This window comes from Calliopsis andreniformis, unplaced genomic scaffold, assembly GCF_051401765.1.
Source record: "Calliopsis andreniformis isolate RMS-2024a unplaced genomic scaffold, iyCalAndr_principal scaffold0025, whole genome shotgun sequence".
NCBI lineage: Eukaryota > Metazoa > Arthropoda > Insecta > Hymenoptera > Andrenidae > Calliopsis > Calliopsis andreniformis.
This window is the reverse complement of record NW_027480434.1, coordinates 2,765,541-2,837,629: the sequence shown is the minus strand read 5'-3', so window position 1 is coordinate 2,837,629 and position 72,089 is coordinate 2,765,541.

Sequence of the window (72,089 nt, the reverse complement as noted above, 5' to 3'; positions counted from 1 at the left end):
CTGGTTGCAATTATTTGTTTTATACGATGGAAATGCTGTTGTATTTATATTGTATTTTATGCTTCTGGCGTTGACTTCTAAGGCCCTAACTATTCAATCTGTTGGAGCCACGCCCTAGAGTGAAGCCTAGGTTGCTCGGAAAATAGAAATGAGCATAAGTTTCATCCTGGTTGCAATCATTATTTATACGATGGAAAAACTGTTCTATTTATTTTGTATTTAATGCTTCGGGCGTTGACTTCTAAGGCCCTAACTGTTTGATCTGGTGGAGCAACGCCCTAGAGTGTAGCAAAGGTTGCCTGGAACGTAGAAATGACCATCACTTTCACACGGGTTGCAATTATTCCTGTTATAGGATGGAAAGACTGTTGTATTATTATTGTATTTTATACTTCAGGCGTTGACTTCTGAGGCCGTAGCTATCCGATGTGGTGGAAGAACGCCATACAGTGAAGCCTAGGTTGCCCGGAACGTAGAAATGACCACTACTTTCACACTGTTTGCAATTATTCATTTAATACGATGGAAATGCTGTTGTATTTATATCGTATTTTATGCTTCGGGCGTTGACTTCTTAGGCCCTAACATTTGGATCTGGTGGAGCAACGCCCGACAGTGAAGCCTAGGTTGCCCGGAACGTAGATATGACCATAACCTTCACACAGATTGCAATTATTCGTTTTATACGATGGAAAAGCTGTTATATTTATATTGTATTTTATGCTTCTGGCGTCGACTTCTTAGGCCCTAACTATTCGATCTGTTGGAGCCACGCCCTAGGGTGAAGCGTAGGTTGCCCGGAACGTAGAAACGACCATAACTTTCACACTGGTAGCAATTATTCGTTTTATACAATGAAAAGCCTGTTCGATTTATTTTGTATTTTATGTTTCGGGCGTTGACTTCTAAGGCCCTAACTATTCGATCTGGTGGTGCAACTCCCTAGGGTGAAGCCTAGGTTCCTCGGAAAGTAGAAATGACCATAACTTTCATACTGGTTGCAATTATTCGTTTTATATGGTGGAAAAACTGTTGTATTTATATTGTGTTTTATGCTTCTGGCGCTGACTTCTAAGGCCCTAACTATTCGATCAGGTGGAGCAACGCCCTAGAGTGAAGCCTATGTTGCTCGAAATGTAGAAATGACCATAACTTTCACACTGGTTGCAATTATTCGTTTTATACGATGGAAAGGCAGTTGTATTTATATCGTATTTTATGCTTCTGGCGTTGACTTCTTAGGCCCGAACTATTATATCTGGTGGAACACCGCCCTAGGGTAAAGCCAAGATTGCTCGAAATGTAGAAATGACCATAACTTTCACACTGGCTGCAATTATTCGTTTTATACGATGGAAAAGCTGTTGTATTTATATCGTATTTTATACTTCAGGCGTTGGCTTCTGAGGCCGTAGCTATTCGATGTGGTGGAAGAACGCCATACAGTGAACCCTAGGTTGCCCGGAACGTAGAAATGTCCATACCTCTCACACTGTTTGCAATTATTCATTTTATACGATGGCAAAGCTGTTGTATTTATATTGTATTTTATGCTTCTGGCGTTGACTTCTTAGGCCCTAACTATTCGATCAGGTGGAGCGACGCCTCAGAGTTAAGTCTAGGATGCCCGAAACGCCGAAATGATCATTTCTTTCACACTGTTTGCAATTATCCCTTTTATACGATGGAAAAGCTGTTGTATTTATATCGTATTTTATGCTTCTGGCGTTGACTTCTAAGGACCTAACTATTCGGTCTGGTGGAGAATCGCCCTAGAGTGAAGCCTAGGTTGCCCGGAACGTAGAAATGGCCATAACTTGCACACTGGTTGCTATCATTCGTTTCATACGATGGAAAAACTGTTCTATTTATTTTGTATTTTATGCTTCGGGCGTTGACTTCTAAGGCCCTAACTATTCAATCTGTTGGAGCAACGCCCTAGGGTGAAGCCTAGGTTGCCCGGAAAGTAGAAATAACCACAACTTTCATACTTGTTGCAATTATTCGTTTTATACGATGGAAAAACTGTTATATTAATATTGTATTTTATGCTTCTGACGTTGTCTTCTAAGGCCCTAACTATTCAATCTGTTGGAGCAACGCCCTAGGGTGAAGCCTAGGTTGCCCGGAAAGTAGAAATAACCACAACTTTCATACTTGTTGCAATTATTCGTTTTATACGATGGAAAAACTGTTATTTTTATATTGCATTTTAGGCTTCTGGCGTTGCCTTCTTAGGCCCTAACTATTCGATCTGGTGGAACGACGTCCTAGAGTGAAGCCTAGGTTGCCCAGAACGTAGAAATGACCATCACTTTCACACTGGTTGCAATTATTCCTGTTATACAATGGAAAAACTCTTGTATATTTATTGTATTTTATGCTCCGGGCGTTGACTTCCATGGCCCTACCTATTCGATTTGGTGGAGCAACACCCTACAGTGAAGCCTAGGTTGTCAGAAACGTAGAAATGAACATAACTTTCACACTGGTAGCAATTATTCGTTTTATACAATGGAAAAACTGTTCTACTTTTTTTGTATTTTATGCTTCGGGCGTTGACTTCTAAGGCCCTAACTATTCGATCTGTTGGAGCAACGTCCTAGAGTGAAGCCTAGGTTGCCCGGAACGTAGAAATGACCAGAACTTTCACACTGGTTGCTATTATTCGTCTTATACGATGGAAAAACTGTTATATTTATATTGTATTTTATGCTTCTGGCGTTGTCTTCTTAGGCCCTAACTTTTCGATCTGGTGGTACAACGCCCTAGAGTGAAGCCTAGGTCGCCCGGAACGTAGAAATGACCATCACTTTCACACTGGTAGCAATTATTCGTTTAATACAATGGAAAAACTGTTGTATTTATATTGTATTTTATGCTTCTGGCGTTCACTTCTTAGGCACTAACTATTCGATCTGGTGGAACAACGGCCTAGGGTCAAGCCTAGGTTGCCCGGAACGTAGAAATGACCATAACTTTTACACTGGTAGCAATTATTCGTTTTATACGATGCAAATACTGTTATATTTATATTGTATTTAAGCTTCTGGCGTTGACTTCTGAGGCCGTTGCTATTCGATGTGGTGGAAGAACGCCATAGAGTGAAGCCTAGGTAGCCCGGATCGTAGAAGTGTCCATATCTTTCACACTGTTTGCAATTTTTCGTTTTATACGATGGAAAAACTGTTTTATTTATTTTGTATTTTATGCTTCGGGCGTTGACTTCTAAGGCCCTAACTATTCGATCTAGTGGAGCAACGCCCTAGAGTGTAGCCTAGGTTGCCCGGAACGTAGAAATGGCCATAACTTTCACACTGGTTGCTATCACTCGTTTTATATGATCAAAACACTGTTGTATTTATATTGTATTTTATGCTTCTGGCGTTCACTTCTTAGGACCTAACTATTCCATCTGGTGGAACAACGGCCTAGGGTGAAGCCTAGGTTGCCCGGAACGTAGAAATGACCATAACTTTTACACTGGTAGCAATTATTCGTTTTATACGATGGAAAAACTGTTATATTTATATTGTATTTAAGCTTCTGGCGTTGACTTCTTAGGCCCTTACTATTCGATCTGGTGGAACAACGCCCTAGAGTGAAGCCTAGGTTGCCTGGAACGTAGAATTGGCCATCACATTCAAAGTGGTTGCAATTATTCCTGATATATGATGGAAACACTGTTGTGTTTTTTTTGCATTTTAAGGTTCGGGCGTTGACTTCTAAGGCCCTAACTATTCACTCCGTTGGAGCAACGCCCTAGGGTGAAGCCTAGGTTGCTCGGAAAGTAGAAATGACCATAAGTTTCATACTGGTTGCATTTATTCGTATTATACGATGGAAAAACTGTTGTATTTATATTGTATTTTATGCTTCTGGCGTTGACTTCTAAGGCACTAACTATTCGATCTGGTGGAGCAACGCAATAGAGTGATGCCTAGGTTGCCCGGAACGTAGAATTGGCCATCAATTTCAAACTGGTTGCAATTATACCTGTTATATGATGGAAACAATGCTGTATTTTTTTTGCATTTTATGGTTCGGGCGTTGACTTCTAAGGCCCTAACTATTCAATCCGTTGGAGCAACGCCCTAGGGTGAAGCCCAGGTTGCTCGGTAAGTAGAAATGACCATAAGTTTCATACTGGTTGCAATTATTCGTTTTATACGATGGAAAAACTGTTCTATTTATATTGTATTTTATACATCTGGCGTTGACTTCTAAGGTACTAACTATTCGATCTAGTGGAGCAACGCCCTAGAGTGAAGCCTATGTTGCTCGGAACGTAGAAATGACCATCACTTTCAAACTGGTTGCAATTATTCCTGTTATATGATGGAAAAACTGTTGGATTTATATCGTATTTTATACTTCGGGCGTTGACTTCTGAGGCCGTAGCTATTCGATGTCGTTGAGGAACGCCATACAGTGAAACCTAGGTTGCCCGGAACGTAGAAATGTCCATATCTTTCACACTGTTTGCAATTATTCATTTTATACGATGGCAAAGCTGTTGTATTTATATTGTATTTTATGCTTCTGGCGTTGACTTCTTAGGCCCTAACTATTCGATCTAGTGGAGCAACGCCCTAGAGTGAAGCCTAGGTTTCTCGGAAAGTAGAAATGACCATAAGTTTCATACTGGTTGCAATTATTTGTTTTATACGATGGAAATGCTGTTGTATTTATATTGTATTTTATGCTTCTGGCGTTGACTTCTAAGGCCCTAACTATTCAATCTGTTGGAGCCACGCCCTAGAGTGAAACCTAGGTTGCTCGGAAAGTAGAAATGAGCATAAGTTTCATCCTGGTTGCAATCATTATTTATACGATGGAAAAACTGTTCTATTTATTTTGTATTTAATGCTTCGGGCGTTGACTTCTAAGGCCCTAACTGTTTGATCTGGTGGAGCAACGCCCTAGAGTGAAGCAAAGGTTGCCTGGAACGTAGAAATGACCATCACTTTCACACGGGTTGCAATTATTCCTGTTATAGGATGGAAAGACTGTTGTATTATTATTGTATTTTATACTTCAGGCGTTGACTTCTGAGGCCGTAGCTATCCGATGTGGTGGAAGAACGCCATACAGTGAAGCCTAGGTTGCCCGGAACGTAGAAATGACCACTACTTTCACACTGTTTGCAATTATTCATTTAATACGATGGAAATGCTGTTGTATTTATATCGTATTTTATGCTTCGGGCGTTGACTTCTTAGGCCCTAACATTTGGATCTGGTGGAGCAACGCCCGACAGTGAAGCCTAGGTTGCCCGGAACGTAGATATGACCATAACCTTCACACAGATAGCAATTATTCGTTTTATACGATGGAAAAGCTGTTATATTTATATTGTATTTTATGCTTCTGGCGTCGACTTCTTAGGCCCTAACTATTCGATCTGTTGGAGCCACGCCCTAGGGTGAAGCGTAGGTTGCCCGGAACGTAGAAACGACCATAACTTTCACACTGGTAGCAATTATTCGTTTTATACAATGAAAAGCCTGTTCGATTTATTTTGTATTTTATGTTTCGGGCGTTGACTTCTAAGGCCCTAACTATTCGATCTGGTGGTGCAACTCCCTAGGGTGAAGCCTAGGTTCCTCGGAAAGTAGAAATGACCATAACTTTCATACTGGTTGCAATTATTCGTTTTATATGGTGGAAAAACTGTTGTATTTATATTGTATTTTATGCTTCTGGCGCTGACTTCTAAGGCCCTAACTATTCGATCAGGTGGAGCAACGCCCTAGAGTGAAGCCTATGTTGCTCGAAATGTAGAAATGACCATAACTTTCACACTGGTTGCAATTATTCGTTTTATACGATGGAAAGGCAGTTGTATTTATATCGTATTTTATGCTTCTGGCGTTGACTTCTTAGGCCCGAACTATTATATCTGGTGGAACACCGCCCTAGGGTAAAGCCAAGATTGCTCGAAATGTAGAAATGACCATAACTTTCACACTGGCTGCAATTATTCGTTTTATACGATGGAAAAGCTGTTGTATTTATATCGTATTTTATACTTCAGGCGTTGGCTTCTGAGGCCGTAGCTATTCGATGTGGTGGAAGAACGCCATACAGTGAACCCTAGGTTGCCCGGAACGTAGAAATGTCCATACCTCTCACACTGTTTGCAATTATTCATTTTATACGATGGCAAAGCTGTTGTATTTATATTGTATTTTATGCTTCTGGCGTTGACTTCTTAGGCCCTAACTATTCGATCAGGTGGAGCGACGCCTCAGAGTTAAGTCTAGGATGCCCGAAACGCCGAAATGATCATTTCTTTCACACTGTTTGCAATTACCCCTTTTATACGATGGAAAAGCTGTTGTATTTATATCGCATTTTATGCTTCTGGCGTTGACTTCTAAGGACCTAACTATTCGGTCTGGTGGAGAATCGCCCTAGAGTGAAGCCTAGGTTGCCCGGAATGTAGAAATGGCCATAACTTGTACACTGGTTGCTATCATTCGTTTTATATGATGGAAAAACTGTTGTATTTATATTGTATTTTATGCTTCTGGCGTTCTCTTCTTAGGCACTAACTATTCGATCTGGTGGAACAACGGCCTAGGGTGAAGCCTAGGTTGCCCGGAACGTAGAAATGACGATAACTTTTACACTGGCAGCAATTATTCGTTTTATACGATGGAAAAACTGTTATATTTATATTGTATTTAAGCTTCTGGCGTTGACTTCTGAGGCCGTTGCTATTCGATGTGGTGGAAGAACGCCATAGAGTGAAGCCTAGGTAGCCCGGATCGTAGAAATGTCCATATCTTTCACACTGTTTGCAATTTTTCGTTTTATACGATGGAAAAACTGTTTTATTTATTTTGTATTTTACGCTTCGGGCGTTGACTTCTAAGGCCCTAACTATTCGATCTAGTGGAGCAACGCCCTAGAGTGCAACCTAGGTTGCCCGGAACGTAGAAATGGCCATAACTTTCACACTGGTTGCTATCACTCGTTCTATATGATCAAAAAACTGTTGTATTTATATTGTATTTTATGCTTCTGGCGTTCACTTCTTAGGCCCTAACTATTCGATCTGGTGGAACAACGGCCTAGGGTGAAGCCTAGGTTGCCCGGAACGTAGAAATGACCATGACTTTTACACTGGTAGCATTTATTCGTTTTATACAATGGAAAAACTGTTCTATTTATTTTGTATTTAATGCTTCGGGCGTTGACTTCTACGGCCCTAACTGTTTGATCTGGTGGAGCAACGCCCTAGAGTGAAGCCTAGGTTGCCTGGAACGTAGAAATGACCATCACTTTCACACGGGTTGCAATTATTCCTGTTATAGGATGGAAAGACTGTTGTATTTTTATTGTATTTTATACTTCAGGCGTTGACTTCTGAGGCCGTAGCTATCCGATGTGGTGGAAGAACGCCATACAGTGAAGCCTAGGTTGCCCGGAACGTAGAAATGACCATAACTTTCACACTGGTTGCAATTATTGGTTTTATGCGATGGAAAAGCTGTTGTATTTATGTCGTATTTTATGCTTCTGGCGTTGACTTCTTAGGCCCTAACTACTCGATCTGGTGGAGCAACGGCCTAGGGTGAAGCCTAGGTTGCCCGGAAAGCACAAATGACCATAACTTTCATACTGGTTGCAATTATTCGTTTTATATGGTGGAAAAACTGTTGTATTTATATTGTATTTTGTGCTTTTGGCGTTGACTTCTAAGGCCCTAACTATTCGATCAGGTGGAGCAACGCCCTAGAGTGAAGCCTATGTTGCTCGAAATGTAGAAATGGCCATAACTTTCACACTGGTTGCAATTATTCGTTTTATACGTTGGAAAAGCTGTTGTATTTATATCGTATTTTATGCTTCTGGCGTTGACTTCTTAGGCCCTAACTATTCGATCTAGTGGAGCAACGCCCTAGAGTGAAGCCTAGGTTTCTCGGAAAGTAGAAATGACCATAAGTTTCATACTGGTTGCAATTATTCGTTTTATACGATGGAAATGCTGTTGTATTTATATTGTATTTTATGCTTCTGGCGTTGACTTCTAAGGCCCTAACTATTCAATCTGTTGGAGCCACGCCCTAGAGTGAAGCCTAGGTTGCTCGGAAAGTAGAAATGAGCATAAGTTTCATCCTGGTTGCAATCATTCTTTTATACGATGGAAAAACTGTTCTATTTATTTTGTATTTAATGCTTCGGGCGTTGACTTCTAAGGCCCTAACTGTTTGATCTGGTGGAGCAACGCCCTAGAGTGAAGCAAAGGTTGCCTGGAACGTAGAAATGACCATCACTTTCACACGGGTTGCAATTATTCCTGTTATAGGATGGAAAGACTGTTGTATTATTATTGTATTTTATACTTCAGGCGTTGACTTCTGAGGCCGTAGCTATCCGATGTGGTGGAAGAACGCCATACAGTGAAGCCTAGGTTGCCCGGAACGTAGAAATGACCACTACTTTCACACTGTTTGCAATTATTCATTTAATACGATGGAAATGCTGTTGTATTTATATCGTATTTTATGCTTCGGGCGTTGACTTCTTAGGCCCTAACATTTGGATCTGGTGGAGCAACGCCCGACAGTGAAGCCTAGGTTGCCCGGAACGTAGATATGACCATAACCTTCACACAGATTACAATTATTCGTTTTATACGATGGAAAAGCTGTTATATTTATATTGTATTTTATGCTTCTGGCGTCGACTTCATAGGCCCTAACTATTCGATCTGTTGGAGCCACGCCCTAGGGTGAAGCGTAGGTAATCCGGAACGTAGAAACGACCATAACTTTCACACTGGTAGCAATTATTCGTTTTATACAATGGAAAGCCTGTTCGATTTATTTTGTATTTTATGCCTCTGGCGTTGACTTCTTAGGCCCTAACTATTCCATCTGGTGGAACAACGCCCTAGGGTGAAGCCCAGGTTGCCCAGAACGTAGAAATGACCATAGCTTTTACACTGGCAGCAATTATTCGTTTTATACAATGGAAAAACCGTTCTATTTATTTTGTATTTTATGCTTCGGGCGTTGACTTCTAAGGCCTAACTGTTTGATCTGGTGGAGCATCGCCGTAGAGTGAAGCCTAGGTTGCCCGGAACGTAGAAATGACCATAACTTTCACACTGGTTGCTATTATTCGTTTTATACGATGGAAAAACTGTTATATTTATATTGTATTTAAGCTTATGGCGTTGACTTCTGAGGCCGTTGCTATTCGATGTGGTGGCAGAACGCCATAGAGTGAACCCTAGGTAGCCCGGATCGTAGAAATGTCCATATCTTTCACACTGTTTGCAATTTTTCGTTTTATACGATGGAAAGACTGTTGTATTTTTATTGTATTTTATACTTCAGGCGTTGACTTCTTAGGCCGTAACTATTCGATCTGGTGGTGCAACGCCCTGGAGTGAAACCTAGGTTTCCCGGAACCTAGATATGACCACTACTTTCACACTGTTTGCAATTATTCATTTAATACGATGGAAATGCTGTTGTATTTATATCGTATTTTATGCTTCGGGCGTTGACTTCTTAGGCCCTAACATTTGGATCTGGTGGAGCAACGCCCGACAGTGAAGCCTAGGTTGCCCGGAACGTAGATATGACCATAACCTTCACACAGATTGCAATTATTCGTTTTATACGATGGAAAAGCTGTTATATTTATATTCTATTTTATGCTTCTGGCGTCGACTTCTTAGGCCCTAACTATTCGATCTGTTGGAGCAACGCCCTAGGGTGAAGCGTAGGTTGCCCGGAACGTAGAAATGACCATAACTTTCAACTGGTAGCAATTATTCGTTTTATACAATGGAAAGCCTGTTCGATTTATATTGTATTTTATGTTTCGGGCGTTGACTTCTAAGGCCGTAACTATTCGATCTGGTTGTGCAACTCCCTAGGGTGAAGCCTAGGTTCCACCGAAAGTAGACATGACCATAACTTTCATACTGGTTGCGATTATTCGTTTTATACGATGGAAAAACTGTTGTATTTATATTGTATTTTATGTTTCTGGCGTTCACTTCTTAGGCCCTAACTATTCGATCTGGTGGAACAACGCCGTAGGGTGAAGCCTAGGTTGCCCGGAACGTAGAAATGACCATTACCTTCACGCTTGTTGCAATTATTCCTGTTATACGATGGAAAAACAGTTGCATCTTTATTGTATTTTATGCCTCTGGCGTCGACTTCTAAGGCTCTAACTTTTCGATCTGATGGAGCGACGCCCTAGAGTGAAGCCTAGGTAGCCCGGAACGTAGAAATGACCATAACTTTCACACTGGTTGCAATTATTCGTTTTATACGATGGAAAAGCTGTTGTATTTATATCGTATTTTATGCTTCTGGCTTTGACTTCTTAGGCCCTAACAATTCGAGCTGGTGGAGCAACGCCGTAGAGTGAAATCTAGGTTGCCCGGAACGTAGAAATGACCATTACATCCACACTGGTTGCAATTATTCCGGTTATACGATGGAAAAACTGTTGTATTTTTATTGCTTTCTATGCTTCTGGCGTTTAATTCTAAGTCGCTAGCTTTTCGATCTGGTGGTACAACGACCCAGAGTGAAGCCTAGGTTGCCCGGAACGTAGAAATGGCCATTACTTTCACACTGTTTGCAATTATTCATTTTGTAAGATGGTAAAGCTGTTGTATTTATATTGGATTTTATGCCTCTTGCGTTGACTTCTAAGGCCGTAGCTGTTAGATGTGGTGGAGGAACGCCCTAGAGTGACGCCTAGGTAGACCGGAACGTAGAAATGACCATTACTTTCACAATGTCTGCAATTATTCATTTTATACGATGGAAAAACTGTTGTACTTATATTGTATTTTATCCTTCTGGTGTTGAATTCTAAGTCCCTAGCTATTCGATCCGGTGGTGCAGCGCCCCAGAGTGAAACCTAGGTTACCCGGAACGTAGAAATGGTCAGTACTTTCACACTGGTTGCAGTTATTCGTTTTATACAATGGAAAAACTGTTCTATTTATTTTGCATTTTATGCTTCGGGCGTTGACTTCTAAGGCCCTAACTATTCGATCTGGTGGAGCAACGCCCTAGAGTGAAGCCTAGGTTGCTCGGAACGTAGAAATGACCATTACCTTCACACTGTTTGCAATTATTCATTTTATACGATGGCAAAGCTGTTGTATTTATATTGTATTTTATGCTTCCGGCATTAACTTCGAAGGCCGTAGCTATTAGATGTGATGGAGCAACGCCCTAGGGAGACGCCTAGGTTGCCCGGAACGTAGGTATGACCATTACTTTCACAATGTCTGCAATTATTCATTTTATACGATGGAAAAACTGTTGTACTTACATTGTATTTTATCCTTCCGGCGTTGAATTCTAAGTCCCTAGCTGTTCGATCTGGTGCAGCAACGACCTAGGGTGAAACCTAGGTTACCCGGAACGTAGAAATGACCAGTACTTTCACACTGGTTACAGTTATTCGTGTTATACAATGGAAAAACTGCTCTACTTATTTTGCATTTTATTCTTCGGGCGTTGACTTCTAAGGCCCTAACTATTCGATCTGGTGGAGCAACGCCCTAGAGTGAAGCCTAGGTTGCCCGGAACGTACAAATGACCATAACTTTCACACTGGTTGCTATTATCCGTTTTATACGATGGAAAAGCTGTTGTACTTATATTGTAATTTATGCGTCTGGCGTTGACTTCTTAGGCCCTAACTATTTGATCTGGTGGAGCACCGCCCTAGAGTGAAGCCTAGGTTGCACGGAACGTAGAAATGACCACTACTTTCACACTGTTTGCAATTATTCATTTAATACGATGGACATGCTGTTGTATTTATATCGTATTTTATGCTTCGGGCGTAGACTTCTTAGGCCCTAACATTTCGATCTGGTGGAGCAACGCCCGACAGTGAAGCATAGGTTGCCTGGAACGTAGATATGATCATAACCTTCACACAGGTTGCAATTATTCGTTTTATACGGTGTAAAGGCTGTTGTATTTATTTTGTATTTTATTCTTCTGGTGTTGACTTCTTAGGCCCTAACTATTCGATCTGGTGGAACAACGCCGTAGAGTGAAGCCTAGGTTGCCCGGAACGTAGAAATGACCATTACTTTCACACTGTTTGCAATTATTCCTTTTATACGATGGAAAAGCTGTTGTATTTATATCGTATTTTATGCTTCTGGCGTTGACTTCTTAGGCCCTCACTATTCGATCTGGTGGAGCAACGCCCTAGAGTGAAGCCTAGGTTGCGCGGAACGTAGAAATGACCATAAATTTCACACTGGTAGCAATTATTCCTGCTATATTATGGACACACTGTTGTATTTTTTTTGCATTTTATGATTGGGGCGTAGACTTCTAAGGCCCTAACTATTCAATCTGTTGGAGCAACGCCCTAGGGTGAAGCCTAGGTTACTCGGAAAGTAGAAATGACCATAAGTTTCATACTGGTTGCAATTATTCGTTTTATACGATGGAAAAACTGTTGTATTTATATCGTGTTTTATGCTTCTGGCGTTGACTTCTTAGGCCGTAGCTATTCGGTCTGGTGGAGCAACGCACTAGAGAGAAGCCTAGGTTGCCCGGAACGTAGAATTGACCATCACTTTCAAACTGGTCGCAATTATTCCTGTTATATGATTGAAACACTGTTGTATTTTTTTTGCATTTTATGGTGTGGGCTTAGACTTCTAAGGCCCTAACTATTCAATCTGTTGGAGCAACGCCCTAGGGTGAAGCCTAGGTTGCTCGGAAAGTAGAAATGACCATATGTTTCATACTGCTTGCAATTATTCGTTTTATACGTTGGAAAAGCTGTTGTATTTATATTGTATTTTATGCTTCTGGCGTTGACTTCTAAGGCACTAACTATTCGATCTGGTGGAGCAACGCCCTAGAGTGAAGCCTAGGTTTCGCGGGACGTAGAAATGACCATAAGTTTCATACTGGTTGCAATTATTCGTTTTACACGATGAAAACACTGTTGTATTTTAATTGCATTTTATGCTTCGGGCGTTGACTTCTAAGGCCCCAACTATTCAATCTGTTAGTGCAACGCCCTAGGGTGAAGCCTAGGTTGCTCGGAAAGTAGAAATGACCATCAGTTTCATACTGGTTGCAATTATTCGTTTTATGCGATGGAAAAACTGTTGTATTTATATTGTATTTTATGCTTCTGGCGTTGACTTCTAATGCCCTAACTATTCAATCTGTTGAAACAACGACCTAGGGTGAAGCCTAGGTTGCTCGGAAAGTAGAAATGACCATAAGTTTCATTCTGGTTGCAATTATTCGTTTTATACGATGGAAAAACTGTTGTATTTATATTGTATTTTATGCTTCTGGCGTTGACTTCTAAGGCCCTAGCTGTTCGATCTAGTGGAGCATCGCCCTAGAGTGAAGCCTAGGTTGCCCGGAAAGGAGAAATGGCTATCACGTTCAAACTGGTTGCAATTAATCCTTTTATACGATGGAAAAGCTGTTGTATTTATATCGTATTTTATGCTTCTGGCGTTTACTTCTAAGGACCTAACTATTCGATCTGGTGGAGCAACGCCCTGGAGTGTAGCCTAGGATGCTCGGAATGTGGAAATGACCATAACTTTCACACTGGTTGCAATTATTCGTTTTATACGATGGAAACGCTGTTGTATTTATATTGTATTTTATGCCTCTGGCGTTGACTTCTACGGCCGTAACTATTCCGTCTGGTGGAGCAACGCCCTGGTGTGAAACCTAGGTTGCCCGGAACGTAGAATTGGCCATCACTTTCAAACTGGTTGCAATTATTCCTGTTATATGATGGAAACACTGTTGTATTTTTTTTGCATTTTATGGTTCGGGCGTTGACTTCTAAGGCCCTAACTATTCAATCTGTTGGAGCACCGCCCTAGGGTCAAGCCTAGGTTGCTCGGAAAGTAGAAATGACCATAAGTTTCATACTGGTTGCAATTATTCGTTTTCCACGATGGAAAAGCTTTTGTATTTATATTGTATTTTATGCTTCTGGCGTTGACTTCTAAGGCACTAACTATTCGATCTGTTGGAGAAACGCCCTAGAGTGAAGCCTAGGTTGCCCGGAACGTAGAATTGGCCATCACTATCAAACTGGTTGCAATTATTCCTGTTATATTATGGAAACACTGTTGTATTTTTATTGCATTTCATGCTTCGGGCGTTGACTTCTAAGGCCCTAACTATTCAATCTGTTAGAGCAACGCCCTAGGGTGAAGCCTAGGTTGCTCGGAAGGTAGAAATGACCATAAGTTTCATACTGGTTGCAATTATTCGTTTTATACGATGGAAAAACTGTTGTATTTATATTGTATTTTAAGCTTCTGGCGTTGACTTCTAAGGCCCTAGCTGTTCGATCTAGTGGAGCAACGGCCTAGAGTGAAGCCTAGGTTGCCCGGAAAGGAGAAATGACCATCACGTTCAAACTGGTTGCAATTAATCCTTTTATACCATGGAAAAGCTGTTGTGTTTATATCGTATTTTATGCTTCTGGCGTTTACTTCTAAGGACCTAACTATTCGATCTGGTGGAGCAACGCCCTAGAGTGGAGCCTAGGTTGCTCGGAATATGGAAATGACCATAACTTTCACACCTGTTGCAATTATTCGTTTTATACGATGGAAACGCTGTTGTATTTATATTGTATTTTATGCCTCTGGCGTTGACTTCTAAGGCCGTAGCTATTAGATGTGGTGGAGCAACGCCCTAGAGTGACGCCTAGGGTGCTCGGAACGTAGAAATGATGATTACTTTCACACTGGTTGCAATTATACGTTTTATACGATGGAAAAGCTGTTGTACTTATATCGTATTTTATGCTTCTGGCGTTGACTTCTTAGGCCGTAACTATACCGTCTGGTGGAGCAACGCCCTGGTGTGAAACCTAGGTTGCCCGGAACGTAGAATTGGCCATCACTTTCAAACTGGTTGCAATTATTCCTGTTATTTGATGGAAACACTGTAGTATTTTTTTGCATTTTATGGTTCGGGCGTTGACTTCTAAGGCCCTCACTATTCAATTTGTTGGTGCAACGCCCTAGGGTAAAGCCAAGGTTGCTCGGAAAGTAGAAATGACCATAAGTTTCATACTGGTTGCAATTATTCGTTTTATACGATGGAAAAGCTGTTGTATTTATATCGTGTTTTATGCTTCTGGCGTTGACTTCTTAGGCCGTAGCTATTCGGTCTGGTGGAGCAACGCCCTGGAGTGAAACCTAGGTTGCCCGGAACGTAGAATTGGCCATCACTTTCAAACTGGTTGCAATTATTCCTGATATATGATGGAAACACTGTTGTATTTTTTTTGCATTTTATGGTTCGGGCGTTGACTTCTAAGGCCCTAACTATTCAATTTGTTGGAGCAACGCCCTAGGGTAAAGCCTAGGTTGCTCGCAAAGTAGAAATGACCATAAGTTTCATACTGGTTGCAATTATTCGTTTTATACGATGGAAGAACTGTTGTATTTATGTTGTATTTTATGCTTCTGGCGTTGACTTCTAAGGACCTAGCTGTTCGATCTAGTGGAGCAACGCCCTAGAGTGAAGCCTAGGTTGCCGGGAAGGAGAAATGACCATCACGTTCAAACTGGTTGCAATTAATCCTTTTATACGATGGAAAAGCTGTTGTATTTATATCGTATTTTATGCTTCTGGCGTTTACTTCTAAGGACCTAACTATTCCATCTGGTGGAGCAACGCCCTAGAGTGAAGCCCAGGTTGCTCGGAATGTGGAAATGACCATAACTTTCACACTGGTTGCAATTATTCGTTTTATACGATGGAAAAACTGTTGCATTTATATTGTATTTTATGCTTCTGGCGTTGACTTCTAAGGCACTATCTATTCGATCTGGTATAGCGACGCCCTAGAGAGAAGCCTAGGTTGCCCGGAACGTAGAAATGACCATTACTTTCATACTGGTTGCAATTATTCGTTTTATACGATTGAAAAGCTGTTGTATTTATATCGTATTTTATGCTTCTGGCGTTGACTTCTTAGGCCGTAACTATTCGGTCTGGTGGACCAACGCCCTGGAGTGAAACGTAGGTTGCCCGGAACGTAGAATTGGCCATCACTTTCAAACTGGTTGCAATTATTCCTGTTATATGATGGAAACACTGTTGTATTTTTTTTGCATTTTATGGTTCGGGCGTTGACTTCTAAGGCCCTAACTGTTCAATCCGTTGGAGCAACGCCCTAGAGTGAAGCCTAGGTTGCTCGGAAAGTAGAAATGAGCATATGCTTCATACTGGTTGCAATTATTTGTTTCATACGATGGAAAAACTGTTGTATTTATATTGTATTTTATGCTTCTGGCGTTGACTTCTAAGGCACTAACTATTCGATCTGGTGGAGCAACGCCCTACAGTGAAGCCTAGGTTGCCCGGAACGTAGAATTGGCCATCACTTTCAAACTGGTCGAAATTATTCCTGTCATATGATGGAAACACACTTGTATTTTTTTTGCATTTTATGGTTCGGGCGTAGACTTCTAAGGCCCTAACTATTCAATCTGTTGGAGAAACGCCCTAGAGTGAAGCCTAGGTTGCTCGGAAAGTAGAAATGACCATAAGTTTCATACTGGTTGCAATTACTCGTTTTATACGATGGAAAACTGTTGTATTTATATTGTATTTTATGCTTCTGGCGTTGACTTCTAAGGCACTAACTATTCGATCTGGTGGAGCAACGCCCTAGAGTGAAGCCTAGGTTGCGCGGAACGTAGAAATGACCATAACTTTCACACTGGTAGCAATTATTCCTGTTATATTATGGACACACTGTTGTATTTTTTTTGCATTTTATGATTCGGGCGTTGACTTCTAAGGCCCTAACTATTCAATCTGTAAGAGCAACGCCCTAGGGTGTAGCCTAGGTTACTCGGAAAGTAGAAATGACCATAAGTTTCATACTGGTTGCAATTATTCGTTTTATACGATGGAAAAACTGTTGTATTTATATCGTGTCTTATGCTTCTGGCGTTGACTTCTTAGGCCGTAGCTATTCGATCTGGTGGAACAACGCCCTATGGTGAAGCCTATGTTGACCGCAACGTAGAAATGACCATAACTTTCACACCGGTAGCAATTATTCGTTTTACACGATGGAAAAACTGTTCTTCTTATTTTGTATTTTATGCATCGGGCGTTGACTTCTAAGGCCCTAACTATTCTATCTGGTGGATCAACGCCCTAGAGTGAAGCCTAGGTTGCTCGGAATGTAGAAATGACCATAACATTCACACTGGTTGAAATTATTCGTTTTATACGATGGAAAAACTGTTATATTTATATTGTATTTTATGCTTCTGGCGCTGATTTCTTAGGCCCTAACTATTCAATCTGGTGGAACAACGCCCTAGAGTGAGGCCTAGGTTGCCCGGACCGTAGAAATGACCATCACTTCCATACTGGTAATAATTATTTGTCTTATACGATGGAAAAACTGTTGTGTTTATATTGTATTTTATGCTTCTGGCGTTGACTTCTAAGGCACTAACTATTCGATCTGGTGGAGCAACGCCGTAGAGTGAAGCCTAGGTTGCCCGGAACGTAGAAACGACCATCACTTTCAAACTTGTTGCAATTATTCCTGTTATAAGATGGAAAGACTGTTGTATTTTTATTGTATTTTATGCTTCGGGCGTTGACTTCTGAGGCCGTAGCTATTCGATGTGGTGGAAGAACGGCATAGAGTGAAGCCTGGGTTGCCGGGAACGTAGAAATGACCATAACTTTCATACTGGTTGCAATTATTCGTTTTATATGATGGAATAGCTGTTGTATTTATATTGTATTTTATGCTGCTGGCGTTCACTTCTTAGGCCCTAACTATTCGATCTGGTGGAACAACGACCTGGGGTGAAGCCTAGGTTGCCCGGGACGTAGAAATGACCATAACTTACACACTGGTGGCAATTATTCGTTTTATACCATGGAAAAGCTGTTGTGTTTATATCGTATTTTATGCTCCTGGCGTTTACTTCTAAGGACCTAACTATTCGATCTGGTGGAGCAACGCCCTAGAGTGGAGCCTAGGTTGCTCGGAATATGGAAATGACCATAACTTTCACACTTGTTGCAATTATTCGTTTTATACGATGGAAACGCTGTTGTATTTATATTGTATTTTATGCCTCTGGCGTTGACTTCTAAGGCCGTAGCTATTAGATGTGGTGGAGCAACGCCCTAGAGTGACGCCTAGGGTGCTCGGAACGTAGAAATGATGATTACTTTCACACTGGTTGCAATTATACGTTTTATACGATGGAAAAGCTGTTGTATTTATATCGTATTTTATGCTTCTGGCGTTGACTTCTTAGGCCGTAACTATTCCGTCTGGTGGAGCAACGCCCTGGTGTGAAACCTAGGTTGCCCGGAACGTAGAATTGGCCATCACTTTCAAACTGGTTGCAATTATTCCTGTTATATGATGGAAACACTGTAGTATTTTTTTTGCATTTTATGGTTCGGGCGTTGACTTCTAAGGCCCTCACTATTCAATTTGTTGGAGCAACGCCCTAGGGTAAAGCCAAGGTTGCTCGGAAAGTAGTAATGACCATAAGCTTCATACTGGTTGCAATTATTCGTTTTATACGATGGAAAAGCTGTTGTATTTATATCGTGTTTTATGCTTCTGGCGTTGACTTCTTAGGCCGTAGCTATTCGGTCTGGTGGAGCAACGCCCTGGAGTGAAACCTAGGTTGCCCGGAACGTAGAATTGGCCATCACTTTCGAACTGGTTGCAATTATTCCTGATATATGATGGAAACACTGTTGTATTTTCTTTGCATTCTATGGTTCGGGCGTTGACTTCTAAGGCCCTAACAATTCAATTTGTTGGAGCGACGCCCTAGGGTAAAGCCTAGGTTGCTCGGAAAGTAGAAATGACCATAAGTTTCATACTGGTTGCAATTACTCGTTTTATACGATGGAAAACTGTTGTATTTATATTGTATTTTATGCTTCTGGCGTTGACTTCTAAGGCACTAACTATTCGATCTGGTGGAGCAACGCCCTAGAGTGAAGCCTAGGTTGCGCGGAACGTAGAAATGACCATAAATTTCACACTGGTAGCAATTATTCCTGTTATATTATGGACACACTGTTGTATTTTTTTTGCATTTTATGATTGGGGCGTAGACTTCTAAGGCCCTAACTATTCAATCTGTTGGAGCAACGCCCTAGGGTGAAGCCTAGGTTACTCGGAAAGTAGAAATGACCATAAGTTTCATACTGGTTGCAATTATTCGTTTTATACGATGGAAAAACTGTTGTATTTATATCGTGTTTTATGCTTCTGGCGTTGACTTCTTAGGCCGTAGCTATTCGGTCTGGTGGAGCAACGCACTAGAGAGAAGCCTAGGTTGCCCGGAACGTAGAATTGACCATCACTTTCAAACTGGTTGCAATTATTCCTGTTATATGAGGGAAACACTGTTGTATTTTTTTTGCATTTTATGGTTCGGGCGTTGAGTTCTAAGGCCCTAAGTATTCAATCCGTTGGAGCAACGCCCTAGGGTGAAGCCTAGGTTGCTCGGAAAGTAGAAATGACCATAAGTTTCATACTGGTTGCAATTATTTGTTTCATACGATGGAAAAACTGTTGTATTTATATTGTACTTTATGCTTCTGGCGTTGACTTCTAAGGCGCTAACTATTCGATCTGGTGGAGCAACGCCCTAGAGTGACGCCTAGGGTGCTCGGAACGTAGAAATGATGATTACTTTCACACTGGTTGCAATTATACGTTTTATACGATGGAAAAGCTGTTGTACTTATATCGTATTTTATGCTTCTGGCGTTGACTTCTTAGGCCGTATCTATTCCGTCTGGAGGAGCAACGCCCCGGTGTGAAACCTGGGTTGCCCGGAACGTAGAATTGGCCATCACTTTCAAACTGGTTGCAATTATTCCTGTTTTATGATGGAAACACTGTAGTATTTTTTTTGCATTTTATGGTTCGGGCGTTGACTTCTAAGGCCCTCACTATTCAATTTGTTGGAGCAACGCCCTAGGGTAAAGCCAAGTTTGCTCGGAAAGTAGAAATGACCATAAGTTTCATACTGGTTGCAATTATTCGTTTTATACGATGGAAAAGCTGTTGTATTTATATCGTGTTTTATGCTTCTGTCGTTGACTTCTTAGGCCGTAGCTATTCGGTCTGGTGGAGCAACGCCCTGGAGTGAAACCCAGGTTGCCCGGAACGTAGAATTGGCCATCACTTTCAAACTGGTTGCAATTATTCCTGATATATGATGGAAACACTGTTGTATTTTTATTGCATTTCATGCTTCGGGCGTTGACTCCTAAGGCCCTAACTATTCAATCTGTTAGAGCAACGCCCTAGGGTGAAGCCTAGGTTGCTCGGAAGGTAGAAATGACCATAAGTTTTATACTGGTTGCAATTATTCGTTTTATACGATGGAAAAACTGTTGTATTTATATTGTATTTTATGCTTCTGGCGTTGACTTCTAAGGCCCTAGCTGTTCGATCTAGTGGAGCAACGGCCTAGAGTGAAGCCTAGGTTGCCCGGAAAGGAGAAATGACCATCACGTTCAAACTGGTTGCAATTATTCGTTTTATACGATGGAAACGCTGTTGTGTTTATATCGTATTTTATGCTTCTGGCGTTTACTTCTAAGGACCTAACTATTCGATCTGGTGGAGCAACGCCCTAGAGTGGAGCCTAGGTTGCTCGGAATATGGAAATGACCATAACTTTCACACTTGTTGCAATTATTCGTTTTATACGATGGAAACGCTGTTGTATTTATATTGTATTTTATGCCTCTGGCGTTGACTTCTAAGGCCGTAGCTATTAGATGTGGTGGAGCAACGCCCTAGAGTGACGCCTAGGGTGCGCGGAACGTAGAAATGATGATTACTTTCACACTGGTTGCAATTATACGTTTTATACGATGGAAAAGCTGTTGTACTTATATCTTATTTTATGCTTCTGGCGTTGACTTCTTAGGCCGTAACTATTCCGTCTGGTGGAGCAACGCCCTGGTGTGAAACCTAGGTTGCCCGGAACGTAGAATTGGCCATCACTTTCAAACTGGTTGCAATTATTCCTGTTATATGATGGAAACACTGTAGTATTTTTTTTGCATTTTATGGTTCGGGCGTTGACTTCTAAGGCCCTCACTATTCAATTTGTTGGAGCAACGCCCTAGGGTAAAGCCAAGGATGCTCGGAAAGTAGAAATGACCATAAGTTTCATACTGGTTGCAATTATTCGTTTTATACGATGGAAAAGCTGTTGTATTTATATCGTGTTTTATGCTTCTGGCGTTGACTTCTTAGGCCGTAGCTATTCGGTCTGGTGGAGCAACGCCCTGGAGTGAAACCTAGGTTGCCCGGAACGTAGAATTGGCCATCACTTTCAAACTGGTTGCAATTATTCCTGATATATGATGGAAACACTGTTGTATTTTTTTTGCATTTTATGGTTCGGGCGTTCACTTCTAAGGCCCTAACTATTCAATTTGTTGGAGCAACGCCCTAGGGTAAAGCCTAGGTTGCTCGGAAGGTAGAAATGACCATAAGTTTCATACTGGTTGCAATTATTCGTTTTATACGATGGAAGAACTGTTGTATTTATATTGTATTTTATGCTTCTGGCGTTGACTTCTAAGGACCTAGCTGTTCGATCTAGTGGAGCAACGCCCTAGAGTGAAGCCTAGGTTGCCGGGAAGGAGAAATGACCGTCACGTTCAAACTGGTTGCAATTAATCCTTTTATACGATGGAAAAGCTGTTGTATTTATATCGTATTTTATGCTTCTGGCGTTTACTTCTAAGGACCTAACTATTCGATCTGGTGGAGCAACGCCCTAGAGTGAAGCCCAGGTTGCTCGGAATGTGGAAATGACCATAACTTTCACACTGGTTGCAATTATTCGTTTTATACGATGGAAAAACTGTTGCATTTATATTGTATTTTATGCTTCTGGCGTTGACTTCTAAGGCACTAACTATTCGATCTGGTGGAGCAACACCCTAGAGTGAAGCCTAGGTTGCCCGGAACGTAGAATTGGCCATCACTTTCAAACTGGTCGCAATTATTCCTGTTATATGATGGAAACACTGTCGTATTTTTTTTGCATTTTATGGTTCGGGCGTAGACTTCTAAGGCACTAACTATTCAATCTGTTGGACCAACGCCCTAGGGTGAAGCCTAGGTTGCTCGGGAAGTTGAAATGACCATAAGTTTCATACTGCTTGCAATTATCCGTTTTATACGATAGAAAAGCTGTTGTATTTATATTGGATTTTATGCTTCTGGCGTTGACTTCTAAGGCACTAACTATTCGATCTGGTGGAGCAACGCCCTAGAGTGAAGCCTAGGTTGCCCGGAACGTAGAATTGGGCATCACTATCAAACTGGTTGCAATTATTCCTGTTATATTACGGAAACACTGTTGTATTTTTAATGCATTTCATAGTTCGGGCGTTGACTTCTAAGGCCCTAGCTATTCAATCTGTTGGAGCAACGCCCTAGGTTGAAGCCTAGGTTGCTCGGAAAATAGATATGACCATCAGTTTCATACTGGTTGCAATTATTCGTTTTATACGATGGAAAAACTGTTGTATTTATAGTGTATTTTATGCTTCTGGCGTTGACTTCTAAGGCCCTAGCTATTCGATCTAGTGGAGCAATGCCCTAGAGTGAAGCCTAGGTTGCCCGGAAAGGAGAAATGACCATCACTTTCAAACTGGTTGCAATTAATCCTGTTATACGATGGAAAAACTGTTATATTTTTATTGGTATTTTATGCTTCTGGCGTTCACTTCATAGGCCCTCACTATTCGATCTGGTGGAACAACGGCCTAGGGTGAAGCCTAGCTTGCCCGGAACGTAGAAATGACACATCACTTTCACACTGTTTGCAATTATTCCTTTTATACGGTGGAAAAGCTGTTGTATTTATATTGTATTTTATGCTTCTGGCGTCGACTTCTAAGGCACTAACTATTCGATCTGGTGGAGCAACGCCCTAGAGTGAAGGCTAGGTCGCCCGGAACGTAGAATTGGCCATCACTTTCAAACTGGTTGCAATTATTCGTTTTATACGATGGAAACGCTGTTGTATTTATATCGTATTTTATGCTTCTGGCGTTTACTTCTAAGGACCTAACTATTCGATCTGGTAGAGCAATGCCCTAGAGTGAATCCTAGGTTGCTCGGAATGTAGAAATGACCATAACTTTCACACTGGTTGCAATTATTCGTTTTATACGATGGAAACACTGTTGTATTTATATTGTATTTTATGCTTCTGGCGTTGACTTCTAAGGACCTAGCTATTCGATATGTTGGAGCAACACCCTAGAGTGAAGCCTAGGTTGCCCGGAAAGGAGAAATGACCATTACTTTCAAACTGGTTGCAATTAATCCTGTTATACGATGGAAAAACTGTTGTATTTTTATTGCATTTTATGCTTCTGGCGTTCACTTCTTAGGCCCTAACTATTCGATCTTGTGGAACAAGGGCCTAGGGTGAAGCCTAGCTTGCCCGGAACGTAGAAATGACCATTACTTTCACACTGTTTGCAATTATTCCTTTTATACGATGGAAAGGCTGTTGTATTTATATCGTATTTTATGCTTCTGGCGTTTACTTCTAAGGACCTAACTATTCGATCTCGTGGAGCAACGCCCTAGAGTGAATCCTAGGTTGCTCGGAATGTAGAAATGACCATAACTTTTACACTGGTTGCAATTATTCGTTTTATACGATGCAAACGCTGTTGTATTTATATCGTATTTTATGCTTCTGGCGTTTACTTCTAAGGACCTAACTATTCGATCTGGTGCAGCAACGCCCTAGAGTGAATCCTAGGTTGCTTGCAATGTAGAACTGACCATAACTTTGACACTGGTTGCAATTATTCGTTTTATACGATGGAAACGCTGTTGTATTTATATTGTACTTTATGCCTCTGGCGTTGACTTCTAAGGCACTAACTATTCCATCTGGTGGAGCAACGCCCTAGAGTGAAGCCTAGGGTGCCCGTAACGTAGAATTGGCCATCACTTTCAAACTGGTTGCAATTATTCCTGTTATATGATGGAAACACTGTTGTATTTTTATTACATTTTATGCTTCGGGCGTTGACTTCTAAGGCCCTAACTATTCAATCTGTTGGAGCAACGCCCTAGGGTGAAGCCTAGCTTGCTCGAAAAGTAGAAATGACCATAAGTTTCATTCTGGTTGCAATTATTCGTTTTATACGATGGAAAAGCTGTTGTATTTATATTGTATTTTATGCTTCTGGCGTTGACTTCTTAGGCCCTTACTATTCGATCTGGTGGAACAACGCCCTAGAGTGAAGCCTAGGTTGCCTGGAACGTAGAATTGGCCATCACATTCAAAGTGGTTGCAATTATTCCTGATATATGATGGAAACACTGTTGTGTTTTTTTTGCATTTTAAGGTTCGGGCGTTGACTTCTAAGGCCCTAACTATTCAATCCGTTGGAGCAACGCCCTAGGGTGAAGCCTAGGTTGCTCGGAAAGTAGAAATGACCATAAGTTTCATACTGGTTGCATTTATTCGTATTATACGATGGAAAAACTGTTGTATTTATATTGTATTTAAGCTTCTGGCGTTGACTTCTGAGGCCGTTGCTATTCGATGTGGTGGAAGAACGCCATAGAGTGAAGCCTAGATAGCCCGGATCGTAGAAATGTCCATATCTTTCACACTGTTTGCAATTTTTCGTTTTATACGATGGAAAAACTGTTTTATTAATTTTGTATTTTATGCTTCGGGCGTTGACTTCTAAGGCCCTAACTATTCGATCTAGTGGAGCAACGCCCTAGAGTGCAGCCTAGGTTGCCCGGAACGTAGAAATGGCCATAACTTTCACACTGGTTGCTATCACTCGTTTTATATGATCAAAAAACTGTTGTATTTATATTGTATTTTATGCTTCTGGCGTTCACTTCTTAGGCCCTAACTATTCGATCTGGTGGAACAACGGCCTAGGGTGAAGCCTAGGTTGCCCGGAACGTAGAAATGACCATGACTTTTACACTGGTAGCAATTATTCGTTTTATACAATGGAAAAACTGTTCTATTTATTTTGTATTTAATGCTTCGGGCGTTGACTTCTAAGGCCCTAACTGTTTGATCTGGTGGAGCAACGCCCTAGAGTGAAGCCTAGGTTGCCTGGAACGTAGAAATGACCATCACTTTCACACGGGTTGCAATTATTCCTGTTATAGGATGGAAAGACTGTTGTATTTTTATTGTATTTTATACTGCAGGCGTTGACTTCTGAGGCCGTAGCTATCCGATGTGGTGGAAGAACGCCCTAGAGTGAAGCCTATGTTGCTCGAAATGTAGAAATGGCCATAACTTTCACACTGGTTGCAATTATTCGTTTTATACGTTGGAAAAGCTGTTGTATTTATATCGTATTTTATGCTCATGGCGTTGACTTCTTAGGCCCTAACTACTCTATCTGGTGGAACAACGCCCTAGTGTAAAGCCACGATTGCTCGAAATGTAGAAATGACCATAACTTTCACACTGGTTGCAATTATTCGTTTTATACGATGGAAAAGCTGTTGTATTTATATCGTATTTTATACTTCAGGCGTTGACTTCTGAGGCCGTAGCTATTCGATGTCGTTGAGGAACGCCATACAGTGAAACCTAGGTTGCCCGGAACGTAGAAATGTCCATATCTTTCACACTGTTTGCAATTATTCATTTTATACGATGGCAAAGCTGTTGTATTTATATTGTATTTTATGCTTCTGGCGTTGACTTCTTAGGCCCTAACTATTCGATCTAGTGGAGCAACGCCCTAGAGTGAAGCCTAGGTTTCTCGGAAAGTAGAAATGACCATAAGTTTCATACTGGTTGCAATTATTCGTTTTATACGATGGAAATGCTGTTGTATTTATATTGTATTTTATGCTTCTGGCGTTGACTTCTAAGGCCCTAACTATTCAATCTGTTGGAGCCACGCCCTAGAGTGAAGCCTAGGTTGCTCGGAAAGTAGAAATGAGCATAAGTTTCATCCTGGTTGCAATCATTCTTTTATACGATGGAAAAACTGTTCTATTTATTTTGTATTTAATGCTTCGGGCGTTGACTTCTAAGGCCCTAACTGTTTGATCTGGTGGAGCAACGCCCTAGAGTGAAGCAAAGGTTGCCTGGAACGTAGAAATGACCATCACTTTCACACGGGTTGCAATTATTCCTGTTATAGGATGGAAAGACTGTTGTATTTTTATTGTATTTTATACTTCAGGCGTTGACTTCTGAGGCCGTAGCTATCCGATGTGGTGGAGGAACGCCATACAGTGAAGCCTAGGTTGCCAGGAACGTAGAAATGACCATAACTTTCACACTGGATGCAATTATTTGTTTTATACGATGGAAAAGCTGTTGTATTTATATCGTATTTTATGCCTCTGGCGTTGACTTCTTAGGCCCTAACTATTCCATCTGGTGGAACAACGCCCTAGGGTGAAGCCTAGGTTGCCCGGAACGTAGAAATGACCATAGCTTTTACACTGGCAGCAATTATTCGTTTTATACAATGGAAAAACCGTTCTATTTATTTTGTATTTTATGCTTCGGGCGTTGACTTCTAAGGCCTAACTGTTTGATCGGGTGGAGCATCGCCGTAGAGTGAAGCCTAGGTTGCCCGGAACGTAGAAATGACCATAACTTTCACACTGGTTGCTATTATTCGTTTTATACGATGGAAAAACTGTTATATTTATATTGTATTTAAGCTTCTGGCGTTGACTTCTGAGGCCGTTGCTATTCGATGTGGTGGAAGAACGCCATAGAGTGAACCCTAGGTAGCCCGGATCGTAGAAATGTCCATATCCTTCACACTGTTTGCAATTTTTCGTTTTATACGATGGAAAGACTGTTGTATTTTTATTGTATTTTATACTTCAGGCGTTGACTTCTTAGGCCGTAACTATTCGATCTGGTGGTGCAACGCCCTGGAGTGAAACCTAGATTTCCCGGAACGTAGAAATGACCACTACTTTCACACTGTTTGCAATTATTCATTTAATACGATGGAAATGCTGTTGTATTTATATCGTATTTTATGCTTCGGGCGTTGACTTCTTAGGCCCTAACATTTGGATCTGGTGGAGCAACGCCCGACAGTGAAGCCTAGGTTGCCCGGAACGTAGATATGACCATAACCTTCACACAGATTGCAATTATTCGTTTTATACGATGGAAAAGCTGTTATATTTATATTCTATTTTATGCTTCTGGCGTCGACTTCTTAGGCCCTAACTATTCGATCTGTTGGAGCAACGCCCTAGGGTGAAGCGTAGGTTGCCCGGAACGTAGAGATGACCATAACTTTCAACTGGTAGCAATTATTCGTTTTATACAATGGAAAGCCTGTTCGATTTATTTTGTATTTTATGTTTCGGGCGTTGACTTCTAAGGCCGTAACTATTCGATCTGGTTGTGCAACTCCCTCGGGTGAAGCCTAGGTTCCACCGAAAGTAGACATGACCATAATTTTCATACTGGTTGCGATTATTCGTTTTATACGATGGAAAAACTGTTGTATTTATATTGTATTTTATGTTTCTGGCGTTCACTTCTTAGGCCCTAACTATTCGATCTGGAGGAACAACGCCGTAGGGTGAAGCCTAGGTTGCCCGGAACGTAGAAATGACCATTACCTTCACGCTTGTTGCAATTATTCCTGTTATACGATGGAAAAACAGTTGCATCTTTATTGTATTTTATGCTTCTGGCGTCGACTTCTAAGGCTCTAACTATTCGATCTGATGGGCCGACGCCCTAGAGTGAAGCCTAGGTAGCCCGGAACGTAGAAATGACCAGTACTTTCACACTGGTTACAGTTACTCGTTTTATACAGTGGAAAAACTGTTCTATTTATTTTGCATTTTATGCTTCGGGCGTTGTCTTCTAAGGCCCTAACTATTCGATCTGGTGGATCAACGCCCTAGAGTGAAGCCTAGGTCGCTCGGAACGGAGAAATGACCATTACCTTCACACTGTTTGCAATTATTCATTTTATACGATGGCAAAGCTGTTGTATTTATATTGTATTTTATGCTTCCGGCGTTAACTTCTAAGGCCGTAGCTATCAGATGTGGAGCAGCAACGCCCTAGAGTGACGCGTAGGTGGTCAGGAACGTAGAAATGACCATTACTTTCACAATGTTCGCAATCATTCATTTTATACGACGGAAAAACTCTTGTACTTATATTGTATTTTATGCTTCGGGCGTTGACTTCTAAGGCCCTAACTATCCGATTTGGTGGAGCAACGCCCTACGGTGAAGCCTAGGTTGCCCGGAACGTAGATATGTCCATAACCATCACACAGGTTGCAATTATTCGTTTTATACGATGGAAAGGCTGTAGTGTTTATTTTGCAGTTTATGCTTCTGGCGTTGACTTCTAAGGCCTTAACTCTTCGATCTGGTCGAGCAACTCCTCAGAGTTAAGTCTGGGATGCCCGAAATGTCGATATGATCATTACTTTCGCACTGGTTGCAATTAGTCATACTATACGATGGAAAAACTGTTGCATTTTTATTGTATTTTGTGCTTCTGGCGTTGACTTCTAAGGCCTTAGCTATTAGACATGGTGGAGCAACGCCCTGGAGTGACGCCTAGAATCCCCGGAACGTAGAAATGACCATTACTTTCTCACTGTTTGCAATTATTCATTTAATACGATGGAAATGCTGTTGTACTTATATCGTATTTTATGCTTCGGGCGTTGACTTCTTAGGCCCTAACATTTCGATCTGGTGGAGCAACGCCCGACAGTGAAGCCTTGGTTGCCCGGAACGTAGATATGACCATAACCTTCACACAGGTTGCAATTATTCGTTTTATTTGGTGTAAAGGTTGTTGTATTTATTTTGTATTTTATTCTTCTGGTGTTGACTTCTTAGGCCCTAACTATTCGGTCTGGTGGAACAACGCCGTAGAGTGAAGCCTAGGTTGCCCGGAACGTAGAAATGACCATTACTTTCACACAGTTTGCAATTATTCCTTTTATACGATGGAAAAGCTGTTGTATTTATATCGTATTTTATGCTTCTGGCGTTGACTTCTTAGGCCCTAACTATTCCATCGGGTGGAACAACGCCGTAGAGTGAAGCCTAGGTTGCCCGGAACGTAGAATTGGCCATCAAATTCAAACTGGTTGCAATTATACCTGTTATATGATGGAAACACTGCTGTATTTTTTTTGCATTTTATGGTTCGGGCGTTGACTTCTAAGGCCCTAACTATTCTATCCGTTGGAGCAACGCCCTAGGGTGAAGCCTAGGTTGCCCGGAAAGTAGAAATGACCATAGTTTTCATACTGGTTGCAATTATTCGTTTTATATGATGGAAAAACTGTTGTATTTATATTGTATTTTATGCTTCTGGCGTTCCCTTCTTAGGCCCTAACTATTCGATCTGGTGGAACAACGTCCTACGGTGAAGCCTAGGTTGCCCGGAACGTAGAAATGGCCATTACTTTCACACTGTTTGCAATTATTCATTTTGTAAGATGGTAAAGCTGTTGTATTTATATTGGATTTTATGCCTCTGGCGTTGACTTCTAAGGCCGTAGCTGTTAGATGTGGTGGAGGAACGCCCTAGAGTGACGCCTAGGTAGACCGGAACGTAGAAATGACCATTACTTTCACAATGTCTGCAATTATTCATTTTATACGATTAAAAAACTGTTGTACTTATATTGTATTTTATCCTTCTGGTGTTGAATTCTAAGTCCCTAGCTATTCGATCCGGTGGTGCAGCGCCCCAGAGTGAAACCTAGGTTACCCGGAACGTAGAAATGGTCAGTACTTTCACACTGGTTGCAGTTATTCGTTTTATACAATGGAAAAACTGTTCTATTTATTTTGCATTTTATGCTTCGGGCGTTGACTTCTAAGGCCCTAACTATTCGATCTGGTGGTGCAACGCCCTAGAGTGAAGCCTAGGTTGCTCGGAACGTAGAAATGACCATTACCTTCACACTGTTTGCAATTATTCATTTTATACGATGGCAAAGCTGTTGTATTTATATTGTATTTTATGCTTCCGGCATTAACTTCGAAGGCCGTAGCTATTAGATGTGATGGAGCAACGCGCTAGGGTGACGCCTAGGTTGCCCGGAACGTAGGTATGACCATTACTTTCACAATGTCTGCAATTATTCATTTTATACGATGGAAAAACTGTTGTACTTACATTGTATTTTATCCTTCCGGCGTTGAATTCTAAGTCCCTAGCTGTTCGATCTGGTGCAGCAACGACCTAGGGTGAAACCTAGGTTACCCGGAACGTAGAAATGACCAGTACTTTCACACTGGTTACAGTTATTCGTGTTATACAATGGAAAAACTGCTCTACTTATTTTGCATTTTATTCTTCGGGCGTTGACTTCTAAGGCCCTAACTATTCGATCTGGTGGAGCAACGCCCTAGAGTGAAGCCTAGGTTGCCCGGAACGTACAAATGACCATAACTTTCACACTGGTTGCTATTATCCGTTTTATACGATGGAAAAGCTGTTGTACTTATATTGTAATTTATGCGTCTGGCGTTGACTTCTTAGGCCCTAACTATTTGATCTGGTGGAGCACCGCCCTAGAGTGAAGCCTAGGTTGCACGGAACGTAGAAATGACCACTACTTTCACACTGTTTGCAATTATTCATTTAATACGATGGAAATGCTGTTGTATTTATATCGTATTTTATGCTTCGGGCGTAGACTTCTTAGGCCCTAAGATTTCGATCTGGTGGAGCAACGCCCGACAGTGAAGCATAGGTTGCCTGGAACGTAGATATGATCATAACCTTCACACAGGTTGCAATTATTCGTTTTATACGGTGTAAAGGCTGTTGTATTTATTTTGTATTTTATTCTTCTGGTGTTGACTTCTTAGGCCCTAACTATTCGATCTGGTGGAACAACGCCGTAGAGTGAAGCCTAGGTTGCCCGGAACGTAGAAATGACCATTACTTTCACACTGTTTGCAATTATTCCTTTTATACGATGGAAAAGCTGTTGTATTTATATCGTATTTTATGCTTCTGGCGTTGACTTCTTAGGCCCTAACTATTCGATCTGGTGGAACAACGCCGTAGAGTGAAGCCTAGGTTGCCCGGAACGTAGAAATGACCATTACTTTCACACTGTTTGCAATTATTCCTTTTATACGACGGAAAAGCTGTTGTATTTATATCGTATTTTATGCTTCTGGCGTTGACTTCTAAGGACCTAACTATTCGGTCTGGTGGAGCAACTCCCTAGGGTGAAGGGTAGGTTGCCCGGAACGTCGAAATGACCATTACATTCACACTGGTTGCAATTATTCTTGTTATACGATGGAAAAACTGTTGTATTTTTATTGTATTCTATGCTTCTGGCGTTTAATTCTAAGTCACTAGCTATTTCATCTGGTGGAGCAACGACCTAGAGTGAAGCCTAGGTTGCCCGGAACGTAGAAATGACAATTACTTTCACACTGTTTGGTATTATTCATTTTGTACGATGGAAAAGCTGTTGTATTTATATTGTATTTTATGCCTCTGGCGTTGACTTCTAAGGCCGTAGCTATTAGATGCGGTGGAGCAACGCCCAAGAGTGACGCCTAGGGTGCCGGGAACGTAGAAATGACCATTACTTTCACACTGGTTGCAATTATTCGTTTTATACGATGGAAAAGCTGTTGTATTTTTATTGCATTTTATGCTTCGGGCATTCACTTCTAAGGCCCTAACTATTCAATCTGTGGGAGCTACGCCCTAGGGTGAAGCCTAGGTTGCCCGGAAAGTAGAAATGACCATAACTTTCATACTGGTTGCAATTATTCGTTTTATACGATGAAAAAACTGTTGTAGTTATATTGTCTTTTATGCTTCTGGCGTTCACTTCTAAGGCCCTAACTATCCGATTTGGTGGAGCAACGCCCTACGGTGAAGCCTAGGTTGCCCGGAACGTAGATATGTCCATAACCATCACACAGGTTGCAATTATTCGTTTTATACGATGGAAAGGCTGTAGTGTTTATTTTGCAGTTTATGCTTCTGGCGTTGACTTCTAAGGCCTTAACTCTTCGATCTGGTCGAGCAACTCCTCAGAGTTAAGTCTGGGATGCCCGAAATGTCGATATGATCATTACTTTCGCACTGGTTGCAATTAGTCATGCTATACGATGGAAAAACTGTTGCATTTTTATTGTATTTTGTGCTTCTGGCGTTGACTTCTAAGGCCTTAGCTATTAGACATGGTGGAGCAACGCCCTGGAGTGACGCCTAGAATCCCCGGAACGTAGAAATGACCATTGCTTTCTCACTGTTTGCAATTATTCATTTAATACGATGGAAATGCTGTTGTATTTATATCGTATTTTATGCTTCGGGCGTTGACTTCTTAGGCCCTAACATTTCGATCTGGTGGAGCAACGCCCGACAGTGAAGCCTTGGTTGCCCGGAACGTAGATATGACCATAACCTTCACACAGGTTGCAATTATTCGTTTTATTTGGTGTAAAGGTTGTTGTATTTATTTTGTATTTTATTCTTCTGGTGTTGACTTCTTAGGCCCTAACTATTCGGTCTGGTGGAACAACGCCGTAGAGTGAAGCCTAGGTTGCCCGGAACGTAGAAATGACCATTACTTTCACACAGTTTGCAATTATTCCTTTTATACGATGGAAAAGCTGTTGTATTTATATCGTATTTTATGCTTCTGGCGTTGACTTCTTAGGCCCTAACTATTCCATCGGGTGGAACAACGCCGTAGAGTGAAGCCTAGGTTGCCCGGAACGTAGAATTGGCCATCAAATTCAAACTGGTTGCAATTATACCTGTTATATGATGGAAACACTGCTGTATTTTTTTTGCATTTTATGGTTCGGGCGTTGACTTCTAAGGCCCTAACTATTCTATCCGTTGGAGCAACGCCCTAGGGTGAAGCCTAGGTTGCCCGGAAAGTAGAAATGACCATAGCTTTCATACTGGTTGCAATTATTCGTTTTATATGATGGAAAAACTGTTGTATTTATATTGTATTTTATGCTTCTGGCGTTCCCTTCTTAGGCCCTAACTATTCGATCTGGTGGAACAACGTCCTACGGTGAAGCCTAGGTTGCCCGGAACGTAGAAATAACCATAACTTTTACACTGGTAGCAATTATGCGTTTTATACTATGGAAAAACTGTTCTATTTATTTTGTATTTAATGCTTCGGGCCTTGTCTTCTAAGGCCCTAACTGTTTGATCTGGTGGAGCAACGCCGTAGAGTGGAACCTATGTTGCCCGGAACGTAGAAATGACCATAACTTCACACTGGTTGCTATTACTCGTTTTATACGATGGAAAAACTGTTATATTTATATTGTATTTTATGCTTCTGGCGTTGACTTATTGGGCCCTGACTATTCGATCTGGTGGAACAACGCCCTAGAGTGAAGCCTAGGTTGCCCGGAACGTAGAATTGGCCATCAATTTCAAACTGGTTGCAATTATACCTGTTATATGATGGAAACACTGCTCTATTTTTTTTGCATTTTATGGTTCGGGCGTTGACTTCTAAGGCCCTAACTATTCAATCCGTTGGAGCAACGCACTAGGGTGAAGCCTAGGTTGCTCGGAAAGTAGAAATGACCATAAGTTTCATACTGGTTGCATTTATTCGTATTATACGATGGAAAAACTGTTGTATTTATATTGTATTTTATGCTTCTGGCGTTGACTTCTAAGGCACTAACTATTCGATCTGGTGGAGCAACGACCTAGGGTGAAACCTAGGTTACCCGGAACGTAGAAATGACCAGTACTTTCACACTGGTTACAGTTATTCGTGTTATACAATGGAAAAACTGCTCTACTTATTTTGCATTTTATTCTTCGGGCGTTGACTTCTAAGGCCCTAACTATTCGATCTGGTGGAGCAACGCCCTAGAGTGAAGCCTAGGTTGCCCGGAACGTACAAATGACCATAACTTTCACACTGGTTGCTATTATCCGTTTTATACGATGGAAAAGCTGTTGTACTTATATTGTAATTTATGCGTCTGGCGTTGACTTCTTAGGCCCTAACTATTTGATCTGGTGGAGCACCGCCCTAGAGTGAAGCCTAGGTTGCACGGAACGTAGAAATGACCACTACTTTCACACTGTTTGCAATTATTCATTTAATACGATGGAAAAGCTGTTGTATTTATATCGTATTTTATGCTTCGGGCGTAGACTTCTTAGGCCCTAAGATTTCGATCTGGTGGAGCAACGCCCGACAGTGAAGCATAGGTTGCCTGGAACGTAGATATGATCATAACCTTCACACAGGTTGCAATTATTCGTTTTATACGGTGTAAAGGCTGTTGTATTTATTTTGTATTTTATTCTTCTGGTGTTGACTTCTTAGGCCCTAACTATTCGATCTGGTGGAACAACGCTGTAGAGTGAAGCCTAGGTTGCCCGGAACGTAGAAATGACCATTACTTTCACACTGTTTGCAATTATTCCTTTTATACGATGGAAAAGCTGTTGTATTTATATCGTATTTTATGCTTCTGGCGTTGACTTCTTAGGCCCTAACTATTCGATCTGGTGGAACAACGCCGTAGAGTGAAGCCTAGGTTGCCCGGAACGTAGAAATGACCATTACTTTCACACTGTTTGGTATTATTCATTTTGTACGATGGAAAAGCTGTTGTATTTATATTGTATTTTATGCCTCTGGCGTTGACTTCTAAGGCCGTAGCTATTAGATGCGGTGGAGCAACGCCCAAGAGTGACGCCTAGGGTGCCGGGAACGTAGAAATGACCATTACTTTCACACTGGTTGCAATTATTCGTTTTATACGATGGAAAAGCTGTTGTATTTATATCGTGTTTTATGCTTCTGGCGTTGACTTCTTATGACCTAACTATGCGAACTGGTGGAGCAACGCCCTGGAGTGAAACCTAGGTTGCCCGGAACGTAGAAATGACCATAACTTTCACACCGGTAGCAACTATTCGTTTTATACGGTGGAAAAACTGTTCTATATATTTTGTATTTTATGCTTCGGGCGTTGACTTCTAAGGCCCTAACTATTCGATCTGGTGGTGCAACTCCCTAGGGTGAAGCCTAGGTTTCTCGGAAAGTAGAAATGACCATAACTTTCATACTCGTTGCGATTATTCGTTTTATACGATGGAAAAACTGTTGTATTTATATCGTGTTTTATGCTCCTGGCGTTGACTTCTAAGGCCCTAACTATTCAATCTGTGGGAGCTACGCCCTAGGGTGAAGCCTAGGTTGCCCGGAAAGTAGAAATGACCATAACTTTCATACTGGATGCAATTATTCGTTTTATACGATGAAAAAACTGTTGTAGTTATATTGTATTTTATGCTTCTGTCGTTCACTTCTTAGGCCCTAACTATTCGATCTGGTGGAACAACGCCATAGGGTGAAGCCTAGGTTGCCCGGAACGTAGAAATGACCATTACCTTCACGCTTGTTGCAATTATTCCTGTTATACGATGGAAAAACAGTTGCATCTTTATTGTATTTTATGCTTCTGGCGTCGACTTCTAAGGCTCTAACTATTCGATCTGATGGACCGACGCCCTAGAGTGAAGCCTAGGTAGCCCGGAACGTAGAAATGACCAGTACTTTCACACTGGTTACAGTTACTCGTTTTATACAGTGGAAAAACTGTTCTATTTATTTTGCATTTTATGCTTCGGGCGTTGTCTTCTAAGGCCCTAACTATTCGATCTGGTGGATCAACGCCCTAGAGTGAAGCCTAGGTTGCTCGGAACGGAGAAATGACCATTACCTTCACACTGTTTGCAATTATTCATTTTATACGATGGCAAAGCTGTTGTATTTATATTGTATTTTATGCTTCCGGCGTTAACTTCTAAGGCCGTAGCTATGAGATGTGGAGCAGCAACACCCTAGAGTGACGCGTAGGTGTTCAGGAACGTAGAAATGACCATTACTTTCACAATGTTCGCAATCATTCATTTTATACGACGGAAAAACTCTTGTACTTATATTGTATTTTATGCTTCGGGCGTTGACTTCTAAGGCCCTAACTATCCGATTTGGTGGAGCAACGCCCTACGGTGAAGCCTAGGTTGCCCGGAACGTAGATATGTCCATAACCATCACACAGGTTGCAATTATTCGTTTTATACGATGGAAAGGCTGTAGTGTTTATTTTGCAGTTTATGCTTCTGGCGTTGACTTCTAAGGCCTTAACTCTTCGATCTGGTCGAGCAACTCCTCAGAGTTAAGTCTGGGATGCCCGAAATGTCGATATGATCATTACTTTCGCACTGGTTGCAATTAGTCATGCTATACGATGGAAAAACTGTTGCATTTTTATTGTATTTTGTGCTTCTGGCGTTGACTTCTAAGGCCTTAGCTATTAGACATGGTGGAGCAACGCCCTGGAGTGACGCCTAGAATCCCCGGAACGTAGAAATGACCATTACTTTCTCACTGTTTGCAATTATTCATTTAATACGATGGAAATGCTGTTGTATTTATATCGTATTTTATGCTTCGGGCGTTGACTTCTTAGGCCCTAACATTTCGATCTGGTGGAGCAACGCCCGACAGTGAAGCCTTGGTTGCCCGGAACGTAGATATGACCATAACCTTCACACAGGTTGCAATTATTCGTTTTATTTGGTGTAAAGGTTGTTGTATTTATTTTGTATTTTATTCTTCTGGTGTTGACTTCTTAGGCCCTAACTATTCGGTCTGGTGGAACAACGCCGTAGAGTGAAGCCTAGGTTGCCCGGAACGTAGAAATGACCATTACTTTCACACAGTTTGCAATTATTCCTTTTATACGATGGAAAAGCTGTTGTATTTATATCGTATTTTATGCTTCTGGCGTTGACTTCTTAGGCCCTAACTATTCCATCGGGTGGAACAACGCCGTAGAGTGAAGCCTAGGTTGCCCGGAACGTAGAATTGGCCATCAAATTCAAACTGGTTGCAATTATACCTGTTATATGATGGAAACACTGCTGTATTTTTTTTGCATTTTATGGTTCGGGCGTTGACTTCTAAGGCCCTAACTATTCTATCCGTTGGAGCAACGCCCTAGGGTGAAGCCTAGGTTGCCCGGAAAGTAGAAATGACCATAGTTTTCATACTGGTTGCAATTATTCGTTTTATATGATGGAAAAACTGTTGTATTTATATTGTATTTTATGCTTCTGGCGTTCCCTTCTTAGGCCCTAACTATTCGATCTGGTGGAACAACGGCCTACGGTGAAGCCTAGGTTGCCCGGAACGTAGAAATAACCATAACTTTTACACTGGTAGCAGTTATGCGTTTTATACTATGGAAAAACTGTTCTATTTATTTTGTATTTAATGCTTCGGGCCTTGTCTTCTAAGGCCCTAACTGTTTGATCTGGTGGAGCAACGCCGTAGAGTGAAACCTATGTTGCCCGGAACGTAGAAATGACCATAACTTTCACACTGGTTGCTATTACTCGTTTTATACGATGGAAAAACTGTTATATTTATATTGTATTTTATGCTTCTGGCGTTGACTTATTAGGCCCTGACTATTCGATCTGGTGGAACAACGCCCTAGAGTGAAGCCTAGGTTGCCCGGAACGTAGAATTGGCCATCAATTTCAAACTGGTTGCAATTATACCTGTTATATGATGGAAACACTGCTCTATTTTTTTTGCATTTTATGGTTCGGGCGTTGACTTCTAAGGCCCTAACTATTCAATCCGTTGGAGCAACGCACTAGGGTGAAGCCTAGGTTGCTCGGAAAGTAGAAATGACCATAAGTTTCATACTGGTTGCATTTATTCGTATTATACGATGGAAAAACTGTTGTATTTATATTGTATTTTATGCTTCTGGCGTTGACTTCTAAGGCACTAACTATTCGATCTGGTGGAGCAACGCAATAGAGTGATGCCTAGGTTGCCCGGAACGTAGAATTGGCCATCAATTTCAAACTGGTTGCAATTATACCTGTTATATGATGGAAACACTGCTGTATTTTTTTTGCATTTTATGGTTCGGGCGTTGACTTCTAAGGCCCTAGCTATTCAATCCGTTGGAGCAACGCCCTAGGGTGAAGCCCAGGTTGCTCGGTAAGTAGAAATGACCATAAGTTTCATACTGGTTGCAATTATTCGTTTTATACGATGGAAAAACTGTTGTACTTATATTGTATTTTATACATCTGGCGTTGACTTCTAAGGTACTAACTATTCGATCTAGTGGAGCAACGCCCTAGAGTGATGCCTAGGTTGCCCGGAACGTAGAATTGGCCATCAGTTTCAAACTGGTCGCAATTATACATGTTATATGATGGAAACACTGCTGTATTTTTTTTGCATTTTATGGTTCGGGCGTTGACTTCTAAGGCCCTAACTATTCAATCCGTTGGAGCAACGCCCTAGGGTGAAGCCCAGGTTGCTCGGTAAGTAGAAATGACCATAAGTTTCATACTGGTTGCAATTATTCGTTTTATACGATGGAAAAACTGTTGTATTTATATTGTATTTTATACATCTGGCGTTGACTTCTAAGGTCCTAACTATTCGATCTAGTGGAGCAACGCCCTAGAGTGAAGCCTATGTTGCCCGGAACGTAGAAATGACCATCCCTTTCAAACTGGTTGCAATTATTCCTGTTATTTGATGGAAAAACTGTTGTATTTTTATTGCATTTTATGCTTCGGGCATTGACTTCGGAGGCCCTAACTATTCAATCTGGTGGAACAACGGCCTAGGGTGAAGCCTAGGTTGCCCGGAACGTAGGAATAACCATAACTTTTACACTGGTGGCAATTATTCGTTTTATACTATGGAAAAGCTGTTCTATTTATTTTGTATTTAATGCTTCGGGCGTTGGCTTCTAAGGCCCTAACTGTTTGATCTGGTGGAGCAACGCCCTAGAGTGAAACCTAGGTTGCCCGGAACGTAGAAATGACCATAACTTTCACACTGGTTGCTATTATTCGTTTTATACAATGGAAAAACTGTTATATTTATATTGTATTTTATGCTTCTGGCGTTGACTTCTTAGGCCCTTACTATTCGATCTGGTGGAACAGCGCCCTAGAGTGAAGCCTAGGTTGCCTGGAACGTAGAATTGGCCATCACATTCAAAGTGGTTGCAATTATTCCTGATATATGATGGAAACACTGTTGTGTTTTTTTTGCATTTTAAGGTTCGGGCGTTGACTTCTAAGGCCCTAACTATTCAATCCGTTGGAGCAACGCCCTAGGGTGAAGCCTAGGTTGCTCGGAAAGTAGAAATGACCATAAGTTTCATACTGGTTGCATTTATTCGTATTATACGATGGAAAAACTGTTGTATTTATATTGTATTTTATGCTTCTGGCGTTGACTTCTAAGGCACTAACTATTCGATCTGGTGGAGCAACGCAATAGAGTGATGCCTAGGTTGCCCGGAACGTAGAATTGGCCATCAATTTCAAACTGGTTGCAATTATACCTGTTATATGATGGAAACACTGCTGTATTTTTTTTGCATTTTATGGTTCGGGCGTTGACTTCTAAGGCCCTAGCTATTCAATCCGTTGGAGCAACGCCCTAGGGTGAAGCCCAGGTTGCTCGGTAAGTAGAAATGACCATAAGTTTCATACTGGTTGCAATTATTCGTTTTATACGATGGAAAAACTGTTGTACTTATATTGTATTTTATACATCTGGCGTTGACTTCTAAGGTACTAACTATTCGATCTAGTGGAGCAACGCCCTAGAGTGATGCCTAGGTTGCCCGGAACGTAGAATTGGCCATCAGTTTCAAACTGGTCGCAATTATACATGTTATATGATGGAAACACTGCTGTATTTTTTTTGCATTTTATGGTTCGGGCGTTGACTTCTAAGGCCCTAACTATTCAATCCGTTGGAGCAACGCCCTAGGGTGAAGCCCAGGTTGCTCGGTAAGTAGAAATGACCATAAGTTTCATACTGGTTGCAATTATTCGTTTTATACGATGGAAAAACTGTTGTATTTATATTGTATTTTATACATCTGGCGTTGACTTCTAAGGTACTAACTATTCGATCTAGTGGAGCAACGCCCTAGAGTGAAGCCTATGTTGCTCGGAACGTAGAAATGACCATCACTTTCAAACTGGTTGCAATTATTCCTGTTATTTGATGGAAAAGCTGTTGTATTTTTATTGCATTTTATGCTTCGGGCATTGACTTCTAAGGCTCTAACTATTCAATCTGGTGGAACAACGGCCTAGGGTGAAGCCTAGGTTGCCCGGAACGTAGAAATAACCATAACTTTTACACTAGTAGCAATTATTCGTTTTATACTATGGAAAAACTGTTCTATTTATTTTGTATTTAATGCTTCGGGCGTTGGCTTCTTAGGCCCTGACTGTTTGATCTGCTGGAGCAACACCCTAGAGTGAAACCTAGGTTGCCCGGAACGTAGAAATGACCATAACTTTCACACTGGTTGCTCTTATTCGTTTTATACGATGGAAAAACTGTTATATTTATATTGTGTTTTATGCTTCTGGCGTTGACTTCTTAGGCCCTTACTATTCGATCTGGTGGAACAACGCCCTAGAGTGAAGCCTAGGTTGCCCGGAACGTAGAATTGGCCATCACATTCAAACTGGTTGCAATTAATCCTGTTACATGATGGAAACACTGTTGTATTTTTTTTGCATTTTATGGTTCGGGCGTTGACTTCTAAGGCCCTAACTATTCAATCTGTTGGAGCAACGCCGTAGGGTGAAGCCTAGGTTGCCCGGAAAGTAGAACTGACCATAACTATCATACTGGTTGCAATTATTCGTTTTACATGGTGGAAAAACTGTTGTATTTATATTGTATTTTATGCTTCTGGCGTTGACTTCTAAGGCACTATCTATGCGATCTGGTGGAATAACGCCCTAGAGCGAAGCCTAGGTTGCCCGGAACGTAGAATTGGCCATCACTTTCAAACTGGTTGCAATTATTCCTGTTATATGATCGATACACTGTTGTATTTTTTTTGCGTTTTATGGTTCGGGCGCTGACTTCTACGGCCCTAACTGTTTGATCTGGTGGAGCAACGCCCTAGAGTGAAGCCTAGGTTGCACGGAACGTAGAAATGACCATAACTTTCACACTGGTTGCAATTATTTGTTTTATACGATGGAAAAGCTGTTGTATTTATATCGTATTTTATGCTTCTGGCGTTGACTTCTTAGGCCCTAACTATTCCATCTGGTGGAACAACGCCCTAGGGTGAAGCCTAGGTTGTCCGGAACGTATAAATGACCATAGCTTTTACACTGGCAGCAATTATTCGTTTTATACAATGGAAAAACCGTTCGATTTATTTTGTATTTTAAGCTTCTGGCGTTGACTTCTAAGGCCCTAACTATTCGATCAGGTGGAGCAACGCCCTAGAGTGAAGCCTATGTTGCTCGAAATGTAGAAATGACCATAACTTTCACACTGGTTGCAATTATTCGTTTTATACGATGGAAAGGCTGTTGTATTTATATCGTATTTTATGCTTCTGGCGTTGACTTCTTAGGCCCTAACTATTCTATCTGGTGGAACAACGCCCTAGGGTAAAGCCAAGATTGCTCGAAATGTAGAAATGACCATAACTTTCACACTGGTTGCAATTATTCGTTTTATACGATGGAAAAGCTGTTGTATTTATATCGTATTTTATACGTCAGGCGTTGACTTCTGAGGCCGTAGCTATTCGATGTGGTGGAAGAGCGCCATACAGTGAACCCTAGGTTGCCCGGAACGTAGAAATATCCATATCTTTCCCACTGTTTGCAATTATTCATTTTATACGATGGCAAAGCTGTTGTATTTATATTGTATTTTATGCTTCTGGCGTTGACTTCTTAGGCCCTAACTGTTCGATCTGGTGGAACAACGCCCTACAGTGAAGCCTAGGTTGCCTGGAACGTAGAATTGGCCATCACTTTCAAACTGGTTGCAATTATACCTGTTATATGATGGAAACACTGCTGTATTTTTTTTGCATTTTAAGGTTCGGGCGTTGACTTCTAAGGCCCTAACTATTCAATCCGTTGGAGCAACGCCCTAGGGTGAAGCCTAGGTTGCTCGGAAAGTAGAAATGACCATAAGTTTCATACTGGTTGCATTTATTCGTATTATACGATGGAAAAACTGTTGTATTTATATTGTATTTTATGCTTCTGGCGTTGACTTCTAAGGCACTAACTATTCGATCTGGTGGAGCAACGCAATAGAGTGATGCCTAGGTTGCCCGGAACGTAGAATTGGCCATCAATTTCAAACTGGTTGCAATTATACCTGTTATATGATGGAAACAATGCTGTATTTTTTTTGCATTTTATGGTTCGGGCGTTGACTTCTAAGGCCCTAACTATTCAATCCGTTGGAGCAACGCCCTAGGGTGAAGCCCAGGTTGCTCGGTAAGTAGAAATGACCATAAGTTTCATACTGGTTGCAATTATTCGTTTTATACGATGGAAAAACTGTTGTATTTATATTGTATTTTATACATCTGGCGTTGACTTCTAAGGTACTAACTATTCGATCTAGTGGAGCAACGCCCTAGAGTGAAGCCTATGTTGCTCGGAACGTAGAAATGACCATCACTTTCAAACTGGTTGCAATTATTCCTGTTATATGATGGAAAAGCTGTTGTATTTTTATTGCATTTTATGCTTCGGGCATTGACTTCTAAGGCTCTAACTATTCAATCTGGTGGAACAACGTCCTAGGGTGAAGCCTAGGTTGCCCGGAACGTAGAAATAACCATAACTTTTACACTAGTAGCAATTATTCGTTTTATACTATGGAAAAACTGTTCTATTTATTTTGTATTTAATGCTTCGGGCGTTGGCTTCTTAGGCCCTGACTGTTTGATCTGCTGGAGCAACACCCTAGAGTGAAACCTAGGTTGCCCGGAACGTAGAAATGACCATAACTTTCACACTGGTTGCTCTTATTCGTTTTATACGATGGAAAAACTGTTATATTTATATTGTGTTTTATGCTTCTGGCGTTGACTTCTTAGGCCCTTACTATTCGATCTGGTGGAGCAACGCCCTAGAGCGAAGCCTAGGTTGCCCGTAACGTAGAAATGACCATCCCTTTCAAACTGGTTGCAATTAATCCTGTTATATGATGGAAACACTGTTGTATTTTTTTTGCATTTTATGGTTCGGGCATTGACTTCTAAGGCCCTAACTATTCAATCTGTTGGAGCAACGCCCTAGGGTGAAGCCTAGGTTGCCCGGAACGTAGAAATAACCATAACTTTTACACCGGTAGCAATTATTCGTTTTATACTATGGAAAAACTGTTCTATTTATTTTGTATTTAACGCCTCGGGCGTTGGCTTCTAAGGCCCTAACTGTTTGATTTGGTGGAGCAACGCCCTAGAGTGAAACCTAGGTTGCCCGGAACGTAGAAATGACCATAACTTTCACACTGGTTGCTATTATTCGTTTTATACGATGGAAAAACTGTTATATTTATATTGCATTTTATGCTTCTGGCGTTGACTTCTTAGGCCCTAACTGTTCGATCTGGTGGAACAACGCCCTACAGTGAAGCCTAGGTTGCCTGGAACGTAGAATTGGCCATCACTTTCAAACTGGTTGCAATTATTCCTGATATATGATGGAAACACTGTTGTATTTTTTTTGCAATTTATGGTTCGGGCGATGACTTCTAAGGCCCTAACTATTCAATCTGTTGGAGCAACGCCGTAGGGTGAAGCCTAGGTTGCCCGGAAAGTAGAACTGACCATAACTTTCATACTGGTTGCAATTATTCGTTTTACATGGTGGAAAAACTGTTGTATTTATATTGTATTTTATGCTTCTGGCGTTGACTTCTAAGGCACTATCTATGCGATCTGGTGGAATAACGCCCTAGAGCGAAGCCTAGGTTGCCCGGAACGTAGAATTGGCCATCACTTTCAAACTGGTTGCAATTATTCCTGTTATATGATGGATACACTGTTGTATTTTTTTTGCGTTTTATGGTTCGGGCGCTGACTTCTACGGTCCTAACTGTTTGATCTGGTGGAGCAACGCCCTAGAGTGAAGCCTAGGTTGCACGGAACGTAGAAATGACCATAACTTTCACACTGGTTGCAATTATTTGTTTTATACGATGGAAAAGCTGTTGTATTTATATCGTATTTTATGCTTCTGGCGTTGACTTCTTAGGCCCTAACTATTCCATCTGGTGGAACAACGCCCTAGGGTGAAGCCTAGGTTGTCCGGAACGTATAAATGACCATAGCTTTTACACTGGCAGCAATTATTCGTTTTATACAATGGAAAAACCGTTCGATTTATTTTGTATTTTAAGCTTCTGGCGTTGACTTCTAAGGCCCTAACTATTCGATCAGGTGGAGCAACGCCCTAGAGTGAAGCCTATGTTGCTCGAAATGTAGAAATGACCATAACTTTCACACTGGTTGCAATTATTCGTTTTATACGATGGAATGGCTGTTGTATTTATATCGTATTTTATGCTTCTGGCGTTGACTTCTTAGGCCCTAACTATTCTATCTGGTGGAACAACGCCCTAGGGTAAAGCCAAGATTGCTCGAAATGTAGAAATGACCATAACTTTCACACTGGTTGCAATTATTCGTTTTATACGATGGAAAAGCTGTTGTATTTATATCGTATTTTATACGTCAGGCGTTGACTTCTGAGGCCGTAGCTATTCGATGTGGTGGAAGAGCGCCATACAGTGAACCCTAGGTTGCCCGGAACGTAGAAATATCCATATCTTTCCCACTGTTTGCAATTATTCATTTTATACGATGGCAAAGCTGTTGTATTTATATTGTATTTTATGCTTCTGGCGTTGACTTCTTAGGCCCTAACTGTTCGATCTGGTGGAACAACGCCCTACAGTGAAGCATTGGTTGCCTGGAACGTAGAATTGGCCATCACTTTCAAACTGGTTGCAATTATACCTGTTATATGATGGAAACACTGCGGAATTTTTTTTGCATTTTATGGTTCGGGCGTCGACTTCTAAGGCCCTAGCTATTCAATCCGTTGGAGCAACGCCCTAGGGTGAAGCCCAGTTTGCTCGGTAAGTAGAAATGACCATAAGTTTCATACTGGTTGCAATTATTCGTTTTATACGATGGAAAAACTGTTGTACTTATATTGTATTTTATACATCTGGCGTTGACTTCTAAGGTACTAACTATTCGATCTAGTGGAGCAACGCCCTAGAGTGATGCCTAGGTTGCCCGGAACGTAGAATTGGCCATCAGTTTCAAACTGGTCGCAATTATACATGTTATATGATGGAAACACTGCTGTATTTTTTTTGCATTTTATGGTTCGGGCGTTGACTTCTAAGGCCCTAACTATTCAATCCGTTGGAGCAACGCCCTAGGGTGAAGCCCAGGTTGCTCGGTAAGTAGAAATGACCATAAGTTTCATACTGGTTGCAATTATTCGTTTTATACGATGGAAAAACTGTTGTATTTATATTGTATTTTATACATCTGGCGTTGACTTCTAAGGTACTAACTATTCGATCTAGTGGAGCAACGCCCTAGAGTGAAGCCTATGTTGCCCGGAACGTAGAAATGACCATCACTTTCAAACTGGTTGCAATTATTCCTGTTATTTGATGGAAAAACTGTTGTATTTTTATTGCATTTTATGCTTCGGGCATTGACTTCGGAGGCCCTAACTATTCAATCTGGTGGAACAACGGCCTAGGGTGAAGCCTAGGTTGCCCGGAACGTAGAAATGACCATAACTTTCACACTGGTTGCTATTATTCGTTTTATACGATGGAAAAACTGTTGTATTTATATTGTATTTTATGCTTCTGGCGTTGACTTCTAAGGCACTAACTATTCGATCAGGTGGAGCAACGCCCTAGAGTGAAGCCTATGTTGCTCGAAATGTAGAAATGGCCATAACTTTCAAACTGGTTGCAATTATTCGTTTTACACGTTGGAAAAGCTGTTGTATTTATATCGTATTTTATGCTCATGGCGTTGACTTCTTAGGCCCTAACTATTCTATCTGGTGGAACAACGCCCTAGTGTAAAGCCACGATTGCTCGAAATGTAGAAATGACCATAACTTTCACACTGGTTGCAATTATTCGTTTTATACGATGGAAAAGCTGTTGTATTTATATCGTATTTTATACTTCAGGCGTTGACATCTGAGGCCGTAGCTATTCGATGTCGTTGAGGAATGCCATACAGTGAAACCTAGGTTGCCCGGAACGTAGAAATGTCCATATCTTTCACACTGTTTGCAATTATTCATTTTATACGATGGCAAAGCTGTTGTATTTATATTGTATTTTATGCTCCTGGCGTTGACGTCTTAGGCCCTAACTATTCGATCAGGTGGAGCAACGCCCTAGAGTGAAGCCTATGTTGCTCGAAATGTAGAAATGACCATAACTTTCACACTGGTTGCAATTATTCGTTTTATACGATGGAAAGGCTGTTGTATTTATATCGTATTTTATGCTTCTGGCGTTGACTTCTTAGGCCCTAACTATTCTATCTGGTGGAACAACGCCCTAGGGTAAAGCCAAGATTGCTCGAAATGTAGAAATGACCATAACTTTCACACTGGTTGCAATTATTCGTTTTATACGATGGAAAAGCTGTTGTATTTATATCGTATTTTATACGTCAGGCGTTGACTTCTGAGGCCGTAGCTATTCGATGTGGTGGAAGAGCGCCATACAGTGAACCCTAGGTTGCCCGGAACGTAGAAATATCCATATCTTTCACACTGTTTGCAATTATTCATTTTATACGATGGCAAAGCTGTTGTATTTATATTGTATTTTATGCTTCTGGCGTTGACTTCTTAGGCCCTAACTGTTCGATCTGGTGGAACAACGCCCTACAGTGAAGCCTAGGTTGCCTGGAACGTAGAATTGGCCATCACTTTCAAACTGGTTGCAATTATACCTGTTATATGATGGAAACACTGCTGTATTTTTTTTGCATTTTATGGTTCGGGCGTCGACTTCTAAGGCCCTAGCTATTCAATCCGTTGGAGCAACGCCCTAGGGTGAAGCCCAGGTTGCTCGGTAAGTAGAAATGACCATAAGTTTCATACTGGTTGCAATTATTCGTTTTATACGATGGAAAAACTGTTGTACTTATATTGTATTTTATACATCTGGCGTTGACTTCTAAGGTACTAACTATTCGATCTAGTGGAGCAACGCCCTAGAGTGATGCCTAGGTTGCCCGGAACGTAGACTTGGCCATCAGTTTCAAACTGGTCGCAATTATACATGTTATATGATGGAAACACTGCTGTATTTTTTTTGCATTTTATGGTTCGGGCGTTGACTTCTAAGGCCCTAACTATTCAATCCGTTGGAGCAACGCCCTAGGGTGAAGCCCAGGTTGCTCGGTAAGTAGAAATGACCATAAGTTTCATACTGGTTGCAATTATTCGTTTTATACGATGGAAAAACTGTTGTATTTATATTGTATTTTATACATCTGGCGTTGACTTCTAAGGTACTAACTATTCGATCTAGTGGAGCAACGCCCTAGAGTGAAGCCTATGTTGCCCGGAACGTAGAAATGACCATCACTTTCAAACTGGTTGCAATTATTCCTGTTATTTGATGGAAAAACTGTTGTATTTTTATTGCATTTTATGCTTCGGGCATTGACTTCGGAGGCCCTAACTATTCGATCTAGTGGAGCAACGCCCTAGAGTGATGCCTAGGTTGCCCGGAACGTAGACTTGGCCATCAGTTTCAAACTGGTCGCAATTATACATGTTATATGATGGAAACACTGCTGTATTTTTTTTGCATTTTATGGTTCGGGCGTTGACTTCTAAGGCCCTAACTATTCAATCCGTTGGAGCAACGCCCTAGGGTGAAGCCCAGGTTGCTCGGTAAGTAGAAATGACCATAAGTTTCATACTGGTTGCAATTATTCGTTTTATACGATGGAAAAACTGTTGTATTTATATTGTATTTTATACATCTGGCGTTGACTTCTAAGGTACTAACTATTCGATCTAGTGGAGCAACGCCCTAGAGTGAAGCCTATGTTGCCCGGAACGTAGAAATGACCATCACTTTCAAACTGGTTGCAATTATTCCTGTTATTTGATGGAAAAACTGTTGTATTTTTATTGCATTTTATGCTTCGGGCATTGACTTCGGAGGCCCTAACTATTCAATCTGGTGGAACAACGGCCTAGGGTGAAGCCTAGGTTGCCCGGAACGTAGGAATAACCATAACTTTTACACTGGTGGCAATTATTCGTTTTATACTATGAAAAACTGTTCTATTTATTTTGTATTTAATGCTTCGGGCGTTGGCTTCTAAGGCCCTAACTGTTTGATCTGGTGGAGCAACGCCCTAGAGTGAAACCTAGGTTGCCCGGAACGTAGAAATGACCATAACTTTCACACTGGTTGCTATTATTCGTTTTATACAATGGAAAAACTGTTATATTTATATTGTATTTTATGCTTCTGGCGTTGACTTCTTAGGCCCTTACTATTCGATCTGGTGGAACAACGCCCTAGAGTGGAGCCTAGGTTGCCTGGAACGTAGAATTGGCCATCACATTCAAAGTGGTTGCAATTATTCCTGATATATGATGGAAACACTGTTGTGTTTTTTTTGCATTTTAAGGTTCGGGCGTTGACTTCTAAGGCCCTAACTATTCAATCCGTTGGAGCAACGCCCTAGGGTGAAGCCTAGGTTGCTCGGAAAGTAGAAATGACCATAAGTTTCATACTGGTTGCATTTATTCGTATTATACGATGGAAAAACTGTTGTATTTATATTGTATTTTATGCTTCTGGCGTTGACTTCTAAGGCACTAACTATTCGATCAGGTGGAGCAACGCCCTAGAGTGAAGCCTATGTTGCTCGAAATGTAGAAATGGCCATAACTTTCACACTGGTTTCAATTATTCGTTTTACACGTTGGAAAAGCTGTTGTATTTATATCGTATTTTATGCTCATGGCGTTGACTTCTTAGGCCCTAACTATTCTATCTGGTGGAACAACGCCCTAGTGTAAAGCCACGATTGCTCGAAATGTAGAAATGACCATTACTTTCACACTGGTTGCAATTATTCGTTTTATACGATGGAAAAGCTGTTGTATTTATATCGTATTTTATACTTCAGGCGTTGACATCTGAGGCCGTAGCTATTCGATGTCGTTGAGGAACGCCATACAGTGAAACCTAGGTTGCCCGGAACGTAGAAATGTCCATATCTTTCACACTGTTTGCAATTATTCATTTTATACGATGGCAAAGCTGTTGTATTTATATTGTATTTTATGCTTCTGGCGTTGACGTCTTAGGCCCTAACTATTCGATCTAGTGGAGCAACGCCCTAGAGTGAAGCCTAGGTTTCTCGGAAAGTAGAAATGACCATATGTTTCATACTGGTTGCAATTATTCGTTTTATACGATGGAAATGCTGTTGTATTTATATTGTATTTTATGCTTCTGGCGTTGACTTCTAAGGCCCTAACTATTCAATCTGTTGGAGCCACGCCCTACAGTGAAGCCTTGGTTGCTCGGAAAGTAGAAATGAGCATAAGTTTCATCCTGGTTGCAATCATTCTTTTATACGATGGAAAAACTGTTCTATTTATTTTGTATTTAACGCCACGGGCGTTGGCTTCTAAGGCCCTAACTGTTTGATTTGGTGGAGCAACGCCCTAGGGTGAAACCTAGGTTGCCCGGAACGTAGAAATGACCATAACTATCACACTGGTTGCTATTATTCGTTTTATACGATGGAACAACTGTTATATTTATATTGCATTTTATGCTTCTGGCGTTGACTTCTTAGGCCCTAACTGTTCGATCTGGTGGAACAACGCCCTACAGTGAAGCCTAGGTTGCCTGGAACGTAGAATTGGCCATCACTTTCAAACTGGTTGCAATTACTCCTGATATATGATGGAAACACTGTTATATTTTTTTTGCAATTTATGGTTCGGGCGATGACTTCTAAGGCCCTAACTATTCAATCTGTTGGAGCAACGCCGTAGGGTGAAGCCTAGGTTGCCCGGAAAGTAGAAATGACCATAACTTTCATACTGGTTGCAATTATTCGTTTTACATGGTGGAAAAACTGTTGTATTTATATTGTATTTTATACTTCTGGCGTTGACTTCTAAGGCACTATCTATGCGATCTGGTGGAATAACGCCCTAGAGCGAAGCCTAGGTTGCCCGGAACGTAGAATTGGCCATCACTTTCAAACTGGTTGCAATTATTCCTGTTATATGATGGATACACTGTTGTATTTTTTTTGCATTTTATGGTTCGGGCGCTGACTTCTAAGGCCCTAACTGTTTGATCTGGTGGAGCAACGCTCTAGAGTGAAGCCTAGGTTGCACGGAACGTAGAAATGACCATAACTTTCACACTGGTTGCAATTATTTGTTTTATACGATGGAAAAGCTGTTGTATTTATATCGTATTTTATGCTTCTGGCGTTGACTTCTTAGGCCCAAACTATTCCATCTGGTGGAACAACGCCCTAGGGTGAAGCCTAGGTTGTCCGGAACGTATAAATGACCATAGCTTTTACACTGGCAGCAATTATTCGTTTTATACAATGGAAAAACCGTGCGATTTATTTTGTATTTTAAGCTTCTGGCGTTGACTTCTAAGGCCCTAACTATTCGATCAGGTGGAGCAACGCCCTAGAGTGAAGCCTATGTTGCTCGAAATGTAGAAATGACCATAACTTTCACACTGGTTGCAATTATTCGTTTTATACGATGGAAAGGCTGTTGTATTTATATCGTATTTTATGCTTCTGGCGTTGACTTCTTAGGCCCTAACTATTCTATCTGGTGGAACAACGCCCTAGGGTAAAGCCAAGATTGCTCGAAATGTAGAAATGACCATAACTTTCACACTGGTTGCAATTATTCGTTTTATACGATGGAAAAGCTGTTGTATTTATATCGTATTTTATACGTCAGGCGTTGACTTCTGAGGCCGTAGCTATTCGATGTGGTGGAAGAACGCCATACAGTGAACCCTAGGTTGCCCGGAACGTAGAAATATCCATATCTTTCACACTGTTTGCAATTATTCATTTTATACGATGGCAAAGCTATTGTATTTATATTGTATTTTATGCTTCTGGCGTTGACTTCTTAGGCCCCAACTATTCGATCAGGTGGAGCGACGCCTCAGAGTTAAGTCTAGGATGCCCGAAACGCCGAAATGATCATTACTTTCACACTGTTTGCAATTATTCCTTTTATACGATGGAAAAGCTGTTGTATCTATATCGTATTTTATGCTTCTGGCGTTGACTTCTAAGGACCTAACTATTCGGTCTGGTGGAGAATCGCCCTAGAGTGAAGCCTACGTTGCCCGGAACGTAGAAATGGCCATAACTTTCACACTGGTTGCTATCATTCGTTATATATGGTGGAAAAACTGTTGTATTTATATTGTATTTTATGCTTCTGGCGTTCACTTCTTAGGCCCTAACTATTCGATCTGATGGAACAACGGCCTATGGTGAAGCCTAGGTTGCCCGGAACGTAGAAATGACCATAACTTTTACACTGGTAGCAATTATTCGTTTTATACGATGGAAAAACTGTTATATATATATTGTATTTAAGCTTCTGGCGTTGACTTCTGTGGCCGTTGCTATTCGATGTGGTGGAAGAACGCCATAGAGTGAAGCCTAGGTAGCCCGGATCGTAGAAATGTCCATATCTTTCACACTGTTTGCAATTTTTCGTTGTATACGATGGAAAAACTGTTTTATTTATTTTGTATTTTATGCTTCGGGTGTTGACTTCTAAGGCCCTAACTATTCGATCTAGTGGAGCAACGCCCTAGAATGCAGCCTAGGTTGCCCGGAACGTAGAAATGGCCATAACATTCACACTGGTTGCTATCATTCGTTTTATATGATCAAAAAACTGTTGTGTTTATATTGTATTTTATGCTTCTGGCGTTCACTCCTGAGGCCCTAACTATTCGATCTGGTGGAACAACGGCCTAGGGTGAAGCCTAGGTTGCCCGGAACGTAGAAATGACCATGACTTTTACACTGGTAGCAATTATTCGTTTTATACAATGGAAAAACTGTTCTATTTATTTTGTATTTAATGCTTCGGGCGTTGATTTCTAAGGCCCTAACTGTTTGATCTGGTGGAGCAACGCCCTAGAGTGAAGCAAAGGTTGCCTGGAACGTAGAAATGACCATCACTTTCACACGGGTTGCAATTATTCCTGTTATAGGATGGAAAGACTGTTGTATTTTTATTGTATTTTATACTTCAGGCGTTGACTTCTGAGGCCGTAGCTATCCGATGTGGTGGAAGAACGCCATACAGTGAAGCCTAGGTTGCCCGGAATGTAGAAATGACCATAAGTTTCACACTGGTTGCAATTATTTGTTTTATGCGATGGAAAAGCTGTTGTATTTATATTGTATTTTATGCTTCTGGCGTTGACTTCTTAGGCCCTAACTATTCGATCTGGTGGAGCAACGGCCTAGGGTGAAGCCTAGGTTGCCCGGAAAGCAGAAATGACCATAACTTTCATACTGGTTGCAATTATTCGTTTTATATGGTGGAAAAACTGTTGTATTTATATTGTATTTTGTGCTTTTGGCGTTGACTTCTAAGGCCCTAACTATTCGATCAGGTGGAGCAACGCCCTAGAGTGAAGCCTATGTTGCTCGAAATGTAGAAATGGCCATAACTTTCACACTGGTTGCAATTATTCGTTTTATACGATGGAAAAGCTGTTGTATTTATATCGTATTTTATGCTCATGGCGTTGACTTCTTAGGCCCTAACTATTCTATCTGGTGGAACAACGCCCTAGGGTAAAGCCACGATTGCTCGAAATGTAGAAATGACCATAACTTACACACTGGTTGCAATTATTCGTTTTATACGATGGAAAAGCTGTTGTATTTATATCGTATTTTATACATCAGGCGTTGACTTCTGAGGCCGTAGCTATTCGATGTCGTTGAGGGACGCCATACAGTGAACCCTAGGTTGCCCGGAACGTAGAAATGTCCATATCTTTCACACTGTTTGCAATTATTCATTTTATACGATGGCAAAGCTGTTGTATTTATATTGTATTTTATGCTTCTGGCGTCGACTTCTTAGGCCCTAACTATTCGATCTGTTGGAGCAACGCCCTAGGGTGAAGCGTAGGTTGCCCGGAACGTAGAAACGACCATAACTTTCACACTGGTAGCAATTATTCGTTTTATACAATGGAAAGCCTGTTCGATTTATTTTGTATTTTATGTTTCGGGCGTTGACTTCTAAGGCCCTAACTATTCGATCTGGTGGTGCAACTCCCTAGGGTGAAGCCTAGGTTCCTCGGAAAGTAGAAATGACCATAACTTTCATACTGGTTGCAATTATTCGTCTTATATGGTGGAAAAACTGTTGTATTTATATTGTATTTTATGCTTCTGGCGCTGACTTCTAAGGCCCTAACTATTCGATCAGGTGGAGCAACGCCCTAGAGTGAAGCCTATGTTGCTCGAAATGTAGAAATGACCATAACTTTCACACTGGTTGCAATTATTCGTTTTATACGATGGAAAGGCAGTTGTATTTATATCGTATTTTATGCTTCTGGCGTTGACTTCTTAGGCCCTAACTATTATATCTGGTGGAACACCGCCCTAGGGTAAAGCCAAGATTGCTCGAAGTGTAGAAATGACCATAACTTTCACACTGGCTGCAATTATTCGTTTTATACGATGGAAAAGCTGTTGTATTTATATCGTATTTTATACTTCGGGCGTTGACTTCTGAGGCCGTAGCAATTCGATGTCGTGGAAGAACGCCCTAGAGTGAAGCCTATGTTGCTCGAAATGTAGAAATGACCATAACTTTCACACTGGTTGCAATTATTCGTTTTATACGATGGAAAGGCAGTTGTATTTATATTGTATTTTATGCTTCTGGCGTTGACTTCTTAGGCCCTAACTATTCGATCTGGTGGAGCAACGGCCTAGGGTGAAGCCTAGGTTGCCCGGAAAGCAGAAATGACCATAACTTTCATACTGGTTGCAATTATTCGTGTTATATGGTAGAAAAACTGTTGTATTTATATTGTATTTTGTGCTTTTGGCGTTGACTTCTAAGGCCCTAACTATTCGATCAGGTGGAGCAACGCCCTAGAGTGAAGCCTATGTTGCTCGAAATGTAGAAATGTCCATATCTTTCACACTGTTTGCAATTATTCATTTTATACGATGGCAAAGCTGTTGTATTTATATTGTATTTTATGCTTCTGGCGTTGACTTCTTAGGCCCTAACTATTCGATCAGGTGGAGCGACGCCTCAGAGTTAAGTCTAGGATGCCCGAAACGCCGAAATGATCATTTCTTTCACACTGTTTGCAATTATCCCTTTTATACGATGGAAAAGCTGTTGTATTTATATCGTATTTTATGCTTCTGGCGTTGACTTCTAAGGACCTAACTATTCGGTCTGGTGGAGAATCGCCCTAGAGTGAAGCCTAGGTTGCCCGGAACGTAGAAATGGCCATAACTTGCACACTGGTTGCTATCATTCGTTTTATATGATGGAAAAACTGTTGTATTTATATTGTATTTTATGCTTCTGGCGTTCACTTCTTAGGCACTAACTATTCGATCTGGTGGAACAACGGCCTAGGGTGGAGCCTAGGTTGCCCGGAACGTAGAAATGACCATAACTTTTACACTGGTAGCAATTATTCGTTTTATACGATGGAAAAACTGTTATATTTATATTGTATTTAAGCTTCTGGCGTTGACTTCTGAGGCCGTTGCAATTCGATGTGGTGGAAGAACGCCATAGAGTGAAGCCTAGGTAGCCCGGATCGTAGAAATGTCCATATCTTTCACACTGTTTGCAATTATTCGTTTTATACAATGGAAAAACTGTTCTATTTATTTTGTATTTTATGCTTCTGGCGTTGACTTCTAAGGCCCTAACTATTCGATCAGGTGGAGCAACGCCCTAGAGTGAAGCCTATGTTGCTCGAAATGTAGAAATGACCATAACTTTCACACTGGTTGCAATTATTCGTTTTATACGATGGAAAAGCTGTTGTATTTATATCGTATTTTATACTTCGGGCGTTGACTTCTGAGGCCGTAGCAATTCGATGTCGTGGAAGAACGCCATACAGTGAACCCTAGGTTGCCCGGAACGTAGAAATGTCCATATCTTTCACACTGTTTGCAATTATTCATTTTATACGATGGCAAAGCTGTTGTATTTATATTGTATTTTATGCTTCTGGCGTTGACTTCTTAGGCCCTAACTATTCGATCTGGTGGAGCAACGGCCTAGGGTGAAGCCTAGGTTGCCCGGAAAGCAGAAATGACCATAACTTTCTTACTGGTTGCAATTATTCGTTTTATATGGTGGAAAAACTGTTGTATTTATATTGTATTTTGTGCTTTTGGCGTTGACTTCTAAGGCCCTAACTATTCGATCAGGTGGAGCAACGCCCTAGAGTAAAGCCTATGTTGCTCGAAATGTAGAAATGGCCATAACTTTCACACTGGTTGCAATTATTCGTTTTATACGATGGAAAAGCTGTTGTATTTATATCGCATTTTATGCTCATGGCGTTGACTTCTTAGGCCCTAACTATTCTATCTGGTGGAACAACGCCCTAGGGTAAAGCCACGATTGCTCGAAATGTAGAAATGACCATAACTTACACACTGGTTGCAATTATTCGTTTTATACGATGGAAAAGCTGTTGTATTTATATCGTATTTTATACATCAGGCGTTGACTTCTGAGGCCGTAGCTATTCGATGTCGTTGAGGGACGCCATACAGTGAACCCTAGGTTGCCCGGAACGTAGAAATGTCCATATCTTTCACACTGTTTGCAATTATTCATTTTATACGATGGCAAAGCTGTTGTATTTATATTGTATTTTATGCTTCTGGCATCGACTTCTTAGGCCCTAACTATTCGATCTGTTGGAGCAACGCCCTAGGGTGAAGCGTAGGTTGCCCGGAACGTAGAAACGACCATAACTTTCACACTGGTAGCAATTATTCGTTTTATACAATGGAAAGCCTGTTCGATTTATTTTGTATTTTATGTTTCGGGCGTTGACTTCTAAGGCCCTATCTATTCGATCTGGTGGTGCAACTCCCTAGGGTGAAGCCTAGGTTGCCCGGAACGTAGAAATGACCATGGCTTTTACACTGGTAGCAATTATTCGTTTTATACAATGGAAAAACTGTTCTATTTATTTTGTATTTAATGCTTCGGGCGTTGACTTCTAAGGCCCTAACTGTTTGATCTGGTGGAGCAACGCCCTAGAGTGAAGCAAAGGTTGCCTGGAACGTAGAAATGACCATCACCTTCACACGGGTTGCAATTATTCCTGTTATAGGATGGAAAGACTGTTGTATTTTTATTGTATTTTATACTTCAGGCGTTGACTTCTGAGGCCGTAGCTATCCGATGTGGTGGAAGAACGCCATACAGTGAAGCCTACGTTGCCCGGAACGTAGAAATGACCATAACTTTCACACTGGTTGCAATTATTTGTTTTATGCGATGGAAAAGCTGTTGTATTTATGTCGTATTTTATGCTTCTGGCGTTGACTTCTTAGGCCCTAACTACTCGATCTGGTGGAGCAACGGCCTAGGGTGAAGCCTAGGTTGCCCGGAAAGCAGAAATGACCATAACTTTCATACTGGTTGCAATTATTCGTTTTATATGGTGGAAAAACTGTTGTATTTATATTGTATTTTGTGCTTTTGGCGTTGACTTCTAAGGCCCTAACTATTCGATCAGGTGGAGCGACGCCTCAGAGTTAAGTCTAGGATGCCCGAAACGCCGAAATGATCATTTCTTTCACACTGTTTGCAATTATCCCTTTTATACGATGGAAAAGCTGTTATATTTATATTGTATTTTATGCTTCTGGCGTCGACTTCTTAGGCCCTAACTATTCGATCTGTTGGAGCAACGCCCTAGGGTGAAGCGTAGGTTGCCCGGAACGTAGAAACGACCATAACTTTCACACTGGTAGCAATTATTCGTTTTATACAATGGAAAGCCTGTTCGATTTATTTTGTATTTTATGTTTCGGGCGTTGACTTCTAAGGCCCTAACTATTCGATCTGGTAGTGCAACTCCCTAGGGTGAAGCCTAGGTTCCTCGGAAAGTAGAAATGACCATAACTTTCATACTGGTTGCAATTATTCGTTTTATATGGTGGAAAAACTGTTGTATTTATATTGTATTTTATGCTTCTGGCGCTGACTTCTAAGGCCCTAACTATTCGATCAGGTGGAGCAACGCCCTAGAGTGAAGCCTATGTTGCTCGAAATGTAGAAATGACCATAACTTTCACACTGGTTGCAATTATTCGTTTTATACGATGGAAAGGCAGTTGTATTTATATCGTATTTTATGCTTCTGGCGTTGACTTCTTAGGCCCTAACTATTATATCTGGTGGAACACCGCCCTAGGGTAAAGCCAAGATTGCTCGAAATGTAGAAATGACCATAACTTTCACACTGGCTGCAATTATTCGTTTTATACGATGGAAAAGCTGTTGTATTTATATCGTATTTTATACTTCAGGCGTTGACTTCTGAGGCCGTAGCTATTCGATGTGGTGGAAGAACGCCATACAGTGAACCCTAGGTTGCCCGGAACGTAGAAATGTCCATATCTTTCACACTGTTTGCAATTATTCATTTTATACGATGGCAAAGCTGTTGTATTTATATTGTATTTTATGCTTCTGGCGTTGACCTCTTAGGCCCTAACTATTCGATCAGGTGGAGCGACGCCTCAGAGTTAAGTCTAGGATGCCCGAAACGCCGAAATGATCATTTCTTTCACACTGTTTGCAATTATCCCTTTTATACGATGGAAAAGCTGTTGTATTTATATCGTATTTTATGCTTCTGGCGTTGACTTCTAAGGACCTAACTATTCGGTCTGGTGGAGAATCGCCCTAGAGTGAAGCCTAGGTTGCCCGGAACGTAGAAATGGCCATAACTTGCACACTGGTTGCTATCATTCGTTTTATATGATGGAAAAACTGTTGTATTTATATTGTATTTTATGCTTCTGGCGTTCACTTCTTAGGCACTAACTATTCGATCTGGTGGAACAACGGCCTAGGGTCAAGCCTAGGTTGCCCGGAACGTAGAAATGACCATAACTTTTACACTGGTAGCAATTATTCGTTTTATACGATGCAAATACTGTTATATTTATATTGTATTTAAGCTTCTGGCGTTGACTTCTGAGGCCGTTGCTATTCGATGTGGTGGAAGAACGCCATAGAGTGAAGCCTAGGTAGCCCGGATCGTAGAAATGTCCATATCTTTCACACTGTTTGCAATTTTTCGTTTTATACGATGGAAAAACTGTTTTATTTATTTTGTATTTTATGCTTCGGGCGTTGACTTCTAAGGCCCTAACTATTCGATCTAGTGGAGCAACAACCTAGAGTGTAGCCTAGGTTGCCCGGAACGTAGAAATGGCCATAACTTTCACACTGGTTGCTATCACTCGTTTTATATGATCAAAACACTGTTGTATTTATATTGTATTTTATGCTTCTGGCGTTCACTTCTTAGGCCCTAACTATTCGATCTGGTGGAACAACGGCCTAGGGTGAAGCCTAGGTTGCCCGGAACGTAGAAATGACCATAACTTTTACACTGGTAGCAATTATTCGTTTTATAGGATGGAAAAACTGTTATATTTATATTGTATTTAAGCTTCTGGCGTTGACTTCTGAGGCCGTTGCTATTCGATGTGGTGGAAGAACGCCATAGAGTGAAGCCTAGGTAGCCCGGATCGTAGAAATGTCCATATCTTTCACACTGTTTGCAATTATTCGTTTTATACAATGGAAAAACTGTTCTATTTATTTTGTATTTTATGCTTATGGCGTTGACTTCTAAGGCCCTAACTATTCGATCAGGTGGAGCAACGCCCTAGAGTGAAGCCTATGTTGCTCGAAATGTAGAAATGACCATAACTTTCACACTGGTTGCAATTATTCGTTTTATACGATGGAAAAGCTGTTGTATTTATATCGTATTTTATGCTTCCGGCGTTGACTTCTTAGGCCCTAACTATTCGATCAGGTGGAGCAACGCCCTAGAGTGAAGCCAATGTTGCTCGAAATGTAGAAATGACCATAACTTTCACACTGGTTGCAATTATTCGTTTTATACGATGGAAAAGCTGTTGTATTTATATCGTATTTTATACTTCGGGCGTTGACTTCTGAGGCCGTAGCAATTCGATGTGGTGGAAGAACGCCATACAGTGAACCCTAGGTTGCCCGGAACGTAGAAATGTCCATATCTTTCACACTGTTTGCAATTATTCATTTTATACGATGGCAAAGCTGTTGTATTTATATTGTATTTTATGCTTCTGGCGTTGACTTCTTAGGCCCTAACTATTCGATCAGGTGGAGCAACGCCCTAGAGTGAAGCCAATGTAGCTCGAAATGTAGAAATGACCATAACTTTCACTCTGGTTGCAATTATTCGTTTTATACGATGGAAAGGCAGTTGTATTTATATCGTATTTTATGCTTCTGGCGTTGACTTCTTAGGCCCTAACTATTATATCTGGTGGAACACCGCCCTAGGGTAAAGCCAAGATTGCTCGAAATGTAGAAATGACCATAACTTTCACACTGGCTGCAATTATTTGTTTTATGCGATGGAAAAGCTGTTGTATTTATGTCGTATTTTATGCTTCTGGCGTTGACTTCTTAGGCCCTAACTACTCGATCTGGTGGAGCAACGGCCTAGGGTGAAGCCTAGGTTGCCCGGAAAGCAGAAATGACCATAACTTTCACACTGTTTGCAATTATTCATTTTATACGATGGCAAAGCTGTTGTATTTATATTGTATTTTATGCTTCTGGCGTTGACTTCTTAGGCCCTAACTATTCGATCAGGTGGAGCGACGCCTCAGTGTTAAGTCTAGGATGCCCGAAACGCCGAAATGATCATTTCTTTCACACTGTTTGCAATTATCCCTTTTATACGATGGAAAAGCTGTTGTATTTATATCGTATTTTATGCTTCTGGCGTTGACTTCTAAGGACCTAACTATTCGGTCTGGTGGAGAATCGCCCTAGAGTGAAGCCTAGGTTGCCCGGAACGCAGAAATGGCCATAACTTGCACACTGGTTGCTATCATTCGTTTTATATGATGGAAAAACTGTTGTATTTATATTGTATTTTATGCTTCTGGCGTTCACTTCTTAGGCACTAAATATTCGATCTGGTGGAACAACGGCCTAGGGTCAAGCCTAGGTTGCCCGGAACGTAGAAATGACCATAACTTTTACACTGGTAGCAATTATTCGTTTTATACGATGCAAATACTGTTATATTTATATTGTATTTAAGCTTCTGGCGTTGACTTCTGAGGCCGTTGCTATTCGCTGTGGTGGAAGAACGCCATAGAGTGAAGCCTAGGTAGCCCGGATCGTAGAAATGTCCATATCTTTCACACTGTTTGCAATTTTTCGTTTTATACGATGGAAAAACTGTTTTATTTATTTTGTATTTTATGCTTCTGGCGTTGACTTCTTAGGCCCTAACTATTCGATCTGGTGGAGCAACGGCCTAGGGTGAAGCCTAGGTTGCCCGGAAAGCAGAAATGACCATAACTTTCATACTGGTTGCAATTATTCGTTTTATATGGTGGAAAAACTGTTGTATTTATATTGTATTTTGTGCTTTTGGCGTTGACTTCTAAGGCCCTAACTATTCGATCAGGTGGAGCAACGCCCTAGAGTGAAGCCTATGTTGCTCGAAATGTAGAAATGGCCATAACTTTCACACTGGTTGCAATTATTCGTTTTATACGATGGAAAAGCTGTTGTATTTATATCGTATTTTATGCTCATGGCGTTGACTTCTTAGGCCCTAACTATTCTATCTGGTGGAACAACGCCCTAGGGTAAAGCCACGATTGCTCGAAATGTAGAAATGACCATAACTTACACACTGGTTGCAATTATTCGTTTTATACGATGGAAAAGCTGTTGTATTTATATCGTATTTTATACATCAGGCGTTGACTTCTGAGGCCGTAGCTATTCGATGTCGTTGAGGGACGCCATACAGTGAACCCTAGGTTGCCCGGAACGTAGAAATGTCCATATCTTTCACACTGTTTGCAATTCTTCATTTTATACGATGGCAAAGCTGTTGTATTTATATTGTATTTTATGCTTCTGGCGTCGACTTCTTAGGCCCTAACTATTCGATCTGTTGGAGCAACGCCCTAGGGTGAAGCGTAGGTTGCCCGGAACGTAGAAACGACTATAACTTTCACACTGGTAGCAATTATTCGTTTTATACAATGGAAAGCCTGTTCGATTTATTTTGTATTTTATGTTTCGGGCGTTGACTTCTAAGGCCCTAACTATTCGATCTGGTGGTGCAACTCCCTAGGGTGAAGCCTAGGTTCCTCGGAAAGTAGAAATGACCATAACTTTCATACTGGTTGCAATTATTCGTTTTATATGGTGGAAAAACTGTTGTATTTATATTGTATTTTATGCTTCTGGCGCTGACTTCTAAGGCCCTAACTATTCGATCAGGTGGAGCAACGCCCTAGAGTGAAGCCTATGTTGCTCGAAATGTAGAAATGACCATAACTTTCACACTGGTTGCAATTATTCGTTTTATACGATGGAAAGGCAGTTGCATTTATATCGTATTTTATGCTTCTGGCGTTGACTTCTTAGGCCCTAACTATTATATCTGGTGGAACACCGCCCTAGGGTAAAGCCAAGATTGCTCGAAATGTAGAAATGACCATAACTTTCACACTGGCTGCAATTATTCGTTTTATACGATGGAAAAGCTGTTGTATTTATATCGTATTTTATACTTCAGGCGTTGACTTCTGAGGCCGTAGCTATTCGATGTGGTGGAAGAACGCCATACAGTGAACCCTAGGTTGCCCGGAACGTAGAAATGTCCATATCTTTCACACTGTTTGCAATTATTCATTTTATACGATGGCAAAGCTGTTGTATTTATATTGTATTTTATGCTTCTGGCGTTGACTTCTTAGGCCCTAACTATTCGATCAGGTGGAGCGACGCCTCAGAGTTAAGTCTAGGATGCCCGAAACGCCGAAATGATCATTTCTTTCACACTGTTTGCAATTATCCCTTTTATATTATGGAAAAGCTGTTGTATTTATATCGTATTTTATGCTTCTGGCGTTGACTTCTAAGGACCTAACTATTCGGTCTGGTGGAGAATCGCCCTAGAGTGAAGCCTAGGTTGCCCGGAACGTAGAAATGGCCATAACTTGCACACTGGTTGCTATCATTCGTTTTATATGATGGAAAAACTGTTGTATTTATATTGTATTTTATGCTTCTGGCGTTCACTTCTTAGGCACTAACTATTCGATCTGGTGGAACAACGGCCTAGGGTCAAGCCTAGGTTGCCCGGAACGTAGAAATGACCATAACTTTTACACTGGTAGCAATTATTCGTTTTATACGATGCAAATACTGTTATATTTATATTGTATTTAAGCTTCTGGCGTTGACTTCTGAGGCCGTTGCTATTCGATGTGGTGGAAGAACGCCATAGAGTGAAGCCTAGGTAGCCCGGATCGTAGAAATGTCCATATCTTTCACACTGTTTGCAGTTATTCGTTTTATACAATGGAAAAACTGTTCTATTTATTTTGTATTTTATGCTTCTGGCGTTGACTTCTAAGGCCCTAACTATTCGATCAGGTGGAGCAACGCCCTAGAGTGAAGCCTATGTTGCTCGAAATGTAGAAATGACCATAACTTTCACACTGGTTGCAATTATTCGTTTTATACGATGGAAAAGCTGTTGTATTTATATCGTATTTTATGCTTCTGGCGTTGACTTCTTAGGCCCTAACTATTCGATCAGGTGGAGCAACGCCCTAGAGTGAAGCCAATGTTGCTCGAAATGTAGAAATGACCATAACTTTCACACTGGTTGCAATTATTCGTTTTATACGATGGAAAAGCTGTTGTATTTATATCGTATTTTATACTTCGGGCGTTGACTTCTGAGGCCGTAGCAATTCGATGTCGTGGAAGAACGCCATACAGTGAACCCTAGGTTGCCCGGAACGTAGAAATGTCCGTATCTTTCACACTGTTTGCAATTATTCATTTTATACGATGGCAAAGCTGTTGTATTTATATTGTATTTTATGCTTCTGGCGTTGACTTCTTAGGCCCTAACTATTCGATCTGGTGGAGCAACGGCCTAGGGTGAAGCCTAGGTTGCCCGGAAAGCAGAAATGACCATAACTTTCATACTGGTTGCAATTATTCGTTTTATATGGTGGAAAAACTGTTGTATTTATATTGTATTTTGTGCTTTTGGCGTTGACTTCTAAGGCCCTAACTATTCGATCAGGTGGAGCAACGCCCTAGAGTGAAGCCTATGTTGCTCGAAATGTAGAAATGGCCATAACTTTCACACTGGTTGCAATTATTCGTTTTATACGATGGAAAAGCTGTTGTATTTATATCGTATTTTATGCTCACGGCGTTGACTTCTTAGGCCCTAACTATTCTATCTGGTGGAACAACGCCCTAGGGTAAAGCCACGATTGCTCGAAATGTAGAAATGACCATAACTTACACACTGGTTGCAATTATTCGTTTTATACGATGGAAAAGCTGTTGTATTTATATCGTATTTTATACATCAGGCGTTGACTTCTGAGGCCGTAGCTATTCGATGTCGTTGAGGGACGCCATACAGTGAACCCTAGGTTGCCCGGAACGTAGAACTGTCCATATCTTTCACACTGTTTGCAATTATTCATTTTATACGATGGCAAAGCTGTTGTATTTATATTGTATTTTGTGCTTCTGGCGTCGACTTCTTAGGCCCTAACTATTCGATCTGTTGGAGCAACGCCCTAGGGTGAAGCATAGGTTGCCCGGAACGTAGAAACGACCATAACTTTCACACTGGTAGCAATTATTCGTTTTATACAATGGAAAGCCTGTTCGATTTATTTTGTATTTTATGTTTCGGGCGTTGACTTCTAAGGCCCTAACTATTCGATCTGGTGGTGCAACTCCCTAGGGTGAAGCCTAGGTCCCTCGGAAAGTAGAAATGACCATAACTTTCATACTGGTTGCAATTATTCGTTTTATATGGTGGAAAAACTGTTGTATTTATATTGTATTTTATGCTTCTGGCGCTGACTTCTAAGGCCCTAACTATTCGATCAGGTGGAGCAACGCCCTAGAGTGAAGCCAATGTAGCTCGAAATGTAGAAATGACCATAACTTTCACACTGGTTGCAATTATTCGTTTTATACGATGGAAAGGCAGTTGTATTTATATCGTATTTTATGCTTCTGGCGTTGACTTCTTAGGCCCTAACTATTATATCTGGTGGAACACCGCCCTAGGGTAAAGCCAAGATTGCTCGAAATCTAGAAATGACCATAACTTTCACACTGTTTGCAATTATTCATTTTATACGATGGCAAAGCTGTTGTATTTATATTGTATTTTATGCTTCTGGCGTTGACTTCTTGGGCCCTAACTATTCGATCAGGTGGAGCGACGCCTCAGAGTTAAGTCTAGGATGCCCGAAACGCCGAAATGATCATTTCTTTCACACAGTTTGCAATTATCCCTTTTATACGATGGAAAACCTGTTGTATTTATATCGTATTTTATGCTTCTGGCGTTGACTTCTAAGGACCTAACTATTCGGTCTGGTGGAGAATCGCCCTAGAGTGAAGCCTAGGTTGCCCGGAACGTAGAAATGGCCATAACTTGCACACTGGTTGCTATCATTCGTTTTATATGATGAAAAAACTGTTGTATTTATATTGTATTTTATGCTTCTGGCGTTCACTTCTTAGGCACTAACTATTCGATCTGGTGGAACAACGGCCTAGGGTCAAGCCTAGGTTGCCCGGAACGTAGAAAAGTCCATAACTTTTACACTGGTAGCAATTATTCGTTTTATACGATGCAAATACTGTTATATTTATATTGTATTTAAGCTTCTGGCGTTGACTTCTGAGGCCGTTGCTATTCGATGTGGTGGAAGAACGCCATAGAGTGAAGCCTAGGTAGCCCGGATCGTAGAAATGTCCATATCTTTCACACTGTTTGCAATTTTTCGTTTTATACGATGGAAAAACTGTTTTATTTATTTTGTATTTTATGCTTCGGGCGTTGACTTCTAAGGCCCTAACTATTCGATCTAGTGGAGCAACGCCCTAGAGTGTAGCCTAGGTTGCCCGGAACGTAGAAATGGCCATAACTTTCACACTGATTGCTATCACTCGTTTTATATGATCAAAACACTGTTGTATTTATATCGTATTTTATGCTTCTGGCGTTGACTTCTTAGGCCCTAACTATTCGATCAGGTGGAGCAACGCCCTAGAGTGAAGCCTATGTTGCTCGAAATGTAGAAATGACCATATCTTTCACACTGGTTGCAATTATTCGTTTTATACGATGGAAAAGCTGTTGTATTTATATCGTATTTTATACTTCGGGCGTTGACTTCTGAGGCCGTAGCAATTCGATGTCGTGGAAGAACGCCATACAGTGAACCCTAGGTTGCCCGGAACGTAGAAATGTCCATATCTTTCACACTGTTTGCAATTATTCATTTTATACGATGGCAAAGCTGTTGTATTTATATTGTATTTTATGCTTCTGGCGTTGACTTCTTAGGCCCTAACTATTCGATCTGGTGGAGCAACGCCCTAGAGTGAAGCCTAGGTTGCCCGGAAAGTAGAAATGACCACAACTTTCATTCTGGTTGCAATTACTCGTTTTATACGATGGAAAAACTGTTGTATTTATATTGTATTTTATGCTTCTGGCGTTCACTTCTTAGGCCCTAACTATTCGATCTGGTGGAACAACGCCCTAGGGTGAAGCCTAGGTTGCCCGGAACGTAGAAATGACCATAACTTTTACACTGGTAGCAATTATTCGTTTTATACAATGGAAAAACTGTTGTATTTATTTTGTATTTTATGCATCGGGCGTTGACTTCTAAGGCCCTAAATGTTTGATCTGGTGGAGCAACGCCCTAGAGTGAAGCCTAGGTTGCCCGGAACGTAGAAATGACCATAACTTTCACACTGGTTGCTATTACTCGTTCTATACGATGGAAAAATTGTTATATTTATATTGTATCTTATGCATCTGGCGTTGACTTCTTAGGCCGTAACAATTCGATCTGGTGGAACAACGCCCTAGAGTGAAGCCTAGGTTGCCTGGAACGTACAAATGACCATCACTTTCACACGGGTTGCAATTATTCCTGTTATAGGATGGAAAAGCTGTTTTATTTCTATTGCATTTTATGCTTCGGGCATTGACTTCTAAGGCCCTAACTATTCAATCTGTTGGAATAACGCCCTAGGGTGAAACCTAGGTTGCTCGGAATGTAGAAATGACCATAACTTTCACACTGGTCCCAATTATTCGTTTTATACGATGGAAAAGCTGTTGTATTTATATCGTATTTTATGCTTCTGGCGTTGACTTCTAAGGACCTAACTATTCGATCTGGTGGAGCAACGTCCTAGAGTGAAACCTAGGTTGCCCGGAACGTAGAAATAACCACAACTTTCATCCTTGCTGCAATTATTCGTTGTATACGATGGAAAAACTGTTATATTTATATTGTATTTTATGCTTCTGGCGTTAACTTCTTAGGCCCTAACTATTCGATCTGGTGGCACAACGCCCTAGGGTGAAGCCTAGGTTGCCAGAACGTAGAAATGACCATAAGTTTCACACTGGTAGCAATTATTCGTTATATACAATGGAAAAACTGTTCTATTTATTTTGTATTTTATGCTTCGGGCGTTGACTTCTAAGGCCCTGACTATTCGATCTGGTGGAGCAACGGCCTAGAGTGAAGCCTAGGTTGCCCGGAACGTAGAAATGACCAGAACTTTCACACTGTTTGCTATTATTCGTTTTATACGATGGAAAAACTGTTGTATTTTTATTGTATTATATGCTTCTGGCGTTGACTTCTAAGGCCGTAGCAATTCGATGTGGTGGAGTAACGCCCTAGAGTGACGCCTAGGTTGCCTGGAACGTAGAAATGACCTTTACTTTCACAATGTTTCCAATTATTCATTTTATACGATGGAAAAACTGTTGTACTCATATTGTATTTTATTCTTATGGCGTTGAATTCTAAGTCCCTAGCTATGCGATCTGGTGGAGCAACGCCCTAGAGTGAAACCGAGGTTGCCTGGAACGTAGAAATTACCATAAGTTTCACACTGATAGCAATTATTCCTTTTATACGATGGAACAACTGTTCTATTTATTTTGTATTTCGTGCTTCGGGCGTTGACTTCTAAGGCCCTAACTATTCAATCTGTTGGAACAACGCCCTAAAGTGAAGCCTTGGTTGCTCGGAATGTAGAAATGACCATAACATTCACACTGGTTGAAATTACTCGTTTTATACGATGGAAAGGCTGTTGCATCTTTATTGTATTTTATGCTTCTGGCGTTGACTTCTAAGGCCCTAACTATTCGATCGGGTGGAGCAACGCCCTAGAGTGAAGCCTAGGTTGCCCGGAACGTAGAAATGACCATCACTTTCAAACTGGTTGCAATTAATCCTTTTATACGATGGAAAAACTGTTGTATTTTTATTGCATTTTATGCTTCCGGCGTTGACTTCTAAGGCCCTAACTATTCAATCTGTTGGAGCAACGCCCTAGGGTGAAGCCTAGGTTGCCCGGAAAGTAGAAATGACGTTAACCTTCACACTGGTTGAAATTATTCGTTTTATACGATGGAAAAGCTGTTGCATATTTATGTATTTTATGCTTCTGGCGTTGTCTTCTAAGGCCCTAACTATTCGATCTGCTGGAGCAACGCCCTAGAGTGAAGCCTAGGTTGCGGGAAAGTAGAAATGACCATAACTTTCATACTGGTTGCAATTATTCGTTTTATACGATGGAAAAACTGTTGTATTTATATTGTATTTTATGCTTCGGGCGTTGACTTCTAAGGCCCTAACTATTCAATCTGTTGGGTCAACGCCCTAGGGTGAAGCCTAGGTTGCTCGGAATGTAGAAGTGACCAAAACATTCACACTGGTTGAAATTAATCGTTTTATACGATGGAAAAGCTGTTGCATCTTTATTGTATTTTATGCTTCTGGCGATGACGTCTAAGGCCCTAACTATTCGACCTGGTGGAGCAACGCCCTAGGGTGTAGCCTAGGTTGCCCGGAATGTAGAAATGACCACAACTTTCATACTGGTTGCAATTAATCCTTTTATACGATGGAAAAACTGTTGTATTTTTATTGCATTTTATGCTTCCGGCGTTGACTTCTAAGGCCCTAACTATTCAATCTGTTGGAGCAACGCCCTATGGTGAAGCCTAGGTTGCCCGAAAAGTAGAAATGACGTTAACCTTCATACTGGTTGCAATTATTCGTTTTACACGACGGAAAAGCTGTTATATTTATATTGTATCTTATGCTTCTGGCGTTGACTTCTTAGGCCCTAACAATTCGATCTGGTGGAGCTACGTCCTAGAGTGAAGCCTAGGTTGCCCGGAACGTAGAAATGACCATAACTTTCACACTGGTTGCTATTATTCGTTCTATACGATGGAAAAACTGTTATATTTATACTGTATCTTATGCTTCTGGCGTTGACATCTTAGGCCCTAACAATTCGATCTGGTGGAACAACGACCTAGGGTGAGGCCTAGGTAGCCCGGAACGTAGAAATGACCATCACTTCCATACTGGTAGCAATTATTCGTTTTATACGATGGAAAAACTGTTGTATTTATATTGTATTTTATGCTTCTGGCGTTGACTTCTAAGGCACTAACTATTCGATCTGGTGGTGCAACGCCCTAGAGTGAAGCCTAGGTTGCCCGGAACGTGGAGTGACCATTACTTTCGCAATGTTTGCAATTATACATTTTATACGATGGAAAAACTGTTATATTTATATTGTATCTTATGCTTCTGGCGTTGACTTCTTAGGCCCTAACAATTCGATCTGGTGGAACAGCGCCCTAGTGTGAAGCCTAGGTTGCCCGGAACGTAGAAATGACCATCACTTTCAAACTGGTTGCAATTATTCCTGTTATATGATGGAAAAACTGTTGTATTTTTATTGCATTTTATGCTTCGGGCATTGACTTCTAAGGTCCTAACTATTCAATCTGTTGGAGCAACGCCCTGGGGTGAAGCCTAGGTTGCCCGGAAAGTAGAAATGACAATAACTTTCACACTGGTTGCAATTATTCGTTTTATACGATGGAAAAGCTGTTGCATCTTTATTGTATTTTATGCTTCTGTCGTTGACGTCTAAGGCCGTAGCTATTAGATGTGGTGGAGCAACGCACTAGAGTGACGCCTAGGTTGCCTGGAACGTAGAAATGACCATTACTTTCGCAATGCTTGCAATTATTCATTTTATACGATGGAAAAACTGTTGTCCTTATATAGTATTTTATGCTTCTGGCGTTGACTTCTTATGCCACAACTATCCCATCTGGTGGAACAACGCCCTAGGGTGAAGCCTAGGCTGACCGGAACGCAGAAATGGAAATAACTTTCACACCGGTAGCAATTATTCGTTTTATACGATGGAAAAACAGTTCTATTTATTTTGTATTTTATGCTTCGGCTGTTGACTTCTAAGGCCCTAACTATTCGATCTGTTCTAGCAACGCCCTAGGGTGAAGCCTAGGTTACCCGGAACGTAGAGATGACCAGTACTTTCACACTGTTCGCAGTGACTCCTGTTATACGATGGAAAAACTGTTGCATCTTTATTGAATTTTATGCTTCTGGCGTTGACTTCTAAGGCCCTAACTATTCTATCTGGTGTATCAACGCCCTAGAGTGAAGCCTAGGTTGCTGGGAATTTAAAAATGACCATAACATTCACACTAGTTGAAATTATTCGTTTTATACGATGGAAAAACTGTTATATTTAAATTGTATTTTATGCTTCTGGCGTTGATTTCTTAGGCCCTAACTATTCAATCTGGTGGAACAACACCCTAGAGTGAGGCCTAGGTTGCCCGGAACGTAGAAATGACCATCACTTCCATACTGGTAGCAATCATTCGTTTTATACGATGGAATAACTGTTGTATTTATATTGTATTTTATGCTTCTGGCGTTGACTTCTTATGTCCTAACTATTCCATCTGGTGGAACAACGCCCTAGGGTGAAGCCTAGGCTGCCCGCAACATAGAAATGGAAATAACTTTCACACCGGTAGCAATTATTCGTTTTATACGATAGAAAAACAGTTCTATTTATTTATGTATTTTATGCTTCGGCCGTTGATTTCTAAGGCCCTAACTATTCAATCTGTTTGAGCAACGCCCTAGGGTGAAGCCTAGGTTGCCCGGAAAGTAGAAATGACCATAACTTTCATACAGCTTGCAATTATTCGTTTTATCCGATGGCAAAACTGTTGTATTTATACTGTATTTTATACTTCGGGCGTTGACTTCTAAGGCCCTAACTATTCATTCTGTTGGATCAATGCCCTAGAGTGAAGCCTAGGTTGCTCGGAATGTAGAAATGACCATAACATTCACACTGGTTGAAATTATTGGTTTTATACGATGGAAAAGCTATTGTATTTATATTGTATTTTATGCTTCTGGCGTTGACTTCTAAGGCACAAACTATTCAATCTGTTGGGCCAACGCCCTAGAGTGAAGCCTAGGTTGCTCGGAATGTAGAAATGACCATAACATTCACACTGGTTGAAATTATTCGTTTTATACGATGGAAAAACTGTTGTATTTTTATTGAATTTTATGCTTCCGGCGTTGACTTCTAAGGCCCTAACCATTCAATCTGTTGGAGCAACGTCCTAGGGTGAAGCCTAGGTTGCCCGGAAGGTAGAAATGACGTTAACTTTCGTACTGGTTGCAATTATTCGTTTTATACGATGAAAAACTGTTGTATTTATATTGTTTTTTATGCTTCTGGCGTTGACTTCAAAGGCACTAACTATTCGATCTGATGGAGCAACGCCCTAGAGTGAAGCCGAGGTTACCCGGAACGTAGAAACGACCAGTACTTTCACACTGTTTGCAGTGACTCCTTTTATACGATGGAAAAACTGTTGCATCTTTATTGAATTTTATTCTTCTGGCGTTGACTTCTAAGGCCCTAACTATTCTATTTGGTGTATCAACGCCCTAGTGTGAAGCCTAGGTTGCTCGGAATGTAGAAATGACCATAACATTCACACTGGTTGAAATTACTCGTTTGATACGATGGAAAAGCTGTTGCATCTTTATTGTATTTTATGCTTCTGGCGTTGACTTCTAAGGCCCTAACTATTCGATCGGGTGGAGCAACGCCCTAGAGTGAAGCCTAGGTTGCCCGGAACGTAGAAATGACCATCACTTTCAAACTGGTTGCAATTAATCCTTTTATACGATGGAAAAACTGTTGTATTTTTATTGCATTTTATGCTTCCGGCGTTGACTTCTAAGGCCCTAACTATTCAATCTGTTGGAGCAACGCCCTAGGGTGAAGCCTAGGTTGCCCGGAAAGTAGAAATGACGTTAACCTTCACACTGGTTGAAATTATTCGTTTTATACGATGGAAAAGCTGTTGCATATTTATGTATTTTATGCTTCTGGCGTTGTCTTCTAAGGCCCTAACTATTCGATCTGCTGGAGCAACGCCCTAGAGTGAAGCCTAGGTTGCGGGAAAGTAGAAATGACCATAACTTTCATACTGGTTGCAATTATTCGTTTTATACGATGGAAAAACTGTTGTATTTATATTGTATTTTATGCTTCGGGCGTTGACTTCTAAGGCCCTAACTATTCAATCTGTTGGGTCAACGCCCTAGGGTGAAGCCTAGGTTGCTCGGAATGTAGAAGTGACCAAAACATTCACACTGGTTGAAATTAATCGTTTTATACGATGGAAAAGCTGTTGCATCTTTATTGTATTTTATGCTTCTGGCGATGACGTCTA